Below are 72,089 nucleotides of genomic sequence, written 5' to 3' on the forward strand. Positions count from 1 at the left end.
GGTGATAAGCATGGATCGATCTGCATTCTCCTACATGTTGACCTCCAGTTGAACCAGCCCCATTTGCTGAAAAGGCTATCTTTTTTCCATTGGATGGTTTTGGCTCCTTTGTCAAAAATCAAGTGACCATAGGTGAGTGGGTTCATTTCTGGGTCTTCACTTCTATTCCATTGGTCTATCTGTCTGTCTCTGTACCAATACATGCAGTTTTTATCACTATTGCTCTGTATTACTGCTTGAGTTCAGGGATTGTGATTCCCCCTGAAGTCTTTTTATTGTTGAGGATAGTTTTAGCTATCCTGTGTTTTTTGTTATTCCAGATGAATTTGCAAATTGTTCTGTCTAACTCTTTGAAGAATTGGATTGGTATTTTGATGGGGATTGTATTGAATCTGTAGATCGTTTTGGTAGAATGACCATTTTTACTATATTAATCCTGCCAATCCATGAGCATGGGAGATCTTTCCATCTTCTGAGTTCTTCTTCAGTATCTTTCTTCAGAGTCTTGAAGTTCTTATTGTATAGATCTTTTACTTGCTTGGTTAAAGTCACACCGAGGTACTTTATATTATTTGGACCTATTATGAAGGGTGTCGTTTCCCTAATTTCTTTCTCGGCTTGTTTCTCTTTTGTGTAGAGGAAGGCTACTGATTTATTTGAGTTAATTTTATACCCAGCCACTTTGCTGAAGTTGTTTATCAGCTTTAGTAGTTCTCTGGTGGAACTTTTGGGATCACTTAAATATACTATCATATCATCTGCAAATAGTGATATTTGACTTCTTCTTTTCCAATCTGTATCCACTTTATGTCCTTTTGTTGTCTGATTGCTTTGGCTAGAACTTCAAGAACTATATTGAAGAAGTAGGGAGAGAGTGGGAAGCCTTGTCTAGTCCCTGATTTTAGTGGGATTGCTTCAAGTTTCTCTCCATTTAGTTTAATGTTAGCAACTGGTTTGCTGTATATGGCTTTTACTATGTTTAGGTATGGGCCTTGAATTACTATTCTTTCCAGGACTTTTATCATGAAGGGGTGTTGAATTTTGTCAAATGCTTCCTCAGCATCTAATGAAATGATCATGGTGGATGATTGTTTTGATGTGCTCTTGGATTAGGTTTGCCAGAATTTTATTGAGTATTTTTGTGTCGATATTCATAAGGGAAATTGGTCTGAAGTTCTCTTTCTTTGTTGGGTCTTTGTGTGTTTTAGATATAAGTGTAATTGTGGCTTCATAGAAGGAATTCTGTTTCAATTTTGTGGAATAGTTTGGATAATATTGGTATGAGGTCTTCTATGAAGGTCTGATAGAATTCTGCCCTAAACCCGTCTGGACCTGGGCTCTTTTTGGTTGGGAGACCTTAAATGACTGCTCCTTTTGCCTTAGGAGTTATGGGGTTGTTTAACTGGTTTATCTGTTCCTGATTTAACTTTGGTACCTGGTATCAGTCTAGGAAATTGTCCATTTCCTGCAGATTTTCAAGTTTTGTTGACTATAGGATATAAGATCTGATGATTTTTTTGAATTTCTTCTCTAGTTATGTCTCCCTTTTCATTTCTGATTTTGTTAATTTGGACAAAATCTCTGTGTCCTCTCATTAGTCTGGCTAATGGTTTATCTATCTTGTTGATTTTCTCAAAGAACCAACTTTTGGTTCTGTTGATTCTTTCTATGGTCCTTTTTGTTTCTACTTGGTTGATTTCAGCTCTGAGTTTGATTATTTCCTGCCTTCTATTTCTCCTGGGTGTATTTGCTTCTTTTTGTTCTAGAGCTTTTAGGTGTGCTGTCAAGGTTGTGACATATGCTCTTTCCTGTTTCTTTCTGCAGGTACTCAGCGCTATGTGTTTTCCTCTTAGCACAGCTTTCATTGTGTCCCGTAAGTTTGGGTTGTTGTACCTTCATTTTCATTAAATTCTAAAAAGTCTTTAATTTCTTTCTTTATTTCTTCCTTGACCAAGATATCTTTGAGTAGAGCATTGTTCAATTTCCACGTATATGTGGGCATTCTTCCCTTATTGTTATTGAAGTCCAGTTTTAGGCCGTGGTGGTCTGATAGCACGCATGTGATTATTTCTATCTTTCTGTATGTGTTGAGGCCCGTTTTTTGACCAATTATATGGTCAATTTTGGAGAAATTTGACCATGAGGAGCTGAGAAGAAGGTATATACTTTTGCTTTAGGATAGAATGATCTATAAATATCTGTTAAGTCTATTTGGCTCATGACTTCTCTTATTCTGTCTATGTCTCTGTTTAATTTGTGTTTCCATGATCTGTCCATTGATGAGAGTGGAGTGTTGAAATCTCCTACTATTATTGTGTGAGTGCAATGTGTGTTTTGAGCTCTAGTAAGGTTTCTTTTACGTATGTAGGTGTCCTTGTATTTGGGGCATAGATTTTAAGGATTGAGAGTTCATCTTGGTGGATTTTTCCTTTGATGAATATGAAGTGTCCTTCCTTATCTTTTTTGATGACTTTTAGTTGAAAATTGATTTTATTTGATATTAGAATGGGTACTCCAGCTTGCTTCTTCTGACTATTTTCTTGGAAGTTGTTTTCCATCCTTTCCCTCTGAGGTAATGTCTGTCGTTGTCTCTGAGGTGTGTTTCCTGTAGGCAGCAGAATGCAGGATCCTCGTTGCATATACAGTTTGTTAATCTATGTCTTTTTATTGGGGAGTTGAGACCATTGATATTGAGAGATATTAAGGAATAGTGATTATTGCTTCCCGTTTTATTCATATTTGGATATGAGGTTATGTTTGTGTGCTTTTCGTCTCTTTGTTTTGTTGCCAAGACGATTGGTTTCTTGCTTCTTCTAGGGTATAGATTGCCTCCTTATGTTGGGCTTTACCATTTATTATCCTTTGTAATGCTGGATTTGTAGAAAGATATTGTGTAAATTTGGTTTTGTCATGGAATATCTTGGTTTCTCCCTCTATGTTGATTGAGAGTTTTGCAGGATCCAGTAACCTGGGCTGGCATTTGTGTTTTCTTAGGGTCTGTATGACATCTGTCCAGGATCTTCTGGCTTTCATAGTTTCTGGCTAAAAGTCTGGTGTGATTCTGATAGGTCTGCCTTTAAATGTTACTTGACCTTTTTCCCTTACTGCTTTTAATATTCTTTATTTTGTGCGTTTGGTGTTTTGACTGTTATGTGAAGGGAGGAGTTTCTTTACTGGTCCAATCTATTTGGACTTCTGTATGCTTCTTGTATGCTTATGGGTATCTCTTTCTTTAGGTTAGGGAAGTTTTCTTCTATGATTTTATTGAAGATATTTACTGGTCCTTTGAGCTGGGAGTCTTCACTCTCTTCTATACCTATTATCCTTAGGTTTGATCTTCTCATTGAGTCCTGGATTTCCTGTATGTTTTGGACCAGTAGCTTTTTCTGCTTTACATTATCTTTGACAGTTGTGTCAATGATTTCTATGGAATCTTCTGCTCCTGAGATTCTCTCTTCAATCTCTTGTATCCTGTTGGTGAAGCTCATATCTACAGCTCCTTGTCTCTTCTTTTGGTTTTCTAGATCCAGGGTTGTTTCCATGTGTTCTTTCTTGATTGCTTCTCTTTCCGTTTTTAATTCCTTCATCTGTTTGATTGTGTTTTCCTGGAATTCTTTCAGGGATTGTTGTGACTCCTCTCTATGGGCTTCTACTTGTTTATTTATGTTGTCCTGGAATTCTTTTAGGGATTTTTGCGATTCCTCTCTGTAAGCTTCTACTTGTTCTCTAAGGGAGTTCTTCACTTGAAGAAGTCTTTCTTGAAGTCCTTAAGCATCATGATCAAATATGATTTTGAAACTAGATCTTGCTTTTCTGGTGTGTTTGGATATTACGTGTTTGCTTTGGTGGGAGAATTGTGCTCCGATGATGGCATGTAGTCTTGGTGTCTGTTGCTTGATTTCCTGAGCTTGCCTCTCGCCATCAGATTATGTCTAGTGTTACTTTGTTCTGCTATTTCTGACAGTGGTTAGACTGTCCTATAAGCCTGTGTTTCAGGAGTGCTGTGGACCTGTTTTCATGTTTTCTTTCAGCCAGTTATGGGAACAGAGTGTTCTGCTTTCGGGCATGTAGTTTTTCCTATCTACAGGTCTTCAGCTGTTCCTGTGGGCCTGTGTCTTGAGTTCACCAGGCAGGTCACTTGCAGCAGAAAAGTTGGTCTTACTTGTGGTCCCGAGGCTCAAGTTTGCTCCTGGGGTGTTGCTTATGAGCTCTCTGCGGCGGCAGCAACCAGGAAGATCTACGTCGCCCTTTCTGGGAGCTTCCATGCACCAGGGTTCCAGATAGCGTTTGGTGTTTTCCTCTGGAATCAGTAATGTGTGCAGAGTGTAGTCTCTTCTGGTTTCCCAGGTGTGTCTGCCTCTCTGAAGGTTTAGCTCTCCCTCCCACGGAATTTGGGTGCAGAGAACTGTTTATCCGGTCGGTCCCTTCAGGTTACGGAGGTGTCTCAGACGCAGCGGTCCTGCTGCTCCTGGGCCCTCCTCTACAGGAAACCAGAGGCCATATACAGTTTCCTCTTGGGCCAGGGATGTGGGCAGGGGTGGGCAGTGTTGGTGGTCTCTTCCGCTCTGCAGCCTCAGGAGTGCCCACCTGACCAGGCGGTGAGGGCTCTCTCCCAAGGGGTTTGGGAGCAGGGAGCTGCTGTGGGCAGGTATCAGCCAGTTTGGGACTCCAGGTAAACCCTGGAAGTGCCTGGTCCTAGAGGAATTTTGCCTCTGTGTGTCCTGAGTTCACCAGGCAGGTCGCTTGCAGCAGAAAAGTTGGTCTTACCTGTGGTCCCGAGGCTCAAGTTTGCTCATGGGGTGTTGCTTATGAGCTCTCCGCGGCTGCAGCAACCAGGAAGATCTGCTCCTATTTCCATTTTAACTCCTGGATGGTTTTGTTCAATTTCTTCTCCTCTTTGGTAGTGGTTTTCTGTAATTTTTTATTGTATTTTTGTGTTTCCGTTTTAACGGCTTCTACTTGTTTGCTTGTGCTGTCCCATATTTCCTTAAGGGAGTTATTTCTGACTTTCTTAACGTCCTCTATTATGATGATAAAATGTGATTTTAAATCTAAATCCTGCTTTTCCAGTGAATTTGAATATCCAGTGTTTGCTTTGGTGGGAGGCCTGGGCTCTGATGATGTCAAGTAGTATTGCTTTCTGTTGCTTGTGTTCCTGCACTTGCCTCGCCATCAGGTTATCTCTTGTGTTAGTTTGTCTTTCTGTTTGTGAAGGTGGCCTGACCCTCTTGTTGACCTGTGTATCAGCACTCCTCTAGACCTGTTTTCTTGGGGTAGCATGGTGCACCTGAGATAATTTAGTGCTAGTTCCAATGGCCTGCTGGAACCTAAACTAGCGAGAGCCTGATAGCAAGGGTCCACATGGGAACTGGTTCAGCCGGTTTTGGTTTTTTGGGTTTTTTTTTGTTTTGTTTTGTTTTGTTTTGTTTTGTTTGGTATTGTTGGTGGTTTGTTTTTTTGTTTTGTTTTGTTTTGTTTTTTTTTTTTTGTTTATTAACTGGAACACTGATATGCAAACTTATATAACTTAGTTTGACTACAATGAGTGACACAGATAGATCATTTAATGTTATTTCTAACTGTTTGAACTACTATATATACTTATTAATATAAGAGACACACTGAGAGACACTGCCCAGACATGAAGGGAACCGGTCAAGAGTTCTCTGCACCCAGAGCCCATGGGAGGGAGAGCTAAACCTTCAAAGGGGCAGACAAGCCTGGGAAGCCAGAAGAGACTACACTCTCCCCACATTTCTGACTTCAGAGGAAAACACCTAGAGCCATCTGGCCCTCCTAGGAAAAGGCAATGCAGGCCCTCCTGGTTGCCACCCTCACTAAGAGCTCAAAAGCAGCCCCCTACGAGCAACTTGAGCCATGGGATCACAGGTAAGACTAACTTTTCTGCTTGAAGCGACTTCCTGGTGGATTCAGGACACATACAGGCAAAATTCCTCTGGGACCAGACACTTCTGCTTTTTATATGAAGCCACAACCTCACTGATCCTGGCCCACAGCTCACTGCTCCCAAACACCTTGGGAGAGAGAGATCACCTCCTGGACAGGTAGGCACTCCTGAGACTTCAGTGCGGGAGAGACCACCAATATTGCCCACCCCTGCCGACATCCCTGGCCCAAGAGGAAGCTGTATATGGCCTCTGGGAACTGGAAGATAGGGGCACTCAAACAGCAGATCCCCCACAGTACAGACATCTCCTGGACCTTAAGGGAACTGGTCAACAGTTCTCTGCACCCAAATCCCGTGCAGAGGGGCAGATACGCCTGGGACGCCAAAAGAGACTACACTCTGCCCACATTTCTATCTCCAGAGGTAAACACCTAACACCATCTAGGATCCCTGGGGCCCTGAGAAAAGGTGGCACAGAACCACCTGTTTGCCACCCTCACAGAGAGCTCAAAAGCAGTCCCCCATGATTAACTTGAGCCATGGGACCACAGGTAAGACCAACTTTTCAGCTCCAAGTGACCTGTCTGGTTGACTCAGGACACAGGCCCACAGGAACACTTGAAGACCAGTAGACTGAAAAGACTATACACACGAAAGCAGAACACTCTGTTCCCACAACTGGCTGAAAGAAAACAAGAAAACAGGTCTACAGCACACAGACCTATAGGAAGGTCTAGCCAATGTCAGAAATAGCAGAACAAAGTAACACCAGAGATAATCTGATGGCAAAAGGTAAGTCAGGAACCCAAGCAACAGAAACCAAAACTACATGACATCATCAGGGACCAATTCTCCCACCAAAGCAAACACTGAATATCCGAGAACACCAGGAAAACAAGATCTAGATTTAAAATGACTTTGGTCATGACGCTGGAAGACTTCAAGAAAGACATGAAGAACTCCCTTAGAAAAATGAACGAAAACATAAATAAACAAGTAGAGGCCTATAGAGAGGAATCACAGAAATCCCTGACAGAATTCCAGGAAAACACAATCAAACAGGGGAAGGAATTAAAGTGGAAATAGAAGCAATAAAGAAAGGACATTGCAAAACAACCCTGGATATAGAAAACAAAAGGAAGAGACAAGGAGCCATAGACACACGCATCACAATCAGAATACAAGAGATAGAAGAGAGAATCTCAGGAGTAGAAGATTCCATAGAAATCATCAACACAACAGTCAAAGAAAATGTAAAAAAGAAAAAGCTACTGGTCCAAAAAATGCAGGAAATCCAGGACTCAATGAGAAGACCAAACCTAAGGATAACAGGTATAGAAGAGAGTGAGGAATCCCAGCTCGAAGGACCAGTAAATATCTTCAACAAAATCATAGAAGAAAACTTCCTTAACCTAAAGAAAGCGATGCCCATAAGCATACAAGAAGCCTACAGAACTCCAAGTAGATTGGACCAGGAAAGAAACTCCTCCCATCATATAATTGTCAAAACACCAAATGCACAGAATAAAGAAAGAATATTAAAAGCAGTAAGGGAGGGGTTGGGGATTTAGCTCAGTGGTAGAGCGCTTGCCTAGGAAGCACAAGGCCCTGGGTTTGGTCCCCAGCTCCGAAAAAAAGAACCAAAAAAAAAAAAAAAAAAAAAAAAGCAGTAAGGGAAAAAGTTCAAGTAATATATAAAGGCTGAACTATCAGAATCACACCTGACTTCTCGCCAGAGACTATGAAAGCCAGAAGATCCTGGACAGATGTCATACAGACCCTAAGAGAACACAAATGCCAGCCCAGGTTACTGTATCCTGCAAAACTCTCAATTAACATAGATGGAGAAACCAAGATATTCCATGACAAAACTAAATTTACACAATATCTTTCTACAAATCCAGTGCTACAAAGGATAATAAGTGGTAAAGCCCAACATAAGGAGGCAAGCTACACCCTAGAAAAAGCAAGAAGCTAATGATCTTGGCAACAAAACAAAGAGAAGAAAAGCACACAAACATAACCTCACATCCAAATATGAATATAACAGGAAGCAATAATCACTATTCCTTAATATCTCTCAATATCAATGGTCTCAACTCCCCAATAAAAAGACATAGATTAACAAACTGAATATGCAATGAGGACCCTGCATTCTACTGCCTACAGGAAACACACCTCGGAGACAAAGACAGACACTACCTCAGAGTGAAAGGCTGGAAAACAACTTTTCATGCAAATGGTTGGAAGAAGCAAGCTGGAGTAGCCATTCGAATATCGAAAAAAATCAATTTTCAACTAAAAGTCATAAAAAAAGATAAGGAAGGACACTTCATATTCATCAAAGGAAAAATTCAACAAGATGAACTCTCAGTCCTAAATATCTATGCGCCAAATACAAGGGCATATACATACGTAAAAGAAACCTTTCTAAAACTCAAAACTCACATTACACCACACAAAATAATAGTAGGATATTTGAGCACCCCACTCTCATCAATGGACAGGTCATGGAAACAGAAATTATACAGAGACGTAGACAGACTAAGAGAAGTCATGAGCCAAATGGACTTAACAGATATTTATAGAACATGCTATCCTAAAGCAAAAGGATATACCTTCTTCTAAGCTCCTCATGGTACTTTCTCCAAAATTGACCATATATTTGGTCAAAAAACAGGCCTCAACACATACAGAAAGATAGAAATAATCCCATGCGTCCTATAAGACCACCACAGCCTAAAGCTGGTCTTCAATAACAATAAGGGAAGTACGCCCACATATACATGGAATTTCAACAATGCTCTACTCAACAGTAACCTGGTCAAGGAAGAAATAAAGAAAGAAATTAAAGACTTCTTAGAATTTAATGAAAATGAAGGTACAACTTACCCAAACGTATGGAACACAGTGAAAGCAGTGCAAAGAGGAAAACTCATAGGTCTGAATGCCTGCAGAAAGAAACAGGAGAGAGCATATGTCATTAGCTTGACAGCACACCTAAAAGCTCTAGAACAAAAAGAAGCAAATACACCCAGGAGGAGTAGAAGGCAGGAAATAATCAAACTCAGAGGTGAAATCAACCATGTAGAAACAAAAAAGACCATAGAAAAAAATCAACAGACCCAAAAGTTGGTTCTTTGAGAAAATCAACAAGACAGATAAACCCTTAACCAGACTAATGAGAGGACACAGAGAGTGTGTCCAAATTAACAAAATCAGAAATGAAAAGGGAGACATAACTACAGATTCAGAGGAAATTCAAAACATCATCAGATCTTACTACAAACGCCTATAGTCAACAAAACTTGAAAATCTGGAGGAAATGGACAATTTCCTAGAGAGAGACCAGGTACCGAAGTTAAATCAGGATCAGATAAATCATTTAAACAACCCCATAACTCCTAAGGAAATAGAAGCAGTCATCAAAGGTCTCCCAACCCAAAAGAACCCAGGTCCAGTCAGGTTTAGTGCAGAATTCTATCACACCTTCATAAAAGACCTCATACCAATACTATCCAATTTATTCCACAAAATTGAAACAGATGGAGCACTACCGAATTCCTTCTATGAAGCCACAATTACTCTTATACCTAAACCACACAAAGACCCAACATAGAAAGAGAACTTCAGACCAATTTCCCTTATGAATATCGACGCAAAAATACTCAATAAAATTCTGGCAAACCGAATCCAAGAGCACATCAAAACAATCATCCACCATGATCAAGTAGGCTTCATCCCAGGCATGGAGGGATGGTATAATATACAGAAAACCATCAACGTGATCCATTATATAAACAACCTGAAAGAAAAAAAACCACATGATCATTTCATTAGATGCTGAGAAAGCATTTGACATAATTCAACACCCCTTCTTTTTTTTTTTTATTAACATGAATATTTCTTATTCACATTTCGAGTGTTATTCCCTTTCCCGGTTTCCAGGCAAACATCCCCCTAATTCCTCCCCCCCTTCTGTATGGGTGTTCCCCTCCCCATCCTCCCCCCAACAATCCCGTTCACTGGGGGTTCACTGTTAGCAGGACGAAGGACTTCCCCTTCCACTGGTGATCTTACTAGAATATTCATTGCTGCCTATGAGGTCAGAGTCCAGGGTCAGTCCATGTATAGTCTTTAGGTAGTGGCTTAGTCCCTGGAAGTCCTGGTTGCTTGGCCTTGTTGTTCATAAGGGGTCTTGAGCTCCTTCAAGCTCTTCGAGTTCTTTCTCTGATTCCTTCAACGGGGGTCCCGTTCTCAGTTCAGTGGTTTGCTGCTGGCATTCGACTCTGTATTTGTTGTATTCTGGCTGTGTCTCTCAGGAGCGATCTACATCAGATTACTGTATCCATTCCTCTGTTGAAGGGCATCTGGGTTCTTTCAAGCTTCTGGCTATTATAAATAAGGCTGCTATCAACATAGTTGAGCATGTGTCTTATTTATAGGTTGGGGCATCTTTTGGGTATATGCCCAAGAGAGGTATACCTGGATCCTATAGGGGGTTCAATGTCCAATTTTCTGAGGAACCTCCAGACTGATTTCCAGAATGGTTGTACCAGTATGCAATCCCACCAACAATTGAGGAGTGTTCCTCTTTCTCCACATCCTCCCCAGCATTTGTTGTCACCTGAGTTATTGATCTTAGCCATTCTCACAGGTGTGAGGTGAAATCTCAGGGTTGTTTTGATTTGCATTTCCCTTATGACGAAAGACATTGAACATTTACTTAGGTGTTTCTCAGCCATTCAGCATTCCTCAGCTATGAATCCTTTGTTTAGATCTGAACCCCAATTTTATTAGGGTTATTTATCTCCCTGCGGTCTAACTTCTTGAGTTCTTTGTATATTTGTATATAAGGCCTCCATCTGTTGTAGGATTGGAAAAGATCTTTTCCCAATCTGTTGGTTGACATTTTGTCCTAACCACAGTGTCCTTTGCCTTACAGAAGCTTTGCACTTTTATGAGATCCCATTTGTCGATTCTTGATCTTAGAGCATAAGCCATTGGTGTTTTGTTCAGGAAATTTTTTCCAGTGCCCATGTGTTCCAGATGCTTCCGTAGTTTTTCTTCTATTAATTTGAGTGTATCTGGTTTGATATGGAGGTCCTTGATCCACTTGGACTTAAGCTTTGCACAGGGTGATAAGCATGGAATTATCTGCATTCTTCTACATGTTCACCTCCAGTTGAACCAGCACCATTTTTTTCCATTGGATGGTTTTGGCTCCTTTGTCAAAAATCAAGTGACCATAGGTGTGTGGGTCCATTTCTGGGTCTTCTATTCAACTCCACTTGTCTATCTGTCTGTCTCTGTACCAATACCATGCAATTTTTATCACTATTACTCTGTATTACTGCTTGAGTTCAGGGATAGTGATTCCCCCTGCAGTCCTTTTATTGTTGAGGATAATTTTAGCTATCCTTTGTTTTTTGTCTTTCCAGATGAATTTGCAAATTGTTCTGTCTAACTCTTTGAAGAATTGGATTGGTATTTTGATGGGGATTGCATTGAATCTGTAGATCGTTTTGGTAGAATGGCCATTTTTACTATACTAATCCTGCCAATACATGAGCATGGGAGATCTTTCCATCCTCTGAGGTCTTCTTCAATTTCTTTCTTCAGAGTCTTGAAGTTCTTATTGTACAGATCTTTTACTTGCTTGGTTAAAGTCACACCGAGGTACTTTATATTATTTGGATCTGTTATGAAGGGTGTCGTTTCCCTAATTTCTTTCTTGACTTGTTTCTCTTTTGTGTAGAGGAAGGCTACTGATTTATTTGAGTTAATTTTATACCCAGCCACTTTGCTGAAGTTGTTTATCAGCTTTAGAAGTTCTCTGGTGGATCTTTTGGGATCACTAAAATATACTATCATATCATCTGCAAATAGTGATATTTGACTTCTTCTTTTCCAAACTGTATCCCCTTGACCTCCTTTTGTTGTCTGATAGCTCTGGCTAGAACTTCAAGAACTATATTGAATAAGTAGGGAGAGAGTGGGCAGCCTTGTCTAGTCCCTGATTTTAGTGGGATTGCTTCAAGTTTCTCTCCATTTAGTTTAATGTTAGCAACTGGTTTGCTGTATATGGCTTTTACTATGTTTAGGTATGGGCCTTGAATTCCTATTCTTTCCAGGACTTTTATCATGAAGGGGTGTTGAATTTTGTCAAATGCTTTCTCAGCATCTAATGAAATGATCATGGTGGATGATTATTTTGATGTGCTCTTGGATTTGGTTTGCCAGAATTTTATTGAGTATTTTTGCGCCGATATTCATAAGGGAAATTGGTCTGAAGTTCTCTTTCTTTGTTGGGTCTTTGTGTGGTTTAGGTATAAGAGTAATTGTGGCTTCATAGAAGGAATTCAGTAGTCCTCCATCTGTTTCAATTTTGTGGAATAGTCTGGATAGTATTGGTATGCGGTCTTCTATGAAGGTCTGATAGAATTCTGCACTAAACTCATCTGGACCAGGGCTCTTTTTGGTTGGGAGACCTTAAATGACTGCTTCTATTTCCTTAGGAGTTATGGATTGTTAAACTGGTTTATCTGTTCCTGTTATCTCTCTAGGAAATTTTCCATTTCCTGCAGATTTTCAAGTTTTGTTGAATATAGGCTTTTACAGTAAGATATGATGATTTTTTTTAATTTCCTCTGAATCTGTAATCATGTCTCCCTTATCATTTCTGATTTTGTTAATTTGGAAACACTCTCTTTGTCCTCTCGTTAGTCTGGCTAATGGTTTATCTGCCTTGTTGATTTTCTCAAAGAACCAACTTTTGGTTCTGTTGATTCTTTCTATGGTCCTTTTTGTTTCTACTTGGTTGATTTCAGCTCTGAGTTTGATTATTTCCTGCCTTTTACTCCTCCTGGGTGTATTTGCTTTTTTTGTTCTAGAGCTTTTAGGTGTCAACACCCCTACTTGATAAAAGTCCTGGAAAGAGTAGGAATTCAAGGCCCATACTTAAACATAGTAAAAGCCATATATAGCAAACCAGTTGCTAACATTAAACTAAATGGAGAGAAACTTGAAGCAATCCCACTAAAATCAGGGACTAGACAAGGCTGCCCACTCTCTCCCTACTTACTCAATATAGTTCTTGAAGTTCCAGCCAGAGCAATCAGGCAACAAAAGGAAATCAAGGGGATACAGTTTGGAAAAGAAGAAGTCAAATATCACTATTTGCAGATGATATGATAGTTTATTTAAGTGATCCCAAAAGTTTCACCAGAGACCTGCTAAAGCTGATGAACAATTTCAGCAAAGTGGCTGGGTATCAAATTAACTCAAATAAATGAGTAGCCTTCCTCTACACAAAGGAGAAACAAGTCGAGAAAGAAATTAGGGAAATGACACCCTTTATAATAGTCCCAAATAATATAAAATACCTCAGTGTGACTTTAACCAAGCAAGTAAAAATCTGTACAATACGAACTTCCAGCCTCTGAAGAAAGAAATTGAAGAAGACCTCAGAGGATGGAAAGATCTCCAATGCTCATGGATTGGCATGATTAATATAGTAAAAATTGCCATGCTACCAAAACTATATACAGATTCAATTCAATCCCCATTAAAATACCAATCCAATTCTTCAAAGAGTTAGACAGAACAATTTGCAAATTCATCTGGAATAACAAAAAACACAGGATAGCTAAAACTATCCTCAACAAAAAAAAAAAAAAAAAAAAAAAGACTTCAAGGGGAATCACTATCCCTGAACTCAAGCAGTATTACAGAGCAATAGTGATAAAAACTGCATGTATTGGTACAGAGACAGATAGATAGAAAAATGGAATAGAATTGAAGACCCAGAAATGAACCCACTCACCCGTGGTCACTTAATTTTTGACAAAGGAGCCAAAACCATCCAATGGAAAAAAGATAGCATTTTCAGCAAATGGTGTTGGTTCAACTGGAGGTCAACATGTAGAAGAATTCAGATCGATCCATGCTTATCACCCTGTACAAAGCTCAAGTCCAAGTGGATCAGGAACCTCCACATCAAACCAGATACACTCAAACTAATAGATGAAAAAGTGGGGAAGTATCTCTTACACATGGGAACTTGAGAAAATTTCCTGAACAAAACCCCAGTGGCTTATGCTCTAAGTTCAAGAATTGACAAATGGGATCTCATAAAACTGCAAAGCTTCTGTAAGGCAAAGGACACTGTGGTTAGGACAAAATGGCAACCAACAAAAAGATCTTTACCAATCCTACAACAATAGAGGGCTTATAAACAAAGAACTCAAAAAGTTAGACCGCAGGGAGACAAATAACCCTATTAAAAATGGGGTTCAGAGCTAAACAAAGAATTCACAGCCAAGGAATGCCGAATGGCTGAGAAACACCTTAAGAAATGTTCAACATCTTTAGTTATTAGGGAAATGCAAATCAAAACAACCCTGAGATTTCACCTCACACCAGTAAGAATGGCTAAGATCAAATCTCAGGTGACAGCAAATGCTAGGGAGGATGTGGAGAAAGAGGAACACTCCTCCATTGTTGGTGGGATTGTAGACTGGTACAACCATTCTGGAAATCAGTCTGGAGATTCCTCAGAAAATTGAACATTGAACTACCTGAGGACCCAGCTATACCTCTCTCGGGCATTTACCCAAAAGATTCCCCAACATATATAAAAGACACATGCTCCACTATGTTAATCGCAGCCTTATTTATAATAGCCAAAAGCTGGAAAGAAGCCAGATGCCCTTCAACAGAGGAATGGATACAGAAAATGTGGTACATCTACACAATGGAATATTACTCAGCTATCAAAAACAATGAGTTTATGAAATTCATAGGCAAATGGAGGGAACTGGAATATATCATCCCGAGTGAGGTAACCTAATCACAGAAGAACACACATGGTATGCACTCGTTGATAAGTGGCTATTAGCCCAAATGCTTGAATTACCCTAGATGCACAGAACACATAAAACTAAGATTGATGCCCAAAATGCAAATGCTTCACTCCTTCTTTAAAAGGGGAACAAGAATACCCATTTCAGGGAATAGGGAGCAAAGATTAAAACAGAGGCAGAAGGAACACCCATTCAGAGCCTGCCCCACATGTGGCCTATACATATACAGCCACCCAATTAGACAAGATGGATGAAGCAAAGAAGTCAGGCCGACAGGAACTAGATGTAGATCTCTCCTGAGAGACACAGCCAGAATACAGCAAATACATAGGCCAATCCCAGCAGCAAACCACTGAACTGAAAACGGGACCCCCACTGAAGGAATCAGAGAAAGGACTGGAAAAGCTTGAAGGGGCTGGAGACCCCATATGAACAACAATGCCAACCAACCAGAGCTTCCAGAGACTAAGCCACTACCCAAAGACTATACATCGACTGACCCTGGGCTCCAACCGCATAGGTAGCAATGAATAGCCGAGTAAGAGCACCAGTGGAAGGATAAACCTTGCTCCTGCCAAGACTGAACCCCCAGTGAACGTGATTTTTGGGGGGAGGTTAGTAATGGGGGTAGGTGGAGGAGGGGAACACCCATATCGAAGGGGTGGGGGAGGGGTTAGGTGGATGTTTACCTGGAAATCAGGCAAGGGAATACCAATTAAAATGTAAATAAGAAATACCCAATTTAATAAAAATGGAAGAAAAAATTCATGAAGTCATCATTTTTAATGGCTGTGTACTGTTCCATCTTGTAAATGTACCACATTTTCTCTATCCATTCTTCTGTTGAAGGACATCTAGTTTCTTCTCAGCTTCTGGCTATTATAAATAAGGCTTCTATGAACACAGTGGAGCATGTGTTTTTGTTATACTTTGGAGCAACTTTTGGGTATATGCCCAGTAGTAGTATAGCTGTGTCCTCAGGTACTACTATGTCAAATTCTCGGAGGACCCACCAGAATGATTCCCAGAGTGGTTGTAGCAGCTTGCAATCCCACCAACAATGGAAAAGTGTTCCTCTCTCTCCGCAACCTTGACAGCATCTTCTGTCACCTGAGTTTTTTATCTTAGTAATTCTGTATGGTGTGAGGTGGAATCTCAGGGTTGTTTTGATTTGCAATTCCTTGATGACTAAGGATGTCGAGCATTGTATTAGGTGCCTCATGGCCATTCAATATTCCTAAGGTGAAAATTCTTTGTTTAGCTCTGTACTCCATTTTTAAAAATATTACTTGTTTTTCTGTTTGACAATTAGTGTTTTAAAGCTTCTTGCCAAATCATGAACATAATTTGATATTTTACAGAAGAATCAAGTATTCCAAGCTATGATACTAAGAAGAAAGATACAAAAAAGTGTAGAAGATAGAGTTTTTAAGAAGACCTGTGGTATTCATTTTTTTTATTACCAGTGCCCTTGACTGAGAAAAAAAGTGATGGTGTTGGTTCCAGAAGATTCTAGAACCATTGAGCTTTCTAGAAGCATATTGATCATGGTGAATGATCATTATTATGTGTTCCTGAATATGGTTTTGAGAATTTTATTGAGTACTTTTCATCAAAAGATGTAATACTGCTCATCAGCAATCACAGTGTACTTAAGGAAAAATGGATGCAAACAAACTTGGAATATATAGTTATGAAAATAAGATATCTTACCACAATGTAGAGGGCATATTAAAGTCTATAACCCATAAAGTTTGAATAATGGAAACATTCCTTTTCAAACAATATTTGTATGAGGAATAGTGTATATAGCATGAATGTCCTTTTTGATCTGTGTCCTCACTCAGGATGGACAAATTTTGTAAGTGATATCTCTTCCGTTTCTTATATTAGCCAATCTCTTGTTTATAAGACGGAACCTCTGTGCCCTTTTGATTTAGGATTCCCTAATGACTCTGGACTTCCAAAATTTCCTCAAGGGCTTATTGGCCATTTAAGATTCCTCCGTTAAAATTTGCTGCTTACTTCTTTAGCCCATATATTAAATGGTTGTTTTATTTACCCATTTCTGTATTTCATTTTAATGAGTTATTTGCATTGATGGTGTTTAACTACTTGAATTCTTTATAAATTTTGGATATTATCCCTCTCTCAGATGTAGCTTTGGTGAAGATCCTTTCCCAAGATATAGGCTTTACTTTTGTCTTATTAAACATATCCTTTGCCTTGCATAATCTATTCTGTTTCCTGAACTCTTATTTATCAATCGTTGATCTTATATCCTAAACCATTGGTGTTCTGTTCAGGTAAATGTCTCCTGCATCAATGCATTCAAGATATTTTTAGCTTATGAGATTTAGTGTTTCTAGTTTTATGTTGAGATCCTGTATACACTCAGGCTTCAGTTTTGTTCATAGTGATCAATATAGACCTACTTTTATTCTTCTAGGTATAGATCTCTAGTTTGAGCAGCACCATTTTTTGAAGAAGCCTCATTTTTCCCATTATATTGTTGTGGGTACTTTGTAAAATATAAAGTGTGCATAGGTATGTTGGTTTATTTCTATGATTTCAATTCTGTTTCATTGATCAAACTTTCTGTATTTGTACTGGAAACATGTAGTTTTAATTGTTGTTACTCTGGAATACAGATTGAGGTAAGACATAGCAATTCCTCCCAATGTTTTTTTACTGTTCAAGATTGTTTTGGTTTTCTTGGATTCATTATTTTTCCATGAAAATGATAGAATTACTCTTTGAAGGTCTGTAAAGAATTGTGGTGGAATTTTGATGGGTATTGCATTGAATCTGTAGATTAGATTTGGTGAGACAGCCATTTTCATGGTTAATCCTACCTATCCATGAGCACTGTCCATATTTCCATCTTCTGATATCTTCTTCAATTTCTTTCCTCATGGATTTGAAGTTCTTGTCATAGAGATCTTTCACTCTCTTGATTAGACTTACACCAGTGTGTTTTATAGTACTCATGGCTATTATAAAGGATGTTGTTTTACTAATGCTATTCTTAGACCATTTATTAATTGTATAAAGGCTCCTGACTTCGTTGAGGTAATTCTGTATCCAGACACATTGGTGAAGGTATTTGTGAGCTGTAGGATTGCTCTGGTTGAATTTTGAGGGTTGCTTATGTTTACTATCATAGCATCCTCTAATACTAATAATTTCTTTTCTAAGTTGTATCACCTTGATCTCTGTTAGATATTTTGAGCTCTGACTAAAACTTCTATATTCAATGAAGTGGAGTAGGGCTGGCAGTTTTGTGTTCTCCCTGATTTTAATGGAGTTGTTTTAAGTTTCTCTCCATTTGCTAAATGTAGTTAATTTACTTTCTATTTTATCAACTTTAAAAATTATTTTTATATTTTACAGTCAAGTTATTATCCCCTTCCCAGTTCACATTCCCACAATTAATTATCCCACCCTTCTTCCCACTGTCTCAGAGAAGAAGTCCCCCCACCTTTCAAGGCTCTCAAAGTATAGGCATATCTTCTTTCACTGAGGCAAAACCAGGAAGTCTTTTCTGTATATGTGCTAGGGGCCTGGAGCAGCTCTTGAATGAAGCCTGCTTGGTATCTACATGTCTTAGAGACTTTAGGTACCAAAAAAACTTGAGAGTGTTGGTTTTCCTATGAGATAGCTTTCCTGTATTTATTTTTGGGGGGAGGGTATCACTTTTTTAATTGAATATTTTTTATTTGCATTTCTAATGTTATTTTCTTTCCCAGTTTCCCTGTCATAAGACTCCTATCCCAAGCTCCTCACCTTCTACAATATGGTATTCCCTCCCAACCACCTCCTTTTCCTACACACCCCCCAATATTTCCCTATATTGGGGCTTTAGCCTTCACAATACCAAGGGCTTTTCCTTATAGTGGTGCCTAGGAAAGCCATCCTCTGCTACATATGAAGCTGGAGTCATGCATCTATCCATGTAGAGTCTTTGGATAGTAGTGTAATCCATGGGAGCTCTGGTTGTTTGGTATTGTTGCTTTTACAGGATTGCAAGCCCCTTCAGTTCCTTCAATTCTTTCTCTAATTCCTCCAAGGGTAACTCCATTCTCCATTCAATAGTTTGCTGCTAGCATACGCCTCTGCATTTAACCTGTTCTGGCTGTGCCTCACAGGAGAAAGCTACATCAGGCTCCTGTCAGCATGAAATTCTTAACTTCATCAATATTATATAGTTTTAGTTTATACATATACATATACATACACATACACATATACATACACACACATATATATACATACATATATATATATATATATGTATGTATATATATATATATACTCTATACGCATGTGGGGCAGTATGTGAGTGGCCATTCCTGAAAACTTGGTCTCCATTTACTCTTCTGCGATTTTTTTTTTGCCCTTTTAAAGAACGACTGTAGAATCCACATTGTGGTCATCCTTTGTGAGCTTGAGGTGGTGTGTGGATTGTATTTTGGGTAATCAAGCTTTTGGGCTAATTATTAAGTGCATACCATGTATGTTTTTCTGTGATTGGTTTACCTCACTCAGGATGATATTTTCTATTTCCATCCATTTGGCTATGAAACTCATGAAGTTTTTTTTTTGATAGCTGAATAGTATTCCATTGTGTAGATATAACATATTTCTTTCTATTCATTCCTCTTTTGAAGGGCATCTGGGTTCTATCCAGCTTCAGGCTATTATGAATAAGGCTGTTATGAACATAGTGGAGTATGTGTCTTTGTTGTATTTTGGAGCACTTTTGAGTGTATGCTCAGGAGAGGTATAGCTGGGTCCTCAGGTAGATCAATGTCTAATATTCTTAGGAAACTCCAGGCTGATTTCCAGAGAGGTTGTACCAGTTTGCAATGCCACCAACAATGGAGGAGTGTTCTCTTTCTCGATATCCTTGCCAGCATCTGTTGTCACCTGAATTATTGAACATAGCCATTCTGACTGGTGTGAGGTGGAATCTCAGGGCTATTTTGATTTGCATTTCCCTTATGACTAATGATGTTGAACATTTTTTAGGTACTTCTCAGCCATTTGATATTTCTCAGCTGAGAATTCTTTGTTTAGCTCTCTACCTCATTGTTAATCCAGGTATTTGGCTCTCTTGAATCTAATTTCCTGAGTTATTTGTATATTTTTTGATATTATCCCTCTATCTGATGTAGGATTGTTAAAGATCTTTTCCCAATCTGTTGGTTGCTCTTTTCTCTTAATGACACTGTTCTTTGCCTTACAGAAGCTTTGTAGTTTTATGATGTCCCAATTGTTGATTCTTGGTCTAAGAGCATAAGCCATTGGTGTTTTTTCAGGAAATTTTTCCCATGCCCATGTGATCAAGGTTCCTCCCCCACTGTTTCATCTAATAATTTGAATGTGGACGTCCTTGGTCCACGTGGATGTAAGCTTTGTACAGGGTGATAAGAATGGATCGATCTGCGCTCTTCTACATGTTGACTTCCAATTGAACCAGCACCATTTGTTGAAAATGCTATGTCTTTCTTCCACTATAGAGTTTTAGTTCCTTTGTCAAATAACAAGTGATCATACATGTGTGGGTTCATTTCTGAATCTTCAATTCTACTCCAATGATCTACCTGCCTATCTCTGTACAAATACCATACATTTGTTATCACTATTGCTCTATAATACTGATTGAAGTCAGGGATGGTGGGTCCCCCAGAAGTTCTTTTAATTTAGAGGACAGTTTTTGCTATCCTGTGTTTTATGTGTTTTTCAAATGAATATGAAAATTGTTCTTTCAAACTGTATGAAGGATTGAATTGGAATTTTGATGAGGATTGCATTGAATCTGTAGATTAATTTTATTATATTAATCCTGCCAGTGAATTAGCATGGGAGGTCTTTCCATCCTCTGAAAACTTCAACTTCTCTCTGCAGAGATTTGAAGTTCATGTCATAAAGATATTTCACTTGCTTTGTTAGAGTCATAACGAGGTATTCTATATTTTTTGACTATTGAAGAGAGTGTCATTTCACTACTTTCTTTCTCAGCCTGCTTGTCCTTTGAGTAGAGGATGTCTACCTATTTCTTTGAGTTAATTTTATACCCATCAGCTTTGCTGAAGTTGTTTATCAGGATTAGTACTTCTCTGGGGGAAACTTTTGTGGTAACTTAAGTATACTATCATTTCATCTGCAAATAGTGATATTTTGACTTCTTCCTTTCCAATTTGTATTCTGTTTACCTCCTTTTGTTGTGTGATTGCTCTGGTGAAGACTTTGAGTGATATGTTGAAAAAGTAGGGTGAGTGTAAGCAGCTTTCTCTAGTCCCTGATTTTAGTGGCATTGCTTCAAGTTTCTCTTGATTCATTTTAATGTTCACCACTGGATTGCCATACATTCCTTTTACTATGTTTAGATATGGACCTTCAATTCCTGACCTTTCCAGGACTTTTATCATAAGGGGCGTTGAATTTTGTCAAATGCTATCTCAGCATCAAGGAAATGATCATGTGTTTTCCTTTGAGTTTGTTTAGATAATGGATTACATTGATGAATTTCTGAATACTGAACCATCCCTCTATCCATGGAATGAAGACTACTTGACCATGGTGGATGACGGTTTTGATGTTCATGAATTCTTTTTGTGAGATTTTATTGAATATTTTTGGGTTGACATTCATAAGAGAAACTGGTCTGCAATTCTCTTTCTTTATTGAGTCATTGTGTACTTTATGTATAAGCATAATTGTGATTTCATAAAAGGAATTGGGAAACGCTCTTACTGTTTATTTATTGTGGAAAAGTTTAGACAGTATTGCTATGAGGTCTTCTATGAAGGTCTAATAGAACTCTGGACTAAACCCATGTGGTCATGGGCCCTTTTTTGGGCTTCTATTTCTTTAAAAGTTACAGGATTGTTTAGATGGTTTGTTTGATCCTGATCTAACTTTGCTACCGGTATCTGTCTAGAAAATTGTCCATGTCAGCCAGATTTTCCAATTTTCATGAATATATGCTTAGTACTAGAATCTGATGATGTTTTTGAATTTCCTCACATTTTGATTTTATGTTTCCCTTTTCAGTTCTGATTTTGTTACTTTGGATACACTTTTTGTGCCCTCTGTTAAATGTGGCTAAGGGTTTATCTATCTTGTTGATTTTCTCAAAGCAGCTCCTGGTTTTGTTCATTCTTTGAAGAGTCCTTTTTGTTTTCATTTGATTCATTTCAACCCTGAGTTTGATTATTTTCTGTCATCTTCTCCTCCTGGGTCTAATTGCTTCTTTTTGTTCTAGAGGGTTTAGGTGTGCTGTCAAACTGTTAATGTGTGCTCTCTCCTATTTCTTTTAGGAGGCACTCAGAGCTATGAGTCTTTGCTTAGCACTGGTTTGATTTTCTGCCGTAAGTTTTGGTATGTTGTGCCTTTACTTTCATTAAATTGAAAAAGTCTTTAACTTCTTTCCTCATTTCCTCCTTGACCAAGTTATAATTGAGTATAGCATTGTTCAACTTCCATGTATCTGTGGGCTTTTGTCATTATTGTTGTTATTGAAGACCAGCCTTAGTCTGTGGTGATCTGATAGAATGCATGGGATTGTTTCAATCTTCTTGTATTTGGTAAGCTCTGTTTTGTGACAGATTATATGGTTAATTTGGAGAAAGTACCATGAGTTGCTGAGAAGAAGGAATATCCTTTTGTTTTAGAAGGAAATGTTCTATAAATATCTGTTAAATTCATTTGGTTCATATCTTCTGTTAGTTTCTTTATGTCTCTGTTTAGTTTCTGTTTCCATGGTCTGTACATTGATGAGAGTGGGCTATTATTGTGTGAAGTGCAGTGTGTGCTTTGGGCTTTAGTAAGGGTTCTTTTATGAGTGTAGGTGCCCTTGCATTTGAAGCATAGACATTCAGGATTGAGAGATCATTATGGTGGATTTTTCCTTTGATGAATAAGAAGTATCCTTCCTTATCATTTTGATAATTTTTTGAAAGCAGATTTAATTCAATATTAGAATGGCTACACCAGCTAGTTTCTTTGGACCATTTGCTTGGAAAGTCATTTTCCAGCCTTTTACTCTTAGGTAGTATTTATGTGTTTCCCTGAGATATGTTTCTTGTCAGCAGAAAAATGCTGGGCCCTCTTTATGTATAGAGACTAGTAGTCTGTGTCTTTTTATTGGGGAATTGAGTCCATTATTGTTGAGATATTACGGAATAGTGATTGTTGCTTCCTTTTATTTTTGTTTTTACAGGTGGAATATGTTTGTATGTCTCTCTTCTTTTGTTTTTTTTTAACAAGGAGATTAATTTCTTGCTTTTTCTAGGGTGTAGTTTCTCTCCTTTCATTGGAGTTTTCATCTATTATCCTTTGTAGGGCTGGATTTGGAAAAATATATTGTATAAATTTGGTTTTGTCATGGAATATCTTAGTTACCCCATCTATGTTAATTGAGAGTTTTGCTGGATATAATAGCCTGGGCTGGTGTTTTCTTTCTCTTGGGGTCTTTATGCCATGTGCCCTGGGTCTTCTTGCTTTCGTAGTCTCATGAGAGAAGTGGGGTGTAATTCTGATAGGTCTGTCTTTACATGATACGTGGCTTTTTTCCCTTTCTAACTTTAATATACTTTCTTTGTTCTGTGCCTTTGGTGCTTTGACTGTTATGTGACAGGAAAAATTTCTTTTCGTGTCCAATTGACTTGAGTACTGTAGGCTTCTTGTATGCATCACTTTCTTTAGGCTAGGGAAGTTTTCTGCTATATTGTTGAAGATACTTACTGGGCCTTTAAGTTGGGATACTTCACTCTCTTCTGTTCCTATTATCCTTAGGTTAGATCTCTTTATTTTGTCCTGAATTTCCTGGATGTTTTACATTAGGAGCTTTCTGCATTTTACTTTATCTTTGACAGTTGTGTCAATATTTATGGTATCTTTTCCCCCAGAGATTCTTTATTCTATCTGTAATATTAGGTTGGTAATGCTTACATCTATGACTCCTAATCTCTTTCCTATGTTTTCTATCTCCAGGGTTGTCTCCCTTTGTGCTTTCTTTATTGTTTCTATTTCCATTTTTAAATCCTGGATGGTTTCATTCAATTGCTTCACCTGACTGGATATGTTTTCCTCTAATTCTTTAAGTTACTTTTGTGTTTCCTCTTTAAGGGCTTCAACTTGTTTACCTGTATTGTCCTGTATTTCTTTAAGGGAATTATTTATGTCCTTCTTAAAGTCTTCTGTCTACAACATGACATGTGAATTTAAACCCAAATTTTGCTTTTCCTGTGTGTTTGGATATCCAGTATTTTCTTTGGTATGAGAACTGGTCTCTGATGATGGCAAGTAGTCTTGGTTTCTGTTTTTTAGTTTCCTGTGCTTCCATCTTGCCTCAGGTTGTCTCTGGTGTTAGCTTGTTTCGCTGGCTCTGACAGTTGTGTGACCCTCCTGTAGGCCTGTGTGACAGCACTCTTATAGACCTGTTTTCTTTAAGCTAGATCTGGGAACACAGAGTTGCTCCTGGGTTTCTCTGACCTGAAACCTCCAGAAGAGTTTCTTGGAGTAGAAGAGTTGGTCTTAACTCTGCTCTAAGGTATGTAAAAGCTCCTGGTGAGTGACTTTCAGTTCTTGGCACAGGCAGAAACCTGAAGGTTCATGCCACTGACTGCTTCTATATTCCTTTTTGCACAGGCCAATAGGCAGGTTCCTTTTGAGAAAGGATTGTGAGCAAAAGAGATGGTCTCACCTGAGCTCTCACAGTTGTCCTCACTTCTGAAGATCCAGCTCTCTACCCCATGGGATTTGATTGCAGGGAGCTGTGGGATCGGTTTAGCACTAGGCACAGCCAAAAACCAGAAGTGCCCTGTCCACCACTTACTTTTACATTGCAAGTGTGAAAACTTTTTAATATCTAATAGATTCACTTACAGCTATAAACTTTCCTTTATCACTACTTTCAATGTGTCCCATAAACTTGTGTATGTTGGGTCTTCATTTTCATTGAATTCTCGAAAGGCTTTAATTTCTTTCTTAATTTCTTCCCTAACCTAACCATCATTAAATAGAGATTTACTCAATTTCCACAAGCCTGTAGACATTCTGATGTACCTGCTGTTTTTGAAATCCAGTTTCAATCCATCGTGGTTTAATAAAATACAGGGTGTTATTTCAATTTTCTTGAACTTCTTGGATCTTTTGGGTTAGGAGTTTTTTGAGTTTTACCTTTTCTTGTGTGCTTGTTTCTATGTTTTCTATGGTATCTTCTACCCCTGATATTCTCTCTTATTCTCTTGGCGATGCTTGTGTCTATGTCTCCTGATCTCTTTCCTACATTTTCTATCTCCATGGTTGTCTCCCTTTGTGATTTCTTTATTGTTTCTATTTCCATTTTTATATCCTGGATGTTTTTGTTCAATTCCTTCACCAATTTGTTTGCATTTTCTTGTAATTTTTAGAGGATGTTTATATATGTTTCCTCTTTAATGGCTTCTCTTTGTTTACTTATGTTGTCCTGTATTTCTTTAAGGGAGTTATTTATGTCCTCCTTAAAGACCTCTATCATAATTATGAGAAGTGATTTTAAACAAATATATTGCTTTTCTAGTATGTTGGAATATCCAGTATATTGTTGGAGGGCGAATTGGGCTCTGATGATGCCAGGTCGTGTTGGCTTCTGTTGCTTAGTTTCCTTCACTTGCCTCTCACCCTCTGCTTATATCTGGTGTTAGTTGGTCTTGCTGTCTCTGGAAGTGGTTTGAGACTCCTGTAAGCCTCTGTGTCAGCATTCCTGGAGACCAGCTTTCTTCTAGCAGGATCTCTGCTCTCAGCTGTGTCAGCACTCCTGCTGACTTGCTTTCATTTCTGTGAGCAGGCAGATACCAGAAGTGTCCTGTCCCAGCCTCCACCTCTTTCCTTTTGTCCAGAGGTCTCCAGACAGGTTCCTCTTGGACTAAGAATATGAGCAGAAGGTGTGGGATCCTCTGAGCTCTCAGGATTGTCCTCATATCTGAGAGTCCAGTTCTCTCCCCCAACTCCATTTACTTTTAAATTATAGATATAAGAACCCTTTACTTTCCTAACAGATTCACTTAGTGCTATGAACTTTCCTTTGAACACTACTTTCCTTGTGTCCCACAAATTTGCATATGATGTGCCTTCATTTTCATTGAATTCTAGAAAGTCTTTAATTTCTTTCTTAATTTCTTCACTGACGGAAAGGGCGGCGCAGATCTTCCTGGTTGCTGCCGCCACGGAGAGCTCGTAGGCAGCACCCCACGAGCAAACTTGAGCCTCAGGACCACAGGTAAGACCAACTTTTCTGCTGCAAGCACCCTGCCTGGTGAACTCAGGACACACAGAGGCAAAATTCCTCTAGGACCGGGCACTTCCGGGGTTTACCGGGAGTCCCAAACCCTCGGATCCCGGCCCGCAGCAGCTCTCTGGCCCCAAACCCCATGGGAGAGAGACCTCACCTGTTCAGGTGGGCACTCCTGAGGCTACAGAGCGGAAGAGACCACCAACACTGCCCACCACTGCCCACATCCCTGGCCCAAGAGGAAATTGTATACGTCCTCTGGGTTCCCGTAGAGGAGGGCCCAGGAGCAGCAGGACCGCTGCATCTGAGACACCACCAGAACCTGAAGAGACCTACCAGATAAACAGTTCTCTGCACCCAAATCCCGTGGGAGGGAGAGCTAAACCTTCAGAGAGGCAGACACGCCTGGGAAACCAGAAGAGGCTACACTTTGCACACATCGCTGACGCCAGAGGGAAACACCAAATGCCATGTGGAACCCTGGTGCACAGAAGTTCCCGGGAAGGGCAGCGCAATCTTCCTGGTTGCTGCGGTCGCGGAGAGCTCGTAGGCAGCACCCCACGAGCAAACTTGAGCCTTGGGACCACAAGTAAGACCAACTTTTCTGCTGCAAGTACCTGCCTGGTGAACTCCAGACACAGGCCCACAGGAACAGCTGAAGACCTGTGGATAGGAAAAACTACATGCCCAAAAGCAGAAAACTCTGTCCCATAACTGTCTGAAAGAAAATAGGAAAACGGGTCTACAGCACTCCTGACAGTCTAGCCACTGTCAGAAATAATAGAACAAAGTAACACTAGAGATAATCTGATGGCGAGAGGCAAGCGCAGGAACCCAAGCAACAGACACCAAGACTACATGGCATCATCTCCCACCAAAGCAAACACGGAATATCCAAACACACCAGAAAAGCAAGATCTAGTTTCAAAATCATACTTGATCATGATGCTGCAGAACTTCAAGAAAGACGTGAAGAACTCCCTTAGAGAAACACAGGAAAACATTAATAAACAAGTAGAAGCCTACAGAGAGGAATCGCAAAAATCCCTGAAAGAATTCCAGGAAAACACAATCAAACAATTGAAGGAATTAAAAATGGAAATAGAAGCACTCAAGAAAGAACACATGGAAAGAACCCTGGATATAGAAAACCAAAAGAAGAGACAAGGAGCTGTAGATACGAGCTTCACCAACAGGATACAAGAGATAGAAGAGAGAATCTCAGGAGCAGAAAATTCCATAGAAATCATTGACACAACTGTCAAAGATAATGTAAAACAGAAAAAGCTACTGGTCCAAAACATACAGGAAATCCAGGACTCAATGAGAAGATCAAACCTAAGTTTAATAGGTATAGAAGAGAGTGAAGAAATAATCAAATTCAGAGCTGAAATCAACGAAGTAGAAACAAAAAGGACCATAGAAAGAATTAACAGAACCGAAAGTTGGTTCTTTGAGAAAATCAACAAGATAGATAAACCCTTAGTCAGACTAATGCGAGGACACAGAGAGTGTGTCCAAATTAACAAAATCAGAAATGAAAAGGGAGACATAACTACAGATTCAGAGGAAATTCAAAAAATCATCAGATTTTACTATAAAGCCTATATTCAACAAAACTTGAAAATCTTGAAAATGGACAATTTCCTAGAGAGATACCAGGTACCGAATTTAATCAGGATCAGATAAATCATTTAAACAACCCCATAACTCCTAAGGAAATAGAAGCAGTCATTAAAGGTCTCCAAACGAAATAGAGCTCAGGTCCAGACAGGTTTAGTGCAAAATTCTATCAGACCTTCATAGAAGACCTCATACCAATATTATCCAAACTATTCCACAAAATTGAAACAGATGGAGCACTACTTAATTCCTTCTATGAAATCACAATTACTCTTATACCTAAACCACACAAAGACCAAACAAGAAAGAGAACTTCAGACCAATTTCCCTTATGAATATCGACGCAAAAATATTCAATAAAATTCTGGCAAACCGAATGCAAGAGCACATCAAAACAATCATCCACCATGATCAAGTAGGCTTCATCCCAGGCATGCAGGGATGGTTTAATATATGGAAAACCATCAACGTGATCCATTATATAAACAAACTGAAAGAACAAATCCACATGATCATTTCATTAGATGCTGAGAAAGCATTTGACAAAATTCAACACCCCTTCATGATAAAAGTCCTGGAAAGAATAGGAATTCAAGGCCCATACCTAAACATAGTAAAAGCCATATACAGCAAACCAGTTGCTAACATTAAACTAAATGGAGAGAAACTTGAAGCAATCCCACTAAAATCAGGGACTAGACAAGGCTGCCCACTCTCTCCCCACTTATTCAATATAGTTCTTGAAGTTCTAGCCAGAGCAATCAGACAACAAAAGGAGGTCAAGGGGATACAGACTGGAAAAGAAGAAGTCAAAATATCACTATTTCCAGATGACATGATAGTATATTTAAGTGATCCCAAAAGTACCACCAGAGAACTACTAAAGCTGATAAACAACTTTAAAAAAGTGGGTGGGTATAAAATTAACTCAAATAAATCAGTAGCCTTCCTCTACACAAAAGAGAAACAAGCCGAGAAAGAAATTAGGCAAAAGACAACCTTCATAATAGACTCAAATAATATAAAGAACCTCGGTGTGACTTTAAGCAAGCAAGTAAAAGATTTGTACAATAAGAACTTCAAGACCCTGAAGAACGAAATTGAAGAAGACCTCAGAAGATGGAAAGATCTCCCATGCTCATGGATTGGCAGAATTAACATAGTAAAAATGGCCATTTTACCAACAGCAATCTACAGATTCAATGCAATCCCCATCAAAATACCAATCCAATTCTTCAAAGAGTTAGACAGAACAATTTGCAAATTCATCTGGAATAACAAAATCCCATAATAGCTAAAACTATCCTCAACAATAAGAGGACCGCAGGGGAAATCACTATCCCTGAACTCAAGCAGTATTACAGAGCAATAGTGATAAAAACTGCATGGTATTGGTACAGAGACAGATAGATAGACCAATGGAACAGATTTGAAGACCCAGAAATGAACCCAAACACCTATGGGCACTTGATTTTTGACAAAGGAGCCAAAACCATCCAATGGAAAAAAGATAGCCTTTTCAGCAAATGGTGCTGGTTCAACTGGAGGTCAACATGTAGAAGAATGCAGATCGATCCATGCTTATCACCCTGTAGAAAGCTTAAGTCCAAGTGGATCAAGGACCTCCACATCAAACCAGATACACTTAAACTAATAGAAGAAAAATTAGGGCAGTATCTCGAACACATGGGAACTGGAAAAATTTCCTGAAGAAAACACCGATGGCTTACGCTCTAAGATCAAGAATCGACAAATGGGATCTCATAAAACTGCAAGGCTTCTGTAAGGCAAAGGACACTGTGATTAGGACAAAACGGCAACCAACAGATTGGGAAAAGATCTTTACCAATCCTATTACAGATAGAGGCCTTATATCCAAAATATACAAAGAACTCAAGAAGTTAGACCGCAGGGAGACAAATAACCCTATTAAAAAAGGGGGTTCAGAGCTAAACAAAAATTCGCAGCTGAGGAATGCCGAATGGCTGAGAAACACCTAAAGAAATGTTCAACATCTTATTCATAAGGGAAATCTAAACAACCCTGAGATTTCACCTCACACCAGTGAGAATGGCTAAGATCAAAAACTCAGGTGACAGCACATGCTGGCAAGGATGCGGAGAAAGAGGAACACTCCTGCATTGTTGGTGGGATTGCAGACTGGTACAACCATTCTGGAAATCAGTCTGGAGGTTCCTCAGAAAATTGGACATTGAACTGCCTGAGGATCCAGTTATACCTCTCTTGGGCATATACCCAAAAGATGACCCAACATATATAAAAGACACATGCTCCACTATGTTCATCGCAGCCTTATTTATAATAGCCAGAAGCTGGAAAGAACCCACAATGGAATATTACTCAGCTATCAAAAACAGTGACTTTATGAAATTCGTAGGCAAATAATTGGAACTGGAAAATATCATCCTGAGTGAGCTAACCCAATCACAGAAAAACATACATGGTATGCACTCATTGATAAGTGGCTATTAGCCCAAATGCTTGAATTACCCTAGATGCCTACAACAAATGAAACTGAAGACGGATAATCAAAATGTGAATGCTTCACTCCTTCTTTAAAAGAGGAACAAGAATACCCTTGGCAGGGAATAGAGAGGCAAAGATTAAAACAGAGGCAGAAGGAATACCCATTCAGAGCCTGTCCCACATGTGGCCCATACATATACAGCCATCCAATTAGACAAGATGGATGAAGCAAAGAAGTGCCTGATGACAGGAGCTGGATGTAGATCGCTCCTGAGAGACACAGCCAGAATACAGCAAACACAGAGGCGAATGCCAGCAGCAAACCACTTAACTGAGAATAGGACCCCCGTTGAAGGAATCAGAGAAAGAACTGGAAGAACTTGAAGGGGCTCGAGACCCCATATGTACAACAATGCCAAGCAACCAGAGCTTCCAGGGACTAAGCCACTACCTAAAGACTATACATAGACTGACCCTGGACTCTGACCTCATAGGTAGTAATGAATATACTAGTAAGATCACCAGTGGAAGGGGAAGCCCTGAGTCCTGCTAAGTCTGAACCCCCAGTGAATTAGATTGTTGGGGGGAGGGCGGCAATGGGGGGAGGATGGGGAGGGGAACACACATAAAGTAGGGGAGGGGGGAGGCGGATGTTTGCCCGGAAACCGGGAAAGGGTATAACACTCGAAATGTATATAAGAAATACTCAAGTTAATAAAAAAAAATGAATGTAAAAAAAAATTTCTTCACTGACCCATTGATCATTGAATAGAGAACTGCTCAATTTCGACAAGTGTGTAGGCTTTCTGATGTTTCTGCTACTTTTGAAATCCAGCATCAATCCATGGTGGTCTAATATAATAAAAGGAATTATTTAAATTTTCTTCAATCTGATTATACTTTTTGTGAATGACTATATGACCAATGTTGGTGAAGGAAACATAGGGAACTGAAAGCAGTCTATATTCATTTGTATTTGGGTAAAATGGTGTATAGTAGTCTGTTAGGAGTTGAGGATTTAACTCAGTGGTAGAGCATTTGCCTAGCAAGCTCAAAGTCCTAGGTTCAGTCCTCAGCTCTGGAAAAAAAGAAGTCTGTTAGGTACATTTGATTCATAATGTTTGTTAGTTTCATTATTGCTCTGTATAGATTATGTCTGGATAGCCATTTAATTTGGAAGAGTAGGGTGTTTAAGTCTCCCACTATAAATGTTTTGGGTTCAATCTGGTATTTAAGCTTTAGCAATGTTTCCTTTAGAAATATGGTGCCCTTCTTTGGGGACATAAATGTTCAGTATTGAGGTATAAATTTGTTATATTTTTACATTGAGAAGTATTAAGTATCCTTCCTTTACAATGGGATTTATTACTTTTGGTTTAACTTTCTTTTATTAAATAATAGATGACTACTCCAGCTTGTTTCTTGGGTTTGTTTGCTTGGAAACCTTTTTCCAGCCCTTTACTTTGAAAAATTGCCTATGTTTATTAAGGTATGATTTGTGTATGCATCAGAATGATGTGACCTTTTATAGTATCCATTCTGTTACCCTCTACTTTTTTAATTTTGGAAATATATTTCTTGATATTGAAAGCCGTTAATGACCAGATATTATTATTTCCTGTTATTTTTATGTTGGTTGTGATGGTGGTGGTAGTAGTAGTGGTGGTGGTGGAACAGAGGGGCAGTGTTTGTTCATGCATGTGCTTTCTTTTGTTGTTGTTGTTGTTGTTGTTTTTGTTGTTGTTCATTCCTTTTCCTTTTTTCTTTTTATCTTGTATAGAATGACTTATTTTTGCCTCTCTGTGGAAGTATTTATACTTCTTTGGTTGGAATAGTATTCTAGTATATTCTGGAGAGCTGTATGTGTGAATAGATACTGTTTGAATTTGGATTTCACTTGATTTATCTTGTTTTTCTCCAGTATATTATTGGTAGAGCATTTTGTTGAGTATAGAAATCTAGGTTGGAACATGTTTGTTTTTGTAGTTGCAAGATGTCTGACCAGCATCTTTTACCTTTTAGAGTATTTGTCATGAAGATAGGTGAAATTCTGATTAATCTGCCTATCAGAATCACAAGTTGGATGTCCATTTCCCCTTTCTGCTTTAAATATTTTCTCTTTGTTCTGTAGATTTTGTATTTTTATTTTTTTTAATTTTCATTATTATGGGCCCTTTAATTTTTCTTTTCTGATCCAGTGTAATTGCTATTTTATGATCTCTTTTACTTTTATACCCTTCCCTTTCTTTAGGTTGGGAGAATCTTCTTTTATGATTTTGTTGAGAATATTATCTCAACAGAACTTAGAACTGTTTCACCATCTTCTATTTCTGTTATTCTTGGATTATGTCATTTCCTGGTATCATATATCTCATTTATGGTTTGGGTCATGAATTTTTTAGATTCACCATTTTCTTTAACCAGACTATCAATTTCTTCTATTGTAACATCTATGCATGAGGTGCTCTTTTCGATTTACTATATTCTGTTGTCTATGACTGCTTCTATTTTTCCTATTCTATTCTTTAAGGTTTTCAATCTAAAGGATTTCCACTTTCAGGTACCAAAGTTTTACTCACTTTCTTGACATGTTTAACTGTGCTTTTGTTCTTGTTTTGTTTGGTTGGGTTTTTTCTTTTAGCTGTATGTCTTTCAGAGATTTGTTTCCTCTTGAAAGACCTCTTTTTCTTTGGTTGTAATTTACTATATTTCTTGAAGATATTTATTCATTTCCTATTTAAAGGCCTCTATCATCTTTACAAGATTTGAATATGCATTTTCTCTATATTTTAAGATATCTAAGGCTTGCTGTATTGCAGTAAGTATCTTTGGAGGTATCATGTGTCCTTGCTTTCAGTTGATTTTGTTCTTTCAAGGGTCTCTAGCCATCTGAATAGTTTTGGTCTATGGATGTTCTTATTATAGTGGGTATTGAGTGTGAAGTGCACTTTATTATTCCAGGTGTGGGAGGCATCTAATAGTTATCTGTGGGCTCTCTATTTCCATATTTCTAGTTCTGTATGTTTCTGGGGCCTTAGATCAGATGAAAATGGATGGAAAGTTGGCAGGAGAGTGGCCATCTTCCTGGGCTAGCAAGCTGCTAAGTGCAACTTGGTTTGATCCAAAGAGCTCAGAGAACAGGGGGGATGGGCTGGTCAAGGGAAGCTTACCTGTATGTGTCTGGAATCTGATGAAGGTGCAGAAAAGTTTTGTGACCTCTTATTGTTTCTGATTCCATTTTTAGGTCTCGGTGGGTTTTATTCCATTCTATCTCCTTTTAAATTTCATTTTCCTATATTGCTGTATGTGTTTCATTTATTTCTTCTCTAAGAGCTTCTACTTGTTTGACTGTGGTTTTCTTAAAGGACCCTGTCATTTTCATGAAATGCTATTTTAGGTCAGAATTGTTCTCTTAAGGTGTTTTTGGAAATCCGTAATAGCGAATCTGGGTTCTGGTAATGCCAATTTATATTGGCTTCTGCAACCTAGGTTCTTGAACTTGTCCTTCACCATCTGTTCACATCTGGTTTTAACTAGCCTATTTCTCTCATACTGTACTAGGGCCCCTTGGAGACAGGTCAAGTTGTTTGACTTTTGGTTGAGCAGGCTTCCTAGGAGTCAAGCATTGCTGTCTCTGGCTAGGTCTGGCCTCCACTATCACAATGTTCCTATGTCCCTTGTTAAAGCAGACATTCTGGGATCCACATTGGCTTTGAAACCCAGGGCATGCACAATGGTGTGTCATAGCTTCAGGTGGAGGTGCAGATTAGTAGGACAATGGGGCTGAGAAAGAGCAGGGTAGATCCCACATGTCCTGAGCTCTGTGTGTGTCCCAAATTGTGTGGGTATTCCCCATAAGGGTCTTACCTATCTTCCTAGGTTTGAAAAATTTACTGTTACACATTGGAACTAGCACTAAATTATCTCAGCTGCTCCATGCTACCCTAAGTACACTCTGACTTAGGCTGATCACTACCATGTCATTTTCATTTTAAAAAAGTCTATCTTTTAGCTCATTAATTGTGGACTCTGCTTATTCCCATCATCTACCCACTGTTTCAATTGGCAATTACCCTCTTCTAGTTTTTATCACACTTATGTTTACATTCCCAACATTTGCACCCTAAGATTTATGGTATAAATTCCCAACAAAAATTAAAAATCAAGACGTGCCCATCCCACAGCTCACTGCTCCCAAATCCTGCGTGAGCGTGAGCTAAACACCCAGAAATTTGGACAATCCTGAGACCACAGAACAGACTGCCACTTCTGCCCATATTTGCCACATCCCTGGCCCAAGAACAAACTGCATAATGACTCTGGACACAGGAATATAGGAGCAGTCAGCTGCAGGAACACGCATTCCAGGTTTGCATTCAGAACGGAACTGAACTGGTCAAACACTTCCCTGAACCCAAATCACATGATGGGGAGAACTGGACCCTTAAAATTGCAGACCCTCCTGAGAAAACAGAGGAGTCTATTCTCTGCTTACATTCCTGATGCACGAGGAAAACGCCTGGTGACATCTTGGCTCCCTGCACACAGGGACCTAGGAGCAGTCACAGGCAGGACCCTTCTGCTTGCTGCCCACGCCAAGAGCTCAAACCGGGCAACAGGAGCAACTACATACCTGAGAGCAGAATATTCAGTTCTCAGAACCTGCTGAAAGAAAACAAGGAAATAGGTCTAGAGGAGTGCTGATGCACAGGACCACGAGAGGGTCAAGCCACCTAAAGAAACAGCAAGACAAACTACCACAAGAGATAACCTGATGGTGAGGAAAGTTCAGGAACACAAGCAACAGAAAGCAAGACTACTTGACATCATTAGAGCACAGTTCTCCCACCAAAGCAAACACTGGATATCCAAACACACTGGAAAACAAAGATTTAGATTTTCTTTCCTCCATCTATATTAAGTATTTCTTATTTACAATTGCTATTTCCTTTCCCGGTTTCCAGGACAACATCTCCTAAGCCTCCCCCTCCCGTTCTATTTGGGTGTTCCCCTCCCCATCCTCACCCCAGTACTGCCCTTCCCCCAACAATCACGTTCACTGGAAGTTCACTCTTGGCAGAACCAAGGGTTTTCCCTTCCACTGTTGCTCTTACTAGGTTATTCATTGCTACCTAAGTAGTTGGAGCCCGGGGTCAGCCCATGTATTATTTTTGGGTAGTGGCTTAGTCCCTGGAAGCTCTGGTTGATTGGTACTGTTGTTCATATGGGGTATCAAGACCCTTCAAGGGGGTTGGGGATTTAGCTCAGCGGTAGAGCACTTGCCTAGCGAGCGCGCAAGGCCCTGGGTTCGGTCCCCAGCTCCGGAAAAAAAAAAAAAAAGAAAAAGAAAAAAGAAAGAAAAAAAAAAAGACCCTTCAAGCTCTTTGAGCTCTTTTTCTGATTCATTCAATGGGGGTCCCGTTCGCAGTTCAGTGGTTTGCTGCTGGCATTCACCTATGTATTTGCCACATTCTGGCTGTGTCTCTCAGGAGAGATCTATATCCGGTTCCTGTCGGCCTGCACTTCTTTGCTTCATCCATCTTATCTAGTTTGGTGGCTGTATATGTATGGGCCACATGTGGGGCAGGCTCTGAATGGGTGTTCCTTCTGCCTCTGTTCTAAACTTTGCCTCCCTAAACTCTCCAAGGGTATTCTTGTTCCCCTTTTAAAGAAGGAGTGAAGCATTCGCATTTTGGGCATCCATCTTGAGTTTTATGTGTTCTGTGCATCTAGGGTAATTTGAGCATTTGGGCTAATATCCACTTATCAATGAGTGCATACCATGTGTGTTTTTCTGTGATTGGGTTACCTCACTCAGGATGATATTTTCCAGTTCCATTCATTTGCCTATGAATTTCATAAAGTCATTGGTTTTGATGGCTGACTAATACTCGATTGTGTAGATGTACCACATTTTCTGTATCCATCCCTCTGTTGAAGGGCATTTGGGTTCTTTCCAGCTTCTGGATCTTAAAAACAAGGCTGTTATGATCATAGAAGAGCATGTGTCTTTGTTATATGTTGGGGCATCTTTTGGGTATATTCCCGAAAGAGGTAAAGTTAGGTCCTCAGGTAGTTCAGTGTCCAGTTTTCTGAGGAACCTCCAGACTGATTTCCAGAATGGTTGTACCAGTCTGCAATCCCACCAAAAATGGAGCAGTGTTCCTCTTTCTCCACATCCTCTCAAGCATCTGTTGTCACCTGAGTTTTTGATCTTAGCCATTCTTACTAGTGTGAGGTGGAATCTCAGTGTTGTTTTGAGTTGCATTTCCTTTACTATTAAAGGTGTTGTACATTTCTTTAGGTGTTTCTCAGCCATTCGGCATTCCTCACCTATGAATTTTTTGTTTAGTTCTGAATCCCATTTTTAATACAATTATTTGTCTCCCTGTAGTCTCACTTCCTAAGTTCTATTTATATTTTGGATATAAGGCCTTTATCAGTTGTAGGATCAGTAAAGAAAACCAATCTGTTGGTTGCCGTTTTGTCCTAACCACAGTGTCCTTTGCCTTACAGAAGCTTTGCAATTTTATGAGATCCCATTTGTCGATTATTGACCTTAGAACATAAGCCACTGAGGTTTTGTTCAGGAAATTGTCTCCAGTGCCCATGTGTTCGAGAATCTTCCCCACTTTTTCTTCTATTAGTTTGAGTGTATCTGGTTTGATGTGATGGTCCTTGATCCACTTGGACTTAAGCTTTGTATAGGGTGATAAGCATGGATCAATCTGCATTCTTCTATGTGTTGACCTCCAGTTGAACCAGCACCATTTGCTGAAAAGGCTATCTTTTTTCCATTGGGTGGTTTTGGCTCCTTTGTCAAAAATCAAGTGACCCTCGGTGTGTGGCTTCCTGCCTGGGTCTTCATTTCTATTCCACTGGTCTCTCTGCCCATCTCTGTACCAGTACTATACAGGTTTTATCACTATTTCTCTGTAATACTTCTGAAGTTCTCTTTCTTTGTTGGGTCTTTGTGTGGTTTAGGCATAAGAGTAATTTTGGCTTCATAGAAGGAACTCGGTAGTGCTCCATCTGTTTCAATTTTGTGGAGTAGTTTTGATAGTATTGGTATGAGGTGTTCTATGGTTAATTTTGGAGAAAGTAACATGAGGTGGTGAGAAGAAGGTATATCATTTTGTTTTAGGATAGTATGTTCTGTAAATATGTGTTAAATCCATTTGGTTCATGACTTCTCTTAGTCTGTCTATGTTTCGGCTTAATTTCTGTTTCCCTGATCTGTCCATTGAAGAGTGGGGTATTGAAATCTCCTACTATTATTGTGTGAAGTGCAATGTGTGCTTTGAGCTTTAGTAAGGTTTCTTTTATGTATGCAGGTGCCCTTGCATTTGGAGAATAGGTATTTAGGATTGAGAGTTCATCTTGATGGATTTTTCTTTTGATGAATATGAAGTGTTCTTCCTTAGCTTTTTGATGACTTTTGGTTGAAAATCAATTTTATTCAATATTAGAATGGCATTCCAGTTTGCTTCTTCAGATCATTTGCTTGGAAAGTTGTTTTCTAGTCTTTTACTCTGAGGTATTGTCTGTCTTTGTCTCTGAGGTTTGTTTCCTGTAGGCAGCAAAATGCTAGGTCTTTATTGAGTATCCAGTTTGTTAATCTGTGTCTTTGTATTGGGGGATTGAGTCCGTTGATGTTGAAAGATATTAAGGAGCAGTGATTGTTGCTTCCTGTTTATTTGGATGTGAGGTTATGTTTCTGCTTGTCTTCTCTTTGTTTTGTAGCAAAACGTTTAGTTTCTTGCTTTGTCTAGGGTGTAGCTTGCCTCCTTGTGTTCGGTTTTACAATTTATTATCTTTTGTAGGGCTGGATTTGTAGAAAGATATTGTGTAAATTGGGGTTTGTCATAGAATATCTTGGTTTCTCCATCTATGTGAATTGAGAGTTTGCTGGACACAGTAACCTGGGCTGGCATTTGTGTTCTCTTAGGGTCTGTATGGCATCTGTCCAAGATCTTCTGGCTTCCATAGTATCTGGAAGAAGTCTGGTATAATTCTGATAGGTCTGCCTTTATATGTTACTTGACCTTGTCCCTTATTGCTTTTAATATTATTTCTTTGTTTCGTGCATTTTGTGTTTTGACTATTATTGATGCGAGGAGTTTCTTTTCTGGTCCAATCTATTTGGAGTTCTGTAGGTTTCTTTTAGGTTTATGGGCATCTCTTTCTTTAGGATAGGGAAGTTTTCTTCTATGATTTTGTTGAAGATATTTGCTGGTCCTTTGAGTTTGGAGTCTTCACTGTCTTCTATACATATTATCCTTAGGTTTGATCTTCTCATTGTGTCTTGGATTTCCTGTATGTTTTGGGCCTGTCATTCCTGTCTACTGGTCTTCAGCTGTTCCTGTGGGTGTGTGTCCTGAGTCTAACAGGCAGGTCACTTGGAGAAGAAAAGTTGGTCTTACCTCTGGTCTCAGGTCTAGAGTCGCTTCTCAGAGCTGGGTTTCAGCTATGTGTGAGGGCAGCAACCAGAACTGTCTGCCCTGACTTCGCTCAGGATGCTGTGAACATGTGGCTCAGATGGTGCTAGGCATTTTCCTCTAGAGTCAGAAACGTGGACAGAGAGTCATCTCCTCTGGCTTCCCAGGCATGTCTGCCACTCTGAAGGTCTGAAGGTCTGGGTCTCCCTCCCATGGGATTTGAGTGCAGAGAGCTGTGTGACTGGGTCCCTTCAGATCCAGGTGGTGTCTGGACTGTAGCGTTGAGTGCCCTATCTTCCTGTTCTCAGAGCACCTATACAGTTTTCTCTTGGGCCAGGGATGTGGGCAGTGGTGGGCTGTACTGGAAGTCTCTCCTGTCCTGCAGTCTCAGGAGTGGCCACCTGTCTGGGTGGTGAGCTCTCTCTCCCATGGGGTTAGGGAGCAGGGAGCTTTTGCAAGATTCAGATTTAAGGTCACATTTTATCATCATAATGGAGGACATTAGGAAGGTCAGAAATAACTCCCTTAAGGAAATACTTGACAACACAAGCAAACTAGTAGAAATCTTTTTAAAAGGAAACACAAAAGTATTTTAAAGAATTACAGCAAACCACAACCAAATAGGAGAGGAAATTGAACAAAATCATCCAGGAGTTAAAAATGGAAATAGAAACAATAAAGAGAGCACACAGCGAGACAACCCTGGAGATAGAAAATCTAAGGAAGAGATCAGGAGTCATAGATGCAAGAATCACCGACGGACTACATGAGATAGAAGAGAGCAGAAGAGATATCATAGAAAACATTGACACAACCTTCAAAGAGAACGTAAATAGGAAAAAGCTCCTAGCCCTAAACATGCAGGAAATCAGGAAACAAATCAAAGATCAAACCTAAATATATCAGGTATAGAAGAGGGTGAAGACTCCCAACATAAAGGGATGGTAAATATCTTCAACAATATAAACAATATAAAAGAAAACATCCCTAACCAAAAGAAATAAATGTCCATAAATAGACATGAAGCCTGCAGAATTCCAAATAGAATGGACCAGAAAATAAATTCCTCCTGTCACATAATAGTCAAAACACCAAATGCACAAAACAAAGAATGAATATTAAAAGCATTAACGGATAAAGGTCAAGTACATTTAAAGGCAGACATGTCAGAATTACACCAGAATTCTTACCATGGACTATGAAAGCCAGAAGACAGATGTCATACAGACCATAAGAGAACACAAATGCCAGCCAAAGCCACTACATCCAGCAAAACTCTCAATGAACATAGAGGGTGAACAATGATATTCCATGCCAAAAAATTTTATACAAAATATTTCTACAAATCCAGCCCCACAAAGGATAACAGATGGAAAACCTCAACACAAAGTAGGAAACAACACCCTACAAAAAGCAAGAAACTAATCTCATTGCAATGTAACCAAAAGAAGAGAGAGACACTAAAATAATTCCACGTCTTACAACAAAAATAACAAGAAACAACCACCATTATTTCTTAATATCCCTCAACATCAATGAACTCCATTACCCAGGAACAGATAAACTTTCTAAACAACCTCAAAACTCCTAAAGAAATAGAAGCAGTTATTAATAGTCTCCCAACCAAAAAGAGCCCGGGACTACATGGGTTCAGTGCAGAATTCTATGAGAACATCATGGAAGATCTCATAACAATACTGTCCAAATTATGTAGCACCACCAAATTCCTTCTATGAAGTCAAAATTACTTGTATACCTAAACCACTCAAGACCCATCAAAGAAAGAGAACTTCAGATGAATTTCCCTTATGAATATAGATGCAAAATACTCACAATCATTCTTGCAAACCAAATCAAAGAACATATCAAAATGATCATCCATCATGATCCAGTAGGCTTCATCCCAGATATGTGGGGATGGTTCAACATACAGAAATCCATCAACGTATATCATAATATAAACAAACTCAAAGATAAAAAAAACATGATCATTTCATTAGATGCTGAGAAAACATTTGGTAAAATTCAATACATCTTCATGATAAAAGTCCTAAAAAGATCAGGTATTCAAGGCCAATACCTATACATACTAAAAACCATATACAGCACACCAGTAGCTAACATCACACGAAGTGGAGAGGAACTTGAATCAATCCCACTAAAATCAGGGACTAGACAAGGCTGTGCACTCTCTCCCTATTTATTCAATATAGTTCTTGAAGTCCTAGTCAGAGCAATCAGACAACAAAAAGAGGTCAAAGGGAAACAAATTGGAAAGGAAGAAGTAAAAATATTACTATTTACGGATGATATGATAGTATATTTAAGTGACCAGGAAAGGTCCATCAGAGTACTACTAAACCTGATATACAACTTCAACAAAGTGGCGGGGTATAAAATTAACTCAAACAAATCAATAGCTTTCCTATACTCAAAGAATAAACAGACTGAGAAAGAAATTAGGGAAACAATACCCTTCATAATAGTCCCAAATAGTATAAAATACCTCGGTTTGACTCTCACCAAGCAAGTGAAAGATCTGTATGATAAGAACTTCAAGTCTTGAAGAAATAAATTGAAGAAGATCTCAGAAGATGGAAAGACATCCAATGCTCATGGATTGGCTGGATTAATTTAACAAAAATGTCCCTTTTGACAAAAGCAATCTACATAGTCAATGAAATCCCCACCAAAATTCAAATTCAGTTTTTCATAAATATAGAAAGTGCAATTTGCAGATACATTTGAAATAACAAAAAACGAGGATAGCTGAAACTATCCTCAACAATAAACGGATTTTGGGGGGAATCATCATCCCTGACCTCAAGCAGTATTACAGAGCAATAGTGAAAAAATTATATGGTATTGATACAGAGACAGGGAGACAGATCAGTGGAATAGAATTGACGACCTAGAAATGAACACACACACCCCTATGGTCACTTAATCTTCATCCAAGGAGCTAAAACCATCTAATGGAAAAAACATAGCATTTTCAACAAATGGTACTGGTTCAACGGGAGGTGAGCGTGGAGAAGAATGCAAATCATTCCATTCTTACTGACCAGTAGAAAGCTTACGTCTAAGTGTATCAAAGACCTCCACATCAAACCAGATACACTCAAACTAGTAGAAGGAAACATGGGGAAGAGTCTATAATACGTGGGCACTGGGAAAAATTTTCTGAACATAATACCAATGTCTTAGTCTCTAAGATCAAGAATCCAGAAATACAACCTCGTGAAACTGCAATGCTTCTGTAAGGCAAAGGACACTGTCATTAGGACAAAATGGGAACCAACAGATTGGGAAAAGATCTTTATCAATCCTACATCCAATAGTGGGCTAATATCCAAAATATAAAAAGAATTCAAGAAGTTAGACTCCAGAGAGCCAAATATCCCTATTAAAAATGGGGTACAGAGCTAAACAAAGTTTCACAGCTGAGGAATACCAAATGGCTGAGAAGCACCTAAAGAAATTTTCAACATCCATAATCATCAGGGAAATGCAAAACAGAACAACCCTGAGAGTCCACCTCACACCAGTCAGAATGGCTAAGATCAAAAACCTGATGACAGCAGATGTTGGTGAAGACATGGAGAAAGAACACTCCTCCATTGTTGGTGGTATTACAAACTGAAACAACCTCTTTGGAAATCACTCAGAAGGTTCCTCACAAGATTGGACATTGCACTACCTGAGTACCCAGGTAGGCCTCTCCTGGGCATATACCCAAAAGGCACTCCAACACACAACAAAGCCACATTCGCCACTATGTTCATAGCAGCCTTATTTATAATAATCAGAAGCTGGAAAGGACCCAGATGCCCTTCAACGGAGGAATGGATACAGAAAATTTGGTGCATCTACACAGTGGAATACTACTCAGCTATCAAAAACAATGTCTTCATGAAATTCATAGGCAAATGGAATGAACTAGAAATATTCCGAGGTAACCCAATCACAGAAAAATACAGATAGTATGCATCCACCGTTAAGTAGATATTAGCCCAAAGATTGATTATTCAAAGTGCAATCCACAGACCACATGAAACTCAAGAACAAGGATGATCAAAATGGGGATGCTTCACTCCTTACAAATGGAAACAAAAATAACCATAGGAGGGGATAGGGAGTCAATGTTTAGAGCACAGACCGAAGGAACAGTCATTCCGCTCCTGTCCCACATGTGGCCCATATATATGCAGCCACCAAAACTAGATAAGATGGATGATGATAAGAAATGTATGCTGACAGGAATTGTATATAGATCTTTCCTGAGAGACACAGGACACAGCCAGAACAAATCAAGTACAGAGGTGAATGGGAACAAAATATCCATAGGAGACTATAGGGAGGCGACATTTAGAGTACAGACTGAAGGAACAACCATTCAGCTCCTGTCCCACATGTGGCATATATATATATGTATATATATATATATATATATATATATATATATATATATATATATACATACGTACACACACACACACACACAGCTAACAAAACTAGATAAGATGGATGATGCTAAGAAATGCATGCTGACAGGAAATGGATATAGATCTCTCTTGAGAGACACAGCCAGAACAAGTCAAATACAGAGGTGAATGCTAGCAGAAAACCACTGAATTTAGAATAAGACCCATGTTGAAGAAATTAGAGAAAGGATTGAAAGTGCTGAAGGGGCTTGCAACCCCATTAGAACTTCCAGGGACTAAATCCCTACCCAGACTGACCCATTGTTACAACTGCATATGCAGCAAAGGATGACCTTGCTAGGCACCAATGAAAGGAGAAGCCTTTGGTCCTGCCAAGGTTGAACCCCGGTGTAGGGAGAAACGGTAAGGGGGTTGGGTGGAGAGGGTAACACCCTTGTACAAGGGGGAGTATAAGAGGCCTGTGGTCAGGAAACCAGTAAAGGGAATAACATTTGAAATGTAAATAAGAAATACCCAATTAAACATAAAAATCAAGATGCAACAACCTCTACCACAACAATCTGATTTATATGATAAATTCTCAATCCAAATTACATCCAAACAATAAATTTACAAACAGTTGATAAGGATATAAGCTGCCTACCTAGATAATATAAATTCAGTTACAGAAATTCACCCCATCTACCTTGACAATTCAAGACTACCCAGATGCAGATCACTCTTCTCTGTCTCCATCTTGATTTTCTTCTCTTCTTTTTCTCTCCCACCTTATTTTTTTACTGTACAATCATGGCATTGACCTAACTGGTACCAGCCCTCTGCTGCCTATAGACATCAACCTACATATCAGACATACATCTGTCTTGTTACAATGTAAACAAAGACAATACCATTTCAAAACAAATACCAACTAGACATAAAAAATAAATGTCATGTAATAATATTAGCAATAAAATTCTCCCTCATAAACGACAGCTATATACATTCATACCTTTAAATAAAACATATAAAATTGTTCCCAACCATCTTAATGAAGTGTGAACAAACATCAAACAAAAACAAATATTTACCAAATGTCTTTAAGTGTCAAGGAATGATTATCAGGCAAGTGATCAGCATTACAGCTCATAAAATGTCTGCATAGGAACTGATATTGGACAGGATGGGTGTTGAATCCATATGATTCCAGGAATTATTGGATTTAGCATAATGACTTTCTCCAGATGAGAAGAATCAAGGGAAATCTGAGAAGATTTTGTAAACATTCTCAACTCCTGGCTCAATGTTGGACCTGAAACTTCCCTTCCCTACACCAGGGAATGAAAGACATAATGTGCCATTATTCAACTCAAAGTCCAAATGATATGGAACATTTATAACTTCTCAACTCTTGTCTTAATAAAAAAATTCTGAGAAAATCTCTTGTGTTCATATATATTGGGGTTGACACATGGTCTTTTGAAGGCTGTTCAAGAGAAGATTGGCCTTTGGAATATTTGTGGCATGGATGTTAATGAAATCATGGCAGCTGTGGATGGAGAACATTATGTTCAAAACATGTTTTTGGAAATGTTTTGATCAAAAGTTTTCAGACCTCAGATGTAGAGCTTGAGGCCAGAATTTTCCCATTGTATTCAGGGAGAAGAACATAGGATGAACGGAAAGGAACTGTTGAATATAATTAATTGGATCTCCAGACAGCAGAAGCCTTAAAATATATAAACTGGTGTAAATATGTGTGTTATGTTTGCCTGCATAAGAATCAGGTTTCACAACTGCTCCATCCTAGATCCTAGCAGACATGAAGACGCTGTGTGCTTTCACTATTGCCTTTTTTACCCTGAACTTTTCTCTCATCTGCAGCTTGACCGAACCCAATTGCTTTTGGAGAATAAAGAAGAATGAAGATGATGATGGAGATTTGCGAGGTGACTGTGGTTTTCAACTTTTTACATTCGAGACGCCTATTGAAATTTTTTATACTCACTTTTTTAATTTGAGGTAAGTTATTAAATTTATTTCCTGCTTCAGTATTATGAATTAGAAATATGTAATTGTGTACACAACCTGTGAGATTCTGTCCTGTTTTTCCCCTTTTAACTTTAAGAACCACAGAAAATTAATTATAACTTCAATCACTATTTTAAAATTTTCAAATGTGTCACAGTTTACGTTAGCCTTACTACATTGGCTCTAGTTCACAAAGCTGGAAAACGAGAGAGACTGGATTCTATCTCTTAAATCTTTTTTGATATCATACGTTGAAATATGTTTTTACCTTTACCTTGAATTCATAATTCCCACTTTTGGCACGTGACTGCATCACTTTCTCTCTTCAACTTTCTGCCTAGCATTCCTGTATAAGCATGCATGTAAAGGCCTCAATAAAATGGTTATCTAATTTTGGCCTCTAAAAGTTGGGCATACATACATTGAAATATGTATGGTGTGGTGGTGGAAGGATGTCTATTATATATGATTACATGTATATTATTACATATATATTATGAGCACATATATGTACTTTGCATTATAAAATACTCTTTAAATGAGCCCCTCCTGTCATTCTGGGGCTGTCATTGAATATGGAAAAAGCCTGCCAGAGTTCTTATACTGTTAAGAGAATATCTTTTCATCCAGTGATGCAAACACTCAGGCACATATTAGAATTATTATCTTCATTATATAGATATTCAATATTTTTAACTTTTAAAAATATGTAACATTAGAGAACATCTAGGAGAATAAATGTGCTTCTTCTGGATAAGAAGCTGTTCTCAATGTGGATACATACTTCTTAGATTCCAAGTGTGAGATGGTATCATTAGTGGCTGCAGATCATGAGAGAAGGGATGCGGAAATCACTCAAATTTTAGCTAATCAATGTGCTTCATTCTTTCATAAACTGAAATTTCCTGCACTTTCTATCCCTGACTCTCATCCCATTTCTTATTCAATTTTTGTGTCTTTGGGATGTAAACAAAATATTTTCGAATTGATAGCCACAGTATACTATGTACACTGTAATAGTAGTTGTGGCTTCACATTATTATAATTCTGTGTGAGGTTAGTAGAAATTTCATTTCTGATGCATTCTATATCATCCCAGATCTCATTGGAAAAAATAGTGGACATTCTCACTACTGACACATCCATAAGCGATAGTAAGATTTAAATTTACAAATATGTGAATTGCGTCAATACACTTTTACGGTTTAAAAAGGAAAACTTAGCTCCAAACATTTAATTGAAAAGTGCTAATTTCAGCAAGAGTGCATGTTTGTTGTTTTACTCCTGATGAGAGGTAATTGCTAATAGTAACAGATGAACAGATGAACTGCCAACTGTGCTTGGGCAGAGCAACACATACCAAGTGAAAGAAGATCTTACTGTAGAGACATCTCTTAAAGAATCTTAAAGAATTAAGAAGCCTGAAGTTTTAAGAGAAATCTCAATCCACTTTTACAAAATTAAGATAGTAACAACACACTGAAAAATAACTTTAAGTTGATGTGTAATGGAGCCTATAAACTATTATTCAGGTTACATAGGATATTCTATCATTTAATGTACTTGAAATGAATAAATAAATTTAAGGTGAATATATCTTTGTATATTTATTGTTTAATGAATACTAACAGTGAAAACTATTAGAAGCATGTTCTATGAACAAGGAAATATTATTGACAATGCTTCTCACTATGCATAAAATTAGCATTTTCATAATGTTTAACATGAAAGAGTTTTTCCTAATTTGATATTTAAAAAAATGTTCTTAGTGATACCATAAATTCTCTCCTAAAAACACTGATACGCTTTTCGAAGTAAACTGATTGTTAGATAATTTACACAGATACATAATTCATTTTGCATACACTTACTCTATGTTAGGTATTATTATGTAAGGGCTTTTGAACATAATTATAAATGATTCACATTTTAATATTTTATGCTCTTTTACTCTGCTTGATAGTTGAAGGATATTTTGAGTTTTGAAACAAGTCAGTATGCAACATTAGGTATAGGATCATGACTAATAGAAATTATGAAATATGCATTAATGATATTTTTAGGGTGCAAAGGTATATGAATATAAAAGTTGAACAAAATTTTTGATGTAATATATGATTCAAAAAATATTAAATATTATTATATGTTTGAATATAAAGTACATTTAAATACTAAAAATATAAGGCAAATGTGTTATGTATTTCATGTGTAGTTTAACTCATGCTTCTTATTTTGTATTTGTGGAATTACATCTCCACAATTATATTGTAACAGTCTTACTCAGTTTGGCTCTAATGTAGTTTGAAGATGGTATTCAGAGATAAAATAGTCCCCTTATTGACAATTACAATTACAAAATTTATCATATGTTAGTGTCCTAGGTCTATGAATTCTTAAATTGTATTCAAATCTTAAGATCTCTAATTTATGAGACTTATTTCATGACATTTAGACAGAGATTTAGAATGTCCTGTGGTACAAATTTAACTGCAATTGAAATTTTATTTTTCAAACATCTCGCTTAATCATCATTATGCTTAGTTTTAGAATACCAGCAAGAAAATATGAGTTTTTTCTGGTACTGATTTTTGCTACCGATGAGATCAACAAGAATCCTTATCTTTTATCCAACAAGACTTTGCTATTGGCATTCGTTGCTGACCTGTGTGAAAGTACAATTAGTGTTCTGGATGAAGAACGTACAAAATATCAAAATATCAATTTCAAAATGATTAATTATTACTGTGGAACAAAGCAAAGTTGTGATGTAGAACTTATAGGACCGTCATGGACAACTTCCTTAAAACTGTCAATTTATTCAAGGACACCAAAGGTAATAATGTGTGACACTGGACAAATTACCAACATTTAAATTCCATTTATATGTGCCTCAAAGAAAACTTGGACCACGTACATTTGTGGGTATGCTGCTACACACACACACACACACACACACACACACACACACACACACACAATAAAATAATTAGATTGTATAACTCTACTGGGCAAACAGGAAAAAATGTTTTCTAGAACATTCACAATTGTCAGGAATATTCTAGAATATAATATGAAAAATATATGATATTTATAGATAAATTTTACTACCCTCATTCTGAGTTCTGAATGGTGAGTAACTTTATTTGTATATATGTCTAAACCTCCTAACAATCATATTCCTCATGTGGATGTTTCATCCTCTCTTCTATACTCTTCAGATTTTCTTTGGACCATTTAATCCTAACCTGAGTGACCATGACCAGTTTCCCTATATCTATCAGATAGCAACCAAGGACACATATTTGTTCCGTGGCATGCTATCCTTGATGTTTCATTTTGGATGGACTTGGATAGGACTGGTCATCTCAGATGATGACCAAGGTATTCAGTTTCTCTCAGACTTGAGAGAAGAAATGCAAAGGCATGCGATCTGTTTAGCTTTTGTGAATATGATCCCAGAAACCATGCAGACATACAAGACAAGGGTTAAGATATATGACCAACAAATTATGACATCTTCAGCAAAGGTTGTTGTCATTTATGGTGAAATGAACTCCACTCTAGAACTCAGCTTTAGAAGATGGGCATATTTAGGTGCACAGAGAATCTGGATCACAACCTCACAATGGGATGTCATCACACACAAAAAAGATTTCAGCCTTGATTTCTTCCATGGGACTGTCACTTTTGCCCACCACCACAATGACATTCCTGTGTTTAGGAATTTTTTGCAAACAATAAACACATCCAAGTATCCAATAGACATTTCACAGTCTATGCTGCAGTGGAATCATTTTAACTGTTCAATCTCAAAGAGCAATAACAAAATGGATTGTTTTACGTTCAACAACCCATTGGAATGGTTAGCACAGCACACATTTGACATGGTCCTGAGTGAAGAAGGTTACAATTTGTATAATGCTGTGTATGCTGTGGCTCACACCTACCATGAACTCATTTTACAACAAATAGAGTCTCCGAAAATGGAAGAACCCAAAGGAGTATTCACTGACTGTCAGCAGGTAACATTTCTTACATTTCATTATGCTTAGATTTATCAATATGACCTTTCAGGCCCCTGAGAAGTTCACAAACATTTGTTACAGGTTATGTCTCAGTGTAAAGTTTTCTATACTGCAAAACTCCAAAATGAATTTCATATATAGATATATATCATGCACAGTGATAATTTTTAAGAGGAGACAATACATTTTTATAAATATCAGTGAAGGGGTTGGGGATTTGGCTCAGTGGTAGAGCGCTTGCCTAGGAAGCGCAAGGTCCTGGGTTCGATTCCCCAGCCCTAAAAATAAATAAATAAATAAATAAATAAATAAATAAATAAATAAATATCAGTGAATTGTGTGACAATGTGTTTCAACATTTAACCAAATGTGTTCAAAATTTAAAAGGAGCCAAGGATTTTATCATGAAATCCTTAAGTGATGACTAGACTAGAATATTTTTCTCAAGAAGAATTTTTCTAAATAAGCACAGTTGCTCGGATAATTGTTATTCATTTAAGTTAATAATTATTTATAAAACAACAAATGATGAAGAGTGCACATTTTATTAAGGTTACATTTATTTCATATATGTATTCAGTATGTACATGATTAATCCACTACCATTCTTTACTTCCAAAACTTCCAGAATTATTAACTTCCCCTTATTTCTTACGTATTTGGCTTCAGCTTTTAAATATTATTTTGTCAAACATGTGTACACATACACACACAAACCATGTGATTTGTTCTCTGGTAATCATTTATTCTAGCTTTTTTACCATCAAACATTTATTTGAAGTATATTAACTATTAATTATACAGTATAACATATAATTATAACTTGTAATAATGCAGTATCATGCACTTTACTACATGGGATTAATTTAACACACCTGTCTTTTCTGAAAGACATTAAAAGATTATGGGACATTCTCAATTTGGCATTCTGTGTATTTATATGCATATATAATCATCTAATGATTAATCTCATTTAGGAGGTTTCTTTGCTAAAAACTAGGGTATTTATTAACCCTGTTGGAGAACTGGTGAACATGAATCATAAGGAAAATCAGTGTGCCAAGTACGACATTTTCATCAATTGGAATTTTCCACAAGGCCTTGGATTAAAAGTGAAAATAGGAAGCTATTTTTCTTGTTTACCACAGAGTCAACAACTTCATATATCTGAAGACTGGGAGTGGGTCACAAGAGAAACATTGGTAGGTATACTACAATTTTATTTTTTTAAATATATCTAAATTTTAAAATAGCAAGCACTCAAATAATATCCATGTGGTTAAAACAAATTAATATGCTCGCAAATGACCATTCTCAGTTACAAGCACCAAAAATTTAATAACACTGAAATTCATGTAATCTGGTCATAGGGATCAAAGGACTCAGAATTCCATGTTCAATTGCATCCCTGTGACTATTTACTGCATACTACGGAAATATATTTATTAAATTTATAGCAATATATATACACACAGACACCTACACACACAAACACATATGTGTGTATATATATATATATACATATATATGTGTACCTACACATAAACCATGAAATTATCTGCTTCTATGAACATAGCTGTAACCCAATTGAGTATAGAATAGATTCATTAAGAGAAGTATTTTTCCAGATTCAAACTTTTCTTTTGCTAATTTATAGATTTTATTATTAATTTTATGTATTTACTTTTTAATATTATCCTCCTTCCCAGTTTTCCCTCCTCTCCATAGTATTGCCTTATCTGGCATCAGAGTGAAGAAAGTCCCTTGGTTCTGTAGAGCGTGCATGCCACAGATTATGAGAATGTTAGATCAGGGAGGCCAGAGTGGCCAGATTGTTGGAGGAGCTCTCTAATAGAAGCAGAGGGAGGGGTGGAATGGGGATTAAAGGTTTTCTTTTACACTTAGGAAAAGTTCATTAATTGTATGAGAGTCTTGTATGACATTCTTTGTTCTTACTCATTGAACAAGGATTTCTTGATATATCCTACCTTCTCTCTCCTTACAACTCAGTTTTGTTATTATTATATTTTGAAGTCTTGACAGAAAAACTGATGCCACATAAATGTTCCATTTAAATTAACAAGTTTAGCAAGGACAAAATTTAGATTCTGATACCTGAAATGTTACATATATATTACATGACATAGTAATTATTGTATGACATTCAGTGCATTGCAGGTTAATACAAAATAATAAATTATCAGAGGAATATATCTGGTAATATCCCATATATTAATCTATGGGTCATTTTACTTATGATGTATTCATGAACTACACACACATACACATTAAATACATATTTGTATATTATAGATAATGTGCATTGTTTATGTATATATATTTTATAAATATGTATGTGTGTGTGTGTTTGTGTGTGTGTGTGTCTGGATGTCTGTGTGTGTGTGTGTGTGTGTGTGTGTGTGTGTGTATGTGTATTGCCTCAGGTTCCCTCCTCAGTGTGTAGTGTGACATGTATTGCAGGATTCAGAAAAATTCATCAGAAACAAACAGCCAACTGCTGCTTTGATTGTGTCCAGTGCCAAGAAAATGAGATTGCCAATGATACAGGTACATACTTGCATGCAGAAGAAAATATGATGAATTTGAATACCTTCTCTTTACAAACTAGAAATATGATATGACCTAAATCCCAAAATCTCCATGTTTCAGAATTTAATTAGTTAAATAATATCAGTTTCTCTTGGGCCCAGTAAATTATCTGCAATATCTTCTACAAACAACCCATGTCTCTCACAATACAATGCTTAATGGTTTTATATTATGCAGAAAAAGTTTAGGGGGACATACATGTGTAACAATTTTTAAAAAATAATTTTAGGCATAACCTGAGCAAATGTTTATTCTTCTTCAATTCTTTGTACAAAAAATCTTGATTACATGTACAGTGTACAATCTTTCTGTCATCCTGCTTGGTCCCTCACAAAGACAAGATGCTCAGAACAACAAGTGTTCTCGAGTGAAACATATTTTAAGAGCTTACATGGCATAAAGGATTAGGCATTTCCTATCAAAGAATTAGAATAAGAGTGACGATTTCAAGAATGCAACAAGAGATAGGAGAGTACTTATTATTAATCACAGCCTAACTAAGGAAAGTGGGATGAATGTCAATATCGATAATCTCCATGCCATAACCTTCTATAGCCATAACCAAGGAAATTGTAGTTGGGGGAAAGGAAATTGTACCACAATAAGAGGGATATGCATAAGTTTATGAAGCATAAGGCCTCAAGAATGAATGTATTCCTTTACACACACAGTATTTGAATGAGGAATTGTATGTTCACAAGCCTAAGGATAGATACAGACAAAGCCCAAAAGCAAAAGAAATATATGTTTTTCATCAACCGGCATCAATAAATAAGTCAGCATACTAACTTTGTCTCTGAATAGTGAAATTATATTTGAGAAATAAAATAAACTGAGATTATGCATATTAGTAATCATATTTTTATTTTATTTTTGTTTAAGCGACAACATTTCCATTTTCTATGATGATGATTTGTTCCATCACAAAATATAGGTAAATAGATAGCAAACTTAATTTAGTAGTTTCTAGAGCAATAATGAAAAAAATGCATTCTCAACCCCAAACTATTTATTGATATATCCTCTGAATAAAACAAATATACAATTATTAACTACACAAATGTGATATCTTATAAGGGATTATTGTTCTTTGCCAGCAGATATGGAGCAGTGTGTGAGGTGTCCAGATGATTCGTACGCCAACTTAGAACAAACCAAGTGCCTCCAAAGAGCTGTGACATTTCTCGCTTATGAAGATCCACTGGGGATGGCTCTAGGGTGCATGGCCCTGTCCTTCTCAGCCATCACAATTCTAGTACTAGTCACTTTTGTGAAGTACAGGGATACACCCATTGTGAAAGCCAATAACCGCATTCTCAGCTACATCCTGCTCATATCTCTGGCCTTCTGTTTTCTCTGCTCATTGCTCTTCATTGGACATCCCAACCAGGCCACCTGCATCCTGCAGCAGACAACATTTGCAATATTTTTCACAGTTGCTATTTCTACTGTGTTGGCTAAAACAATAACTGTGGTCACAGCTTTCAAGCTCACTACTCCAGGGAGAAGGATAAGAAAGATGATGATAAAAGGGGCAACTAACTTGCTCATTCCCATTTGTACCCTAATCCAACTTGTTCTCTGTGCAATCTGGTTGGTGACATCTCCTCCATTTATTGACAGAGATATACAATCTGAACATGGGAAGGTAATCATCATTTGCAACAAAGGCTCAGTCACTGCCTTCCACTTTGTCTTGGGATATTTGGGCTCCTTGGCTCTGGGGAGCTTCACTGTGGCTTTCTTGGCTAGGAACCTTCCTGACAGATTCAATGAGGCCAAGTTCCTAACATTCAGCATGTTGGTGTTCTACAGTGTTTGGATCACCTTCCTCCCTGTCTACCACAGCACCAAGGGGAAGGTTATGGTTGTTGTGGAGGTTTTCTCCATCTTGGCTTCTAGTGCAGGGTTGCTAGGGTGCATATTTGTCCAAAAGTGTTATGTTCTTTTAGTTCGACCAGATTTAAATGTTCTTCGGAAATAAAAAGATAAATTGCTTTATCAAACCTTTGAGAGTTTTAAAATTTTAGATGGTACTCAACATATCTATTTTGCTTCGTCATAAAAAAGTTTTCATAAATCATCAAAGAAAATTAAGTAATATCTAGGGATAGTATTTGTAACACAGAACAGCACTGCCTAAAGCAATACTAATTAGTAAGTTTTGGTGGCAAATGAGCTCTCAGAAGCCTAAACATATTGAGAACAGGCAATCTCCATTAATGGGAGGTTGCAATCACTTTGATTTGTAGATATGTGTTTAAGAAATATTCTTAATTACAGATTAGTATACGTTGATTCTGCTCCATGTAGGTAAGGCAACCTCCAAGCAAGATGTTCTGGGAGTTATAAGTAAGAAGACTGTCATAGGATGGACAGGAATCCAGTGATCAGCATTATTCCATGGTCTATCATTGAATCCCTTCATCCATGTTCTTTTCTTGGCTTCATTCAATTAAGTGTGTCCATGGTACATAAGGAAATAACACTTTTCTCATATATGTTTTGACCATGGTGTTTTTTACAGCAACAGAAACTAAAACATCAGCTAATTGGTAAATTGCCTTATGTGGGAATTGGAATGCCATATATTATGGATGAGATATTGGAATAGCTTTATAATATACTATGAAGATACTCAGAATATCAAATAACATACTAAGAATAGTACAGTGTATGAAAAGGACTATGGGGTTCAGATTTTGCCTGCTCTTGATCTTTATATGAAAACACACCATATCATTATGAAATGTAAGAGTGTCTCATTAACTGAGAAAAATTGATAAGAAAAATAATGTAGTACAAATTACCCTTTTCAAAATTTGGTCAGTGAAGTCTGCAAACATATAAAATACTTTAGATGAAGAATCTCATGCATTTTCTCAAAATAGGAATAATTAAAGATTATTTAGTTTCATATTACATACACAAACACACAGATTAAAAAACATACACACTACTATTTCTGAACAATAGTTTGTGAAATAGTGTCATTTTTTCAAAATAATGGTTTTTTATTTTTTATTTTTTACTGTTATTTGGTAGTTTATTTTTCAGAGTGTAATTTAATTGCTTTTTTTCTTTACATATCCTGACTCTAACATACATTTTTTACCTTCTCTCTGCACCCCTAAAAAGCACATGGGCTATTATATCATTAAAGATTGTTGAATACATACATGTATTTTACATACATATACATTTTGAAATATAAACTGTAGGAACCAAGCAAAAATTACATACATTTATGTTCTCATGGCTCACCATTTGATACTACATAACCAACCATTCTTTGTTTCCTTCCCTTGCAATGACAATGTGTCCTGTTCTCTTACTTAAAGATTCCTTTAAATTGTTTTCTAGCCTAAAAGCTTTGCAAGCTTTCTTCCTTCCAAACTGACATGCACGGTGTAATGATTCTTCCTCAGATTTTATTGTTGGAATCATATTCCTAAAACTTTTTTTCTACCTATGCTCTTAGAATATTCTTCTTCACAGCTAACTTCCTCATCCTTTGACACTGAAGATCTTTCCCACCAACTTCTTCACTAATCCCTTGGGTTTTGTTGTTGATGTTGTATTTGTTGTTGTTGCTGCTGTTGTTCATTTGGTTGGTTGTTTGGTTTTGTTTGGTTTCACTTTTTGGTTTGTTTGTTGTTGTGTTTTGTTTTGTATCTTTGGGTGAGGGAAAATTGTGTAGAGGATACATTCATCTTTATACTCTTTACCTTTACTCTGGAAACATGTAGTGTAATTTCTACCAATTTGAATTCTAGTATTTAGAACTAAAGCTTCTGGTTTCTGACCACACACCTTCTATATTTTATATATGGAGATATATAAAATGTGAAATCTCCATTTTCTGCATACTGTCACATTTCCCTGACTGTGAAGGAAGTTTGTTAGTCTGACAAAACAGTGTCAAATAGGGGTTGGGGATTTAGCTCAATAGTAGAGCGCTTGCCTAGGAAGCGCAAGGCCGTGGGTTCGGTCCCCAGCTCCGAAAAAAAGAACCAAAAAAAAAAAAAAACAGTGTCAAGTAACTTTTTCAGAAATATCTCTTGATCATTGAGCTCATCATCAGCAATGGTCAACTTTGATATGTACTCATACGATGTGCAATAGTTTGAAATCCTTACACAGATTTTTAAGATCAGGTTCCTTCCACAGATGACTTTTTCACCAAGCTCTTTTTTCATTTAATTTAATTTAAATATTTATCTTTTTTATTTCTTCTTTGTGACTTTCACATTATGAATCTCCACGGGTTCATTTGACAAAGCATATGCAAGATATTGTACTGTTTAATTTTTATCACCTTGATAAAATTAGAACCATTTGAGAGAAGGAAATGAGAACATGAGTTTAAGGGCCTTCTTTGATTAGTCATCAGTGTAGCTGGACTCAATGCAATGTGAGAAATGCTATACTTGTCTTGTCAGCCCAGTGCAGTGTCAAAAAGGAAACTTAGAAAGTCTGTAATTTTTACTCCTGTATGGCTTCCTTTAGTTCATGCTTAAGTTTTTACAATGCAATTCTATAAGCAGGAATACAAATATACCCTAAAATTCCCCAATTTCCGGTTAGCACAGTAACAGAATTCAAATGCGAAGTTGTTGCATAATTTGATATAAATCAAGGACTGGGTCTTAAGCACAAAACAATATGATTGAAGTGTTTTTTAAGTAATTGCTTTTTAATGAAAACATAATGCCAGGCATGGTGGCAAATGATAGTAATATTCTCAATATGAAGGATGAGGCAAGAATGGATTTACAGAAACAAAGTTAAAACCATGCTGTGTGATGCGAGATCACATCTGATATTTGTAATCATCTGTGCTTTTAATTTAAATAGATATATTAAATGTTCTCTATTTGGGACTGTGGAGAGTGTTTGTTATTTAAGGGAATGTTGTTCCCAGGCTCACAAGCACCTATGAATACATATTTTGATTTTCATAATCCTCTTTTGTCCTTGTGCACTCATGAACATATGAGTCTCTCCAATCACAGAGATAGGATTTAAAATAAATGGGAAAACAAAACAAATGAAAAGACAACAAACATACTTTGAAAGTTTTCTCAGATTTATTTCTCTAGGCTCAAAATCAAGAACTCACACTAGTTCTGAAAATTCAATTTTCAAGCCAATCATCACTAAGGGATTATGGCATGCATCTATACACTTCGCAGATGTACTTCCTAATGTGCACAAGCAATCCCACATATAAACCACATAACAAGTAAAACAGCAGCAGTCACACACACATAAATGTTCTCTGGGAAAGTGTGTAGATTTGCTACCAAATGCCTGTAATCTTGTGAAAAAAAAGGCATATGGGAGGACTGTAAGCTAATCAAAGGCATCTTCTTCTACACAGTGACCTATGACTAACATGAATGATGAGACAACATCTTACAAGAAATAACAAAGATTCTCTCACCTTTAAAAGTTTCATTTGCCTATGATGAATATTTGCTAGAAAGCTTGGTGGATTGTAGAATCTTCTGGAATCAACACCATCACTCATTTTCTCAGTCAAGGGCACTGGTATAAAATAAATAATACATAAGCCTTTCTAAGAAACACCATCTTCCAGTCTTTTTGCTTCTCACTTTCTTCTTGGTGTCATATTTCAGAATTATTAATTCATTTATATACTATCAAATTGAATTCAAATTTTTGGCAAGAGGCTTTAAGAAACCCATTGTCAACCAGAGAACCAAATAATACTATTAAAAAATGGAGTACAAAACCAAACAAAGAATTCTCACATGAGGAATAACGAAAGGACATGAAGCACCTAATGCAATGCTCAACATCCTTAGTTGTCATTGAAATGCAAAACAAAACAACCTTGAGATTTCACATCACACCAGACAGAATGGCTAAGATTAAATCTCAGTTGACTGCACATGTTGGCAAGGATGTGGAGAAAAAGAAACACTCCTCCATTTCTGGTGGGATTGCAAGGGGCTACAACCACTCTGTAAATCATTCTGGTGGTTCCCCAGAAAACATGGCATAGAAGTACCTGAGGAACCAGCTACACTACACCTCAGAATATATACCCAAACAATGCTCCAACATATAACAAGGACACATGGTCCACTGTGCTCTTAGCAGCCTTATTTAAATAGCAAGAAGCTGCAAAGAAGCCAGATGCCCTTCAACAGAAAATTGAATACAGAAAATGTGGCACATTTACACAATGCAAAACTACTCAGCTATTAAAAACAATGGGTAAAAACAATATTTAAGCAAGTGGGGGGAACTAGAAAATATCATCCTGAGTAACTTAACCCAGTCATGAAAGAACACACATGTTCTGCACTCTCTGATAATTTGATATTTGCCCAAAAGTTCTGAATACCCAAGAAACAATTCACAGACCATATGAAGTTCAAGATGAAGGAAGTCCAAAATGTGGATGCTTCAGTCTTTCTTTGAAGGGAAATCAAAATACTAACAGTAAGATATACAGGAACAAAGAGTGGAGCCGAGACTGAACAAAAAGTCATCAAGAAACCCCCCCACCAACGAATCCATCCCTTATGCAGCCACCAAACCCAGTCACTATTGCTGATGCCAGAAAGTGCTTACTGACAAGAACCTGACTTGGATGTCTCCTGAGAGGCTCTACCAGAGCCTTTCTAATAGAAATAAGGTTTGAAGTCAACCATCAGACTGAGCACAGGGAAGACAATGGAGAAGTTATAGAAAGAACTGAACGAGCTGAAAGGGTTTGCAAACGCATAGGAAGAACAGAAATATCAACCAACTAGACCTCCACCCACAGTTACCCAGGACAGGACCACCAACCAAAAAGTACATGGTGGGACCCATGACTCCAGCCAATTATGTTGCAGAGGATGGCATGTCCAGCATCAATATGAGGAAAAGCCCTTGGCCCTGTGAAAGCTCATTTCCCCAATATAGCATAATGCCGGGGCATTGAATTGGGAGTGAGCGCATGGGAATGGGAAAATCTTCATGGAAGAATGTGGAGGGAAAGGGGGATAGAGGAGGGGGCAAAGGAGATAACATTTGAAATGTATATACATAAAATATCCAGTTAAAAATTGATTAGATTTCTCCTAAATACATCTTTTAACTGATCTTCAGTTATGTGGTTCGTACTGACAGGACTATCATAGAGAACAGAGTGGTTAAAATCTTAGAGTTCACAATTTTGTACAGGTAATTTTTTAATTGATTGATTTGTTTAATGATTTATTGATTAATGTTTATGCATATTAATGGTTAGCCTCATAGATATATGTGAAACACATGTTTCCTAATGATGAGGATACATAGGATGTCATATAACATAGAAGAAGAATGAAAGTCCATCTCTCAGCATCTGTTGAATGCATGCCATTACCCACTTAGTTGTATGGTTACGTGAAAATGTCCCCCTCCCTTTGGCATGCCAACTGGTAATGTCATTTTGTATGTCTTCCTTAGGTAATTCACTTATTATGTTGTCAAGCTGCGGCTCCATGATTACATAGAAGATATTTCCACTCAGCAGAAACCCTAGTGCTCAAGATTTCACCATCTTCTAGTCCCTTCACATGAAGTTACTTGTGAACTCCAGGGCGTGGTGTCATGTTGTGCACATATCATATAGGGTTGGACACCCCATAGTTAGATATCCCTTCATGTTAACAAGTAGAGATTTTCTGCAATGCAGAAAACTAAAAATTGTCTTATTTTTAATAAGTCCATTGAAAATAACTTGTGTTCTTTTTTTCTGTTTATTTTTTTCTTTTTTTTATTAACTTGAGTATTTCTTATTTACATTTCGATTGTTATTCCCTTTCCCGGTTTCCAGGCAAACATCCTTCTAATCCCTCCCCCTCCCCTTCTCTATGGGTGTTCCACTCTCCATCCTCCCCCATTGCCGCCCTCCCCCCAAAAATCACGTTCACTGGGGGGTTCAGTCTTAGCAGGACCCAGGGCTTCCCCTTCCACTGATGCTCTTACTAGGATATTCATTGCTTCCTATGAGGTCAGAGTCCAGGATCAATCCATGTATAGTCTTTGGGTAGTGGCTTGGTCCCTGGAAGCTCTGGTTGCTTGGCATTGTTGTTCATAAGGGGTCTCGAGCCCCTTCAAGCTCTTCCAGTTCTTTCTCTGATTCCTTCAACGGGGGTCCTATTCTCAGTTCAGTGGTTTGCTGCTGGCATTCGCCTCTGTATTTGCTATATTCTAGCTGTGGCTCTCAGGAGCGATCTACATCCGGCTGCTGTCTGCCTGTACTTCTTTGCTTCATCCATCTTATCTAGATTGGTGGCTGTATATGTATGGGTCACATGTGGGGCAGGCTCTGAATGGGTGTTCCTTCTGAGTTTGTTTTAATCTTTGCTTCTCTATTCCCTGCCAAAGGTATTCTTGTTCCTCTTTTAAAGAAGGAGTGAAGCATTCACATTTTGATCATCCGTCTTGAGTTTCATTTGTTCTAGACATCTAGGGTAATTCAAGCATTTGGGCTAATAGCCACTTATCAATGAGTGCATACCATGTGTATTTCTGTGATTGGGTTACCTCACTCAGGATGATATTTTCCAGTTCCAACTATTTGCCTACGAATTTCATAAAGTCATTTTTTTGATAGCTGAGTAATATTCCATTGTGTAGATGTACCACATTTTCTGTATCCATTCCTCTGTTGAAGGGCATCTGGGTTCTTTCCAGCTTCTGGCTATTATAAATAAGGCTGCTATGAACATAGTGGAGCATGTGTCTTTTTTATATGTTGGGGCATCTTGTGGGTATATGCCCAAGAGAGGTATAGCTGGATCCTCAGGCAGTTCAATGTCCAATTTTCTGAGGAACCTCCAGACTGATTTCCAGAATGGTTGTACCAGTCTGCAATCCCACCAACAATGGAGGAGTGTTCCTCTTTCTCTGCACCCTCGCCAGCATTTGCTGTCACCTCAGTTTTTGATCTTAGCCATTCTGACTGGTGTGAGGTGAAATCTCAGGGATGTTTTGATTTGCATTTCCCTTATGACTAAAGATATTGAACATTTCTTTAGGTGTTTCTCAGCCATTCGGCATTCCTCAGCTGTGAATTCTTTGTTTAGCTCTGAATCCCATTTTTTAATAGGGTATTTGTCTCCCTGCAGTCTAACTTCTTGAGTTCTTTCTATATTTTGGATATAAGGCCTCTATCTGTTGTAGGATTGGTAAAGATCTTTTCCCAATCTGTTGGTTGCCGTTTTGTCCTAACCACAGTTTCCTTTGCCTTACAGATGCTTTGCAGTTTTATGAGATCCCATTTGTCGATTAGTGATCTTAGAGCATAAGCCATTGGTGTTTTGTTCAGGAAATTTTTTCCAGTGTCCATGTGTTCCAGATCCTTCCCTAGTTTTTCTTCTATTAGTTTGAGTGTATCTGGTTTGATGTGGAGGTCCTTTATCCACTTGGACTTAAGCAGGGTGATAAGCATGGAATGATCTGCATTCTTCTACATGTTGACCCCAGGTGAACCAGCACCATTTGCTGAAAATGCTGTCTTTTTTCCATTTGATGGTTTTGGCTCCTTTGTCAAAAATCAAGTGCCCAAAGGTGTGTGGGTTCACTTCTGGGTCTTCAATTCTTTTCCATTGGTCTATCTGTCTGTCTCTCTACCAATGCCATGCAGTTTTTAATCACTATTGCTCTGTAATACTGCTTGAGTTCAGGGATAGTGATTCCCCCTGAAGTCCTTTTATTGTTGAGGATAGTTTTAGCTATCCTGGGTTTTTTGTTATTCCAGATGAATTTACAAATTGTTCTGTCTAACTCTTTGAAGAATTGGATTGGTATTTTGATGGGGATTGCATTGAATCTATAGATTGCTTTTGGTAAAATGGCCATTTTTACTATATTAATCCTACCAATCCATGAGTATGGGAGATCTTTCCATCTTCTAAGATCTTCAATTTCTTTCTTCAGAGGCTTGTAGTTCTTATTGTACAAATCTTTTACTTCCTTGGTTAAAGTCACACCGAGGTACTTTATATTGTTTGGGTCTATTATGAAGGGTGTCGTTTCCCTAATTTCTTTCTTGGCTTGTTTCTTTTTTGTGTAGAGGAAGGCTACTAATTTATTTGAGTTAATTTTATACCCAGCCATTTTGCTGAAGTTGTTTACCAGCCTTAGTAGTTCTCTGGTGGAACTTTTGGGATCACTTAAATATACTATCATATCATCTGCAAATAGTGATATTTTGACTTCTTCTTTTCCGATCTGTATCCCCTTGACCTCCTTTTGTTGTCTGATTGCCCTGGCTAGAACTTCAAGAACTATATTGAATAAGTAGGGAGAGAGTGGGCAGCCTTGTTTAGTCCCTGATTTTAGTGGGATTGCTTCAAGTTTCTCTTCATTTAGTTTAATGTTAGCAACTGGATTGCTGTATATGGCTTTTACTATGTTTAGGTATGGGCCTTTAATTCCTGCTCTTTCCAGGACTTTTATCTTGAAGGGGTGTTGAATTTTGTCAAATGCTTTCTCAGCATCTAATGAAATGATCATGTGGTTTTTGTTCTTTCAGTTTGTTTATATAACGGATCATGTTGATGGTTTTCCGTATATTAAACCATCCCTGCATGCCTGGGATGAAGCCTACTTGATCATGGTGGATGATTGTTTTAATGTGCTCTTGGATTCGGTATTCCAGAATCTTATTGAATATTTTTGCGTCGATATTCATAAGGGAAATTGGTCTGAAGTTCTCTTTCTTGTTGGGTCTTTGTGTGGTTTAGTTATAAGAGTAATTGTGATTTCATAGAAGGAATTCGGTAGTTCTCCATCTGTTTCAATTTTGTGGAATAGTTTGGATAGTATTGGTATGAGGTCTTCTATGAAGGTCTGATAGAATTCTGCACTAAACCCATCTGGACCTGGGCTCTTTTTGGTTGGGAGACCTTTAATGACTGCTTCTATTTCCTTAGGAGTTATGGAGTTGTTTAACTGGTTTATCTGTTCCTGATTTAACATCTGTACCTGGTATCTGTCTAGGAAATTGTCCATTTCCTGCAGATTTTCAAGTTTTGTTGAATATAGGCTTTTATACTAAGATCTGATGATTTTTTGAATTTCCTCTGAATCTGTAGTTATGTCTCCCTTTTCATTTCTGATTTTGTTAATTTGGACACACTCTCTGTGTCCTCTCGTTAGTCTGGCTAAGGGTTTATCTATCTTGTTGATTTTCTCAAAGAACCAACTTTTGGTTCTGTTGATTCTTTCTATGGTCCTTTTTGTTTCTACTTGGTTGATTTCAGCTCTGAGTTTGATTATTTCCTGCCTTCTACTCCTCCTGGGTGTATTTGCTTCTTTTTGTTCTAGAGCTTTTAGGTGTGTTGTCAAGCTGGTGACATATGCTCTTTCCTGTTTCTTTCTGCAGGCACTCAGTGCTATGAGTTTTCCTCTTAGCACAGCTTTCATTGTGTCCCATAAGTTTTGGTATGTTGTACCTTCATTTCATTAAATTCTAAAGAGTCTTTAATTTCTTTCTTTATTTCTTCCTTGACCAGGTTATCATTGAGTAGAGCATTTTTCAATTTCCACGTATATGTGGGCGTTCTTCCCTTATTGTAATTGAAGACCTTCTTTAGGCCGTGGTGGTCTGATTGCACACATGGGATTATTTCTATCTTTCTGTACCTGTTGAGGCCCGTTTTTTGACCAATTATATGGTCAATTTTGGAGAAAGTACCATGAGGAGCTGAGAAGAAGGTATATCCTTTTGCTTTAGGATAGAATGTTCTATAAATATCTGTTAAGTCCATTTGGCTCATGACTTCTCTTAGTCTGTCTACATCTCTGTTTAATTTCTGTTTCCATGATCTGTCCATTGATGAGAGTGGGGTGTTGAAATCTCCTATTATTATTGTGTGAGTTGCAATGTGTGTTTTGAGCTTTAGTAAGGTTTCTTTTCAGTATATAGGTGCCCTTGTATTTGGGGCATAGATATTTAGGATTAAGAGTTCATCTTGGTGGATTTTTCCTTTGATGAATATGAAGTGTCCTTCCTTATCTTTTTTGATAACTTTTAGTTGAAAATTGATTTTATTTAATATTAGAATGGCTACTCCAGCTTGCTTCTTCCGACCATTTGCTTGGAAAGTTGTTTTCCAGCCTTCCACTCTGAGGTAGTGTCTGTCTTTGTCTCTGAGGTGTGTTTCCTGTAGGCAGCAGAATGCAGGGTCCCCGTTGCATATCCAGTTTGTTAATCTATGTCTTTTTATTGGGGATTTGAGACCATTGATGTTGAGAGATATTATGGAATGGTGATTATTGCTTCCTGTTTAATTCATATTTGGATATGAGGTTATGTTTGTGTGCTTTTCTTCTCTTTGTTTTGTTGCCAAGGCGATTAGTTTCTTGCTTCTTCTAGGCTATAGCTTGCCTCCTTATGTTGGGCTTTACCATTTATTATCCTTTGTAGTGCTGGATTTGTAGAAAGATATTGTGTAAATTTGGTTTTGTCATGGAATATCTTGGTTTCTCCATCTATGTTAATTGAGAGTTTTGCAGGATACAGTAACCTGGGCTGGCATTTGTGTTCTCTTTGGGTCTGTATGACATCTGTCCAGGATCTTCTGGCTTTCATAGTTTCTGGCGAAAAGTCTGGTGTGATTCTGATAGGTCTGACTTTATATGTTACTTGAACTTTTTCCCTTACTGCTTTTAATATTCTTTCTTCATTTTCTGTGTTTGGTGTTTTGAGTATTATGTGACGGGAGGAGTTTCTTTTCTGGTCCTATCTATTTGGAATTGTGTAGGCTTCTTGTATGCTTATGGATATCTCTTTCTTTAGGTTAGGGAAGCTTTCTTCTATGATATTGTTGAAGATATTTACTGGTCCTTTGAGCTTGGAGTCTTCACTCTCTTCTATACCTATTATCCTTAGGTTTGATCTTCTCATTGAGTCCTGGATTTCCTGTATGTTTTGGACCAGTAGCTTTTTCCACTTTACATTATCTTTGACAGTTGAATCGATGATTTCTATGGAATCTTCTGCTCCTGAGATTCTCTCTTCCATCTCTTTTATTCGGTTGGTGAAGCTCGTATCTACAGCTCCTTGTCTCTTCTTTTGGTTTTCTATATCAGGGGTTGTTTCCATGTTTCTTTCTTGATAGCTTCTATTTCCATTTTTAATTCCTTCAACTGTTTGATTGTGTTTTCCTGGAATTCTTTCAGGGATTTTTGTGACTCCTCTCTATAGGCTTCTAGTTGTTTATTTATGTTTTCCTGGAATTCTTTCAGGGATTTTTGCGATTCCTTTTTGTAGGCTTCTACTTGTTCTCTAAGGGAGTTCTTCACGTCTTTCTTGAAGTCCTCCAGCATCATGATCAAATATGATTTTGAAACTAGATCTTGCTTTTCTGGTGTGTTGGGATATTCCATGTTTGCTTTGGTGGGAGAATTGGGCTCCAATGATGCCATGTAGTCTTGGTTTCTGTTGCTTGTGTTCCTGAGCTTTCCTCTCGCCATCAGATTATCTCAAGTGTTACTTTGTTCTGCTATTTCTGACAGTGGCTATACTGTCCTATAAGCCTGTGTTTCAGGAGTGCTGTAGACCTGTTTTCCTGTTTCCTTTCAGCCAGTTATGTGTACAGAGTGTTCTGCTTTCGGGCGTGTAGTTTTTCCTATCTACGGGTCTTCAGCTGTTCCTGTGGGCCTGTGTCTTGAGTTCACCAGGCAGTTGGCTTGCAGAAGAAAAATTGGTCTTACCTGTGGTCCCGAGGCTCAAGTTTGCTCATGGGGTTTTGCTTATGAGCTCTCCGCCGCCGCAGCAACCAGGAAGATCTGCGCCACCCTTTCCGGGATCTTCCATGCACCAGGGTTCCAGATGGCATTTGGTATTTTCCTCTGGAATCAGTAATGTGTTCAGAGTGCAGTCTCTTCCGGTTTCCCAGGTGTGTCTGCCTCTCTGAAGGTTTAGCTCTCCCTCCCACCCGACTTGGGTGCAGAGAACTGTTTATCTGGTCGGTCCCTTCAGGTTCCGGTGGTGTCTCAGATGCAGTGGACCTGCTGCTCCTGGGCCCTCCTCTATGGGAACATAACTTGTATTCTTAATAAACAGTACTATGCTTATTTGTGGATAAGGATAGATACTAAGAATTTGTATGCTTTACAGAAATAGCATTATGTGGTTCTCTGTTAGGTTCTAAGCCCTCAAGAGTTAAGAGTATATTAGAAGTTATATTTGCCACAGTTCTAGTAAAATATATGTATTCTTTCTAGGCTTTGTGGTGTTTCAACAACTGGGTAGGACCTGAATTTGATTTCACTATCAGAAAAGTTTATAACTTCTTCAGTAAAGCTGAATTATTTTTCTCAGAATGGAAACTTCCTGGTTAGTTTCACATTAGTACTTCTATGTTCTGTAGCTGAAGTATAAGGTGCATTCAGAAAAAGGGCATAGATTCTGGGATGTTATTGTAAAAATATAAAAAATAAAATGCTGTCTTTTAAACAGTCAATGTCTGGCACTGTGGTATCCCAAATATCTGCTAGGTATCTTAAGTTTCATAGCACTGAGTGCCTCCACAATAAAACAGGAGATAGCATGCATTGGCAGACAGACAGTATACATAAAGGTCTAGAACAAAAAGAGGCAAATAAACTCAAGAGGAGTAGATGGCAGGAAATAATCCACCTCACAGCTGAAATCAACCAAGTATAATAAAAAAAAAAGAGCTTTACAAAGAATCAGTAAAACCAGGAGCTTGTTCTTTGAAAATAATCAAGATAGGTAAACCCTTAGCTAGAATAACCAGTGGGCACAGAGATAGTATCCTAATTAACAAAATCAAAAATGAAAGGGAGACATAACAAGAAAATCTGATGAAATTCAAAAAATGATCAGATTGTACTACAAAAGCCTATATTCAACAAAACTGGAAATACCTCGATGAAATGGACCATTTTCTAGAAAGATACAGGGGCCAAAGTTAAATCAGGACCAAATAAATCACCTAAACATTCCCACAACTCCTAAGGTAATAGAAGCAATTACTAAAATTCTCCCAATCAAAAATGTCCCACTACCAGATAGCATTATGCAGAATTCTGTCAGACCTTTATAGAAGACATAAAACCAATAGTTTCCAAACTATTCAACAAAATAGAAGAAGTAACATTAACCAATTCCGTCAATGAAGCTACACTCGTCCCTATGTCTAAACCACACAAAGATCCAACAAAGGAATAGAACTTCAGACCAGTTTCCGCTGTGAATATTGACTCATATACACTCAATAAAAATCTAGCAAACATAATCCAAGAACATACAAAAATTCATCTGTCATGACCAATTAGGCTTCATCCCAGGGGTGCAGGGATAGATCACTATGTGGAAATCCATCAATGTAATTCACTATATAAACAAACTCAAAGGGAAAAAAACATGATAGTTCCATTAGAAGCTGAGAAAGCTTTGATAAAATCAACACCCCTTCATGATAAAAGTCCTGGAAAGTTCAGGAGTTCATTGCCCATACATAGTAAATGCAATCTACAGTAAACCAGTAGCCAACATTAAAATAAACGGAGAGTAACTTGAAGCAATCCCACTAAAATCAGGGTCTTGCCAAGGGTGTCCATTCTCTCCCTACTTATTCAATATTGTACTCGAAATCCTAGCACGACCAATAAGAAAACAAAAGGATGTCAAAGAGATCCAAATTAGAAAGGAGAATTTCAAAATATCACTATTTGCAGATGATGAGATAGTATACTTGAGTGACCCCAAAAAGTTCCCCCAGAGAACTACTAAGCCTGATAAACAACTTCAGCAAAGTGCTGGGTACAAAATTAAGTCAAACAAATCAGTAGACATCTTCTATTCAAGGGGTATACAGACTGAGAAAGAAATTAGGGCAACAACACCCTTCACAATAGTCACAAATAACATAAACTACCTTGGTGTGAATCTAAGCAAGTAAGTGAAAAACCTTTATGAAATGAACTTCAAGTGTCAGAAAAACAAAATTGAAGATCTCAGAATATGGAGAGACCTCACATGTTCATGCATTGGCAGGAATGATATAGTAAAATTGGATGTTTTGCCAAAAGCAATCTACAGATTCAGTGCAATCCCCATGAAAATTCCAAGTGAGTGTTTCCTAGAGTTAGAAAGAGCAATTAAAAAACCCAGGATAGTGAACACTATCCTCCATAAGAAAAGAACTTCTGAGGGAATCACCATCCCTAACCTCAAGCTGTATTACAGAGCAATAGTGATAAAATTCTATATGGTACTTGTACATTGACAGGCAGGAAGATCAGTAGAATAGAACTGAATACCAAGAAATGAACACACACAGCTATGGTCACTTGATATTTGACAAAGGATCTAAAACCCTCTAGTGTAAGAAAGATATAGCATTTTCAACAAATGGTGTTCTTTCAACTGGAGGTCAGGATTTAGAAGAATGAAAATGAAGCCACCCTTACCACCTTAATCCAAGCTTAAGTCCAAGTGGATCAATGAGCTCTGCATCAAACCAGATATGCTCAACCTAATAGAAGAAAATTTGGGAATTGTCTCGAATACATTGACACCGGGGAAATTTTCCTGAAAAAACAACAACCCAGAAATTAGAGAAAAGAGAAATTAGGGAAAGGACACCTTTCATAATAGTCCAAAATAATATAAAATACCTCAAATACATCAAACCAATAGCTAATATTAAACTAAATGGAGAGAAAGTTGAAGCAATCCCACTAGAATCAGGGACCAGACAAGGTTGCTCACTCTCTCCCTACTTATTCAATATAGTTCTCGAAGTCCTAGCCAGAGCAATGAGACAACAAAAGGAGATCAAAGGGATACAGATTGGAAAGAAAGAAATCAAAATATCACTATTTGCAGATGATATAGTATATTTAAGTGATCCCAAAATTCCACCAGAGAACTACTAAACGTGATAAACACCTTCAGCAAAATGACAAATCAGTAGCCTTCCTCTACACAAAAGAGAAACAAGCCGAGAAAGAAATTAGGGAAACGACACCCTTCATAATAGTACCAAATAATGTAAAATAACTTGGTGTGACTTTAACCAAGACAGTGAAAGATCTGTATGTTAAGAACGTCAAGCCTCTGAAGAAAGAAATTGAAGAAGACCTCAGAAGATGGAAAGATCTCCCATGCTCATGGATTGGCAGGATTAACGTAGTAAAAATGGACTTTTACCAAAAGCAATCTACTGATTCAATGCAATCCCCATCAAAATACCAATCCAATTCTTCAGAGAGTTATACAGAACAATTTACAAATTCTTCTAGAATAACAAAAAAAACCCAGGATTGCTAAAACTATCCTCAAAAATAAAAGGACTTCTGGGGGACTCACTATCCCTGAACTCAAGCTGTATTCCAGAGCAATAGTGATAAAAACTGAATGGTATTGGTACAGAGACAGACAGATAGACCAGTGGAATAGAATAGAAGACCCAGAAATGAACCCACACACCTATGGTCAATTGATTTTTGACAAAGGAGCCAAAACCATCCAATGGAAAAACGATCACATTTTGAGCAAATGGTGCTGGTTCAACTGGAGGTCAACATGTAGAAGAATGCAGATCGATCCATGCTTATCACCCTGTACAAAGCTTAAGTCCAAGTGGATCAAGGACCTCCACATCAAACCAGATACACTCAAACTAATAGAAGAAAAACTAGGGCAGCATCTCGAAAACACAGGCACTGGAGAAAATTTCCTGAACAAAACACCAATGGCTTATGCTCTAAGATCAAGGATTGACAAATGGAATCTCATAAAACTGCAAAGCTTCTGTAAGGCAAAGGACACTGTTCTTAGGACAAAACAACAACAAACAGATGGGGAAAAGATCTTTAGTGACAGCAGATGCTGTCAAGGTTGTGGAGAAAGAGGGACTCTCCTACACTGTTGGTGAGATTGCAATATGCTAGAACCACTCTGGAAATCTTTATGGTGGTTCCTCCGAAAATTTGGCATAGGAGAACCTGAGGACCCAGCTATACTACTACCTGGCATACACCCAAAGTTGCCCCAAAGTATAACAAAAACACATTCTCCACTGTGTTTATGGAAGCCTCATTTATTATAGCCAGAAGCTGGGAAGAACCTAGATGTCCTTCAACAGAAGAATGGGTACAGAAACGTGGTACATTTACAGGATGGGTAGTACAAAGTCATCAAAATGACTACATGAAATTTTTAAGCAAGTGGATAGAACTAGAAAATGTCATTCTGAGTGTGGTAACTGAGTCACAAAAGAACACACCTATTATGCTTTCACTGATAATTGGATATTAGACCCAAAACTTTGAATACCCAAGAAACAATTCACAGACCATATGAAGCTGAAGACCAAATAAGCCGAAAATGTAGATGCTTCAGTCCTTCTTAGAAGGGAGAAAAACACTCATGAAATGGAATATAGGGACAAAGAGTAGAGAGGGGATTGAAAAATGGTCACCCACAGACTACCACACCTGGGGATCCATCCTTTATGAGGGGAATCCAAAACCAGTCACTATTGCTGATGCCATGAAGTGCATGCTGACAAAAAACAGATATGGGTGTCTCCTGAGAGGCTCTGACAGAGCCTTAGTGATACAGATAAGAATGATTGCAGCTCCCTATTGGACTGTACAAGGGGACTCCAATGGAGAAGTTAGAGTAAATACTGAAGGAGATGTAGGGGTTTGCAACACCTTAGGAAGAACAACATCAACCAACCAGAACCCACCAGAAATTACAGGGACTAAACCACTAACTAATTAGTACACGTGGACGGACAAATGACTCCAGCCAGTATTGTAACAGTCGAAGGCATTGTCCAGCATCCTGAGGGGGAATAGTCCTTTTTGCTGTGAAGGCTCCTTTCCCCCAATGTAGGGTAATGCCAGGGTATTGAGTTTAGAGCGTGTGCCTGTCCGACAGTGAGCATCTTCAATGAAACCCGGGTGGGGGTGTAGGTATTAAAGAGGGAGAAAAGGGATAACATTTAAAATGTAAATAAAATGTTGAAGAAAAAATAAAATTACAAATAGAAAAACATTACAATAGATAGAAGAAATTAAATGTCTTAAGGATATAATTTGAATCATCTGAAGTCCACTAAATTGGAAAGTGTGTGAGAAATGAGAAAATGTGTGTGTGAGTGTGTGTGTGTGTGTGTGTGTGTGTGTGTGTGTGTTTGTGGGTGTCTATGTGTATAGATGTTACATAACAGCCAATGAGATGTAAATGATTTTACAAACTGCACTCTACAACAAAACAAAACAATACAAAGCACACAAGCAAATATATAAACAAAAAAGCCCTTTGCTAGAAGTACTCAGCATAGAGTTCTACCAGATCTTCAAGGTAGTAACATTAGGAGTTTTTAAATTTTTTTAGTAAAACGAAAAAAAATTTCCCATTTTTAATTCAACAGTTTGTGCTTGCCATGTTTGTTTGTTTGTTTGTTTTTTGTTTCAAAATAAGATAAACATGCATGAAAGAATTTCATTGTGATAATGCCTCCATAATATTCAGCTCTAAGGCATTTTCTTACTTTTTTTCTCTTCAATTTTATTTAATGTTTTGAAATAGGGTTTTTCTCTGTAGCCCCAATTCTCCTAGAACTTGCTCTATAGATCAGGTTGGTTTTGACCTTAGAGATCCACCTACCTCTGCCTCCCAAATAATGGGATTAAATGCAGGTGCTACATGCACACCTGCATTTTCATAATTAATTATTCATAGTCAAGGGTGAATAAGGGGCCTGGGATTTATAAAGGAGCAAACTGACAAAAACATTTGGGGTAAGTTTGGAGGCTGCAATCCTTCCTGATCTCAGATCAGGCTTCCAGGCTCTAGTGTTATTCCTGACCCAATGTCCCTCAGTGATGGTTGGTTCTTGGAAATGTAATGCAAAATAAATCCTAATTTCCTTCAGTCTTTCTGTTTCACTAAAGAAATTCTAACACTAACCACCAGAATTACTCTAATAAAAGTCAGAGAGAGAGCGAAATTGTACACTTAATATTTAAAGGATCCTTTGTTGAGCTAAATGAAGTCCATGTCTTACAACATTATTTTTCATGAGGCAGAAGGCAGAGTCTTCATTGAATTTTTAGAAATCAGTATTATATAGGAGTGCTGTAACCTTGCTGTCTGATGGCTCTGGCATTAATTCATCACAGAGGAAGGCTTTCATATGTCCATGGGGCCTCTCTGCTCATCCACCAGTCCAGCCAAGATGCTTTCCACCAGTCCTAGCCTTTTGTTTGATTTTTTATTTTTTATTTATATTACAAATATTATTCCTCCCAGTTTCCCTTTCACAATCCCCTATCCCATTACCTCCTCACACCTGTATCTATAAGGATGCTCCACACCACACCCACATGTTTC

The 72,089-nt window shown here is 37.9% G+C and overlaps 1 protein-coding gene across 7 annotated transcripts; it reads left to right on the top strand.

Annotated features, from left to right (window-relative positions):
- The first annotated feature begins 44,847 nt into the window (after positions 1-44,847).
- LOC134484845 (vomeronasal type-2 receptor 116-like) lies at positions 44,848-53,675 on the top strand. 7 transcript variants are annotated; one of them, XM_063280740.1, is made up of 6 exons: positions 44,848-45,047; positions 47,598-47,889; positions 48,275-49,078; positions 50,059-50,283; positions 51,526-51,649; positions 52,789-53,675. In XM_063280740.1, the coding sequence occupies exons 1-6, from the start codon at positions 44,848-44,850 to the stop codon at positions 53,673-53,675; spliced, it is 2,532 nt and encodes an 843-aa protein (XP_063136810.1). The 7 variants fall into 7 exon arrangements, with proteins under 7 accessions (XP_063136810.1, XP_063136811.1, XP_063136809.1 ...); XM_063280741.1 differs by having other exon boundaries at positions 52,792-53,675; XM_063280739.1 differs by having other exon boundaries at positions 50,059-50,275; positions 51,512-51,649; positions 52,792-53,675.
- Positions 53,676-72,089: the final 18,414 nt, after the last annotated feature.

Source organism: Rattus norvegicus, chromosome 1 (genome assembly GCF_036323735.1).
Source record: "Rattus norvegicus strain BN/NHsdMcwi chromosome 1, GRCr8, whole genome shotgun sequence".
In the NCBI taxonomy this organism is placed as follows: domain Eukaryota; kingdom Metazoa; phylum Chordata; class Mammalia; order Rodentia; family Muridae; genus Rattus; species Rattus norvegicus.

What these genes read in the sequence shown, in the direction of transcription:
- LOC134484845 (XM_063280739.1), top strand. Translation starts at nt 44,848, where the DNA reads ATGAAGACGCTGTGTGCTTTCACTATTGCCTTTTTTACCCTGAACTTT. An exon ending in TTTATTCAAGGACACCAAAG is followed by an intron (nt 47,890 to 48,274) that starts GTAATAATGTGT and finishes TATACTCTTCAG; the next exon opens with ATTTTCTTTGGACCATTTAA. An exon ending in TGAGATTGCCAATGATACAG is followed by an intron (nt 51,650 to 52,791) that starts GTACATACTTGC and finishes CTTTGCCAGCAG; the next exon opens with ATATGGAGCAGTGTGTGAGG.